At 38.7% G+C, this 72,089-nt stretch overlaps 1 long non-coding RNA gene across 1 annotated transcript; it reads right to left on the reverse strand.

The window, feature by feature from the left end:
• Positions 1-17,047: 17,047 nt before the first annotated feature.
• On the reverse strand, positions 17,048-24,505 carry LOC110694861. The gene is made up of 5 exons (XR_002505952.1): positions 24,090-24,505; positions 23,883-23,978; positions 18,127-18,598; positions 17,805-18,023; positions 17,048-17,559 (listed from the first exon to the last, which is right to left on the reverse strand). It is a non-coding gene; the product is annotated as an uncharacterized LOC110694861 (long non-coding RNA).
• Positions 24,506-72,089: the final 47,584 nt, after the last annotated feature.

Below are 72,089 nucleotides of genomic sequence, written 5' to 3' on the forward strand. Positions count from 1 at the left end.
AATATGTAAAAGTTATTGGATTCGGGTAAGAGATGGAGAAGAAAACTTAGAGAGAAGGTAGAGATTTTAAGGTTTTAGAGAGAGAAAGTTATGGAGGAAAAGAGAAATGAAGAAAGAAAGAAGAAGGAAGAAGAAGAAAAGGGGGCGGCTAGTGTTGCGCCCGGTCGGGCGGACTATCGCCCGATCAGACAATCTGTGTTTATATTTTCCGCTGCTATCGCGCCCTGTCGGGCAATCTGCTGCCCAATAATTCTTCTATTCTTGCGCCCGATCGGGCGGTAAAAATGTTCGTATACGTCAAATTTTGCGCTCGGTCGGGCGAAAATTGCAATATTCAAAACCTTGCTCTCGAGCCCGGTCGGGCGAGCTTCGCCCAATCGGGCCCGAGGCTAGCTTAGGGGAGATTTTTGTCTTTCTTCTTTTCTTCAATTTTTGCTAACTCTTTTCCTTCAAACCTGTACAAAAACTAATAAAACTCATTGGATTCCCTCCTCTCTCCTCTCACAAGAAAAAGAAAAGAAAAACTAGTCTAAAAAGCATTAAAATACGGGTTGCCTCTCGCAAAGCGCTGGTTTATCTAGGTCCCGCACGACCTTTTTGCCAAGTATAAGAACTAGGACCCCTGGCCTAACGCTTGGTCGGGTGGTTTCTCACCTGGTCGAGCGGTGTTTAGACCACAATGCGGCTTCCTGACATACCCCATGGGACGCCAATTCACCTTATCTGGTGGATCCTCCTTGGCTTGGATTGGGGGTTCTTCAATGCTACGCACTAAAGATCTCTTTTCGATCGATGGTTGCTTCAAATTGTCACTACTTTTAGCACTTGCAACTCGATCTAGCGGAACACTTACTGTAGGTTCAATTTCCATATCTTGCTTATTTAGTTCCACCTTCTAATCCTCAAAGCCAAGACCGACAGTGTAGAGGGCTCTTTCTATTGCATCAAATTCCTTCTGCCATTTGTCTATCTCATCTGTAGAAGACGCAACACAAGATAATGCCTCCAATAGATCTTTTACAAGAGCTTGGGGCTTTTTAGAATAATTTTGAACCACATCAACACTAAAACACTTCTCCTTTGTCATGGGGATTTTAGGGGTATTATTAAGATTAAAAATAAATTTTATCGTCCCCTACTGATAGTGTTAATTTGCCACATCTCACATCTATAATTGCTCCTGCAGTGTTAAGGAATGGTCTACCCAGAATAATTGGGGTTTGCATATTTTCAGCCATATCAAGAAAAACAAAATCAACAGGTTATAAAATTTATCTACTCTAACAGGAACATCCTCTAAAACACCTAAGGGATATTTAAAAGAACGGTCGGCCATTTGTAGAGTAATGTTAGTAGATTTTAATTTACCCATATTTATCTTGGAACACACAGATAATGACATAACACTAACGCTAGCGCCCAAATCACATAATGCATTATTGATCATTAGATTGCCAATATGACAAGGGATAGAAAAACTACCCGGATCTTTCAGTTTAGGTGGAGATTTATTTTGAAGTACGGCACTTCACTCTGCAGTGAAAGCTACTGTCTCTACCTCACTAATAGACCTTTTTCTTGTCAGTATTTCCTTCATAAAATTTGCATATGCAGGAATTTATGTAATTAATTCAGTGAAGAGGACTGTTACCTGCAAATCTTTAACCATCTCCAGAAACTTACTAAACTACTTATCCAAATTTGTTTTCAAGTGACAATTTGGGAATGGAAGTTTGATAACTGGATTTGGAGCATTACTTCTCTTATCTGGAGCTGCTACCTTCCCTGGAGTCGTACCCTGCAATGTAAAATCAGATATATTAGTACTATTCTTTAGCCCTGTAGGGCTATTAGATACATTGTCAGGTTTAATGGAATCAAGATTAGAATTATTTATTAAAACAGGTTCATCATCTTTGGGCATAGGGGCCCTTCATAGTTTGAACCATTCCTTAGAGTAATTGCATAGGCTTGATCCGTAGGCTTGGTCGGCTGTGCTGGCAGGGCTCCCTGTTGACAGGCTTGCAAAGTAGCAGAAATTTACGCAATTTGATTATCTACAATTTTATTATGTGCTAGTATCAAATCAATTTGGGCATCTCTACTCTCCAGGTGCTTCTGCATATTAGCCAGCATCGCTCTAATTTTTACCAGAGCAGGGACGGAAGATGAGGAGGGTTGTTATGGTTGGTTCTTTTCGCCAGCATTGGGGTGGTAATATTTCTTTTGAGTTTGTTGTGGCGCCTATGATTCTTGTGGTGGTGGATTTTGAACATTGGTGCTCCGGTAGGAAATGTACAGATGATTCTGGTACCTAGGATTGTAGGTGTTGAAGTATGGGTTATTCTGCCTATAAGCTTGAAAGGCATTGACTTGTTCCACGGAACTCCTACAATCTTTCTCCCTTTGACCTAAAATTCCACAATTTTCACAGAAAGCCTCATTAGAATTATTATTAATTGCAGAAACATCAGCTACATTTACAGTACTAAGATTGTCTAATTTCTGGCAGATAGAGGTGAATTGAGCTTGTAAAAAGGATATAGAGTTGACACTATGTTCCCCTTTATTAACAAAGCCTCTGGGATTCCCATATTGGGAATTATGTATTTCCATACCTTCAATAACTTGACCTGCGTCATCAACTTTAAGGTTCATAAACCTCCTACTAGCTGCAGAATCCAATATTATTCTAGATGAATTTCCAATCCCATTGTAAAAGGCTTGGATTAACTGCCATTGTGCCAAATTATGGTGGGGGCATTATCTTTGTAAATCCTTGATCCTCTCCCAAGCCTCATATAAAGTTTCATCTGCCTCTTGGGCAAGTTCTGAATAGCACTCCGTAGTACAACTGTTCTCTCTACAGGATAATATTTGTATAAAAATTCAAAAAAAGAGTTTCCCAGTTAGTTATACCAAGTGCAGTTCTATTTAATCCATTAAACCATAATTTGTCTTTTCCACTTAAAGAGAAAGGAAAGAGAATTTCCCTGATTTGGTCTTGTGTGACCCCAGCTTGCCTGATAATATTACAATACTGAAAGTAGTCTGCAATATGAAGATTTGGGTCTTCACCCTTAGCTCCACTAAATTTCTTTCTTTCTATCATCGTTATAAGTTGGTGTTTAATCTCAAACTGTACCCCATCAAGAGTTGGAGTGGGAGTAAGGTGTGAAAAATCTGTAAGCTTTGGTTGTGAATAGTTACTAAGCTTCTTAGGTACCGCCATATATGATTCTAGATCTGAAGATACCTCTGAATCTCTAGAATCAGTTGGAGGGTCTCGGTGATTATTATTATCACCAGAACCCGCCAGAATTTGCTTGTAAAAGTTCTTTTGTCTATGAAAGGATCGTTTGATCTCAAGATCGAATGGGATGTAACCTAATCTGGAACACCTGGGCATAAACAAGGAACTAAAAGCAAATATGAGACTTGCCTCAAAGAACTAACGTTCTATGAGACAAAAAAGAAATAACCTAGACTACAAAAATAATCAGAAATAAAAATAAAACCGTTTCCCCGGCAACGACGCCAAAATTTTGACAGACTAAAGTCGTATGACCTAATCAAAAGTAATTCCTAAAACCACTAACTAATAATAGATAAGGAAGTAGGGACAAATCCACAGGGAAACTAGTCTTTCTATTCCTAATTAATTCAAGCAATCTAAATTATATAGTAACCAATATATTAAAATCAAAGGAAACTAAACAACAAAGATTAAAAGTAGGGAAGAATAAAAATAGAGGAAATCAATGAATAAAAGACATAGGGAATAGGTTCTCCAATAAATAACATTCTAGGGTAAAACATAATAATCAATCATCAATGCATAAATTAATCAGATCATAAAGGGCTTTCTCTATGTATTACAATCACACAATTAATTTACCGGTATTAAATCTCATCTCTCGAATCTCGACTTAACCATTTATAAATTAACTTGCCTATTGAAACCAGACCTAAAAATCAATTCTCATCTCTCGAATCTCTAATCAATATTGTCAAACTCATGCATAAAAGATCAGGCCTAATCTAGTCACAGAGCATTAAATCAATCAATAGGAAACTAATCTAGCATTGATATTCAACAACAATTAATTACCCCTTCATATTATTTATGGATCCCTATAAACCCTAGAAATAAAAATACTCACACATATTTGAATCTAAACTAATCAAAGCAATAAAATAGGACATGATGAAAGAATTAAAATAAATAACTAAGATTAAAGTAGAAGAAATCGTTACCAAAGTAATTTGGAATTAAGAGTAGATTTAAGAACAAAGTATTAGAGAGAGAAACTAATCTAAAAGCTAAGTAGAGAGAGAAAATCTAAGAGAATAATTAAGAAAGAGTAAAAGAAGATACTAAACTCGCTTAACGGAAAAGTATTTATATTAAGCAAGAATCCTAAACTAAAACAAACTTAAACGACGATTAAACCGCCTAATAATAACACGCGCCAGATCGGGCGCGCCTTTTTCTTCTCGGGTATATCTCTCACGCCCGGCCGGGCGCGAGTTCGGGCGCCGGCTTCGCTTTCCCCGCCCGGCCGGGCGCACCTTCGGACAGGAGCTCTAATGGCCGGGAGGCACTCTTGGGCCACTCTTTGGACTTTGATTGGGCTCCTATTCTTCGGGCCAATATGGATTTCCTCTTCGGGACTTGAGTACTCGGTCCAAATGCCCCGGTATCACATATACTGACCCCTTAATCACCGGTCCGATGGCTCTAACCGGCCCTGGGCTATGAAGGATGGTCGTGCATCTCCAATGCTCGTAGTTACTCCATAATATCTCGGGAAAATGCTCAAAAAGTGCAAATCCCTACAAAAGTTAACCAAATCTACTAAAACACTAGAATCCACCAATTAGTAATAAAAATGGCTCTAAAGAGCCAAAAACACTACTAATTATGACCAAGGGACGGGGGTAAAATACTATATAAAATAGACATATCAGTTGTAGTGATAATTGAGGATGTAGTTCGTCACTACATGGATTGGCAAGAGGGAGAGAGAGAGCCTACAAGCAAGAGTGGCTCAATGGTCTATTTGGTTGATCATCTCAATGCAATCAATAACTTGTCTTCCTAAATATCAAACTCAGGGAAGGAGATGACATTGTTCATGGCCAATCTAGAGAGTGCCTCTTCGATTGCACCAAGTCTTCTCTCCCACATTAAGGGGAGAAGTACACTTTCTAATTCTACTCCTCCTTCTACTTCAAGTAATATGCCAAGTGGTTGTGTCTTTTGTGATGTTTGTGGGTCTTATGACCATGACTCTTCTAATTGTTCAAATGCTTTTGAAAGTTGTGATGATGTTGAAAACAATGATTGTGAGCATGTGAACTTTGTTTCCAACAATAATAATGGACAAAGATTTTATGGTGCAAGGAATTTTGGGAATATGAATACTCACCAACAATGTAGTTTTGATAACTACAACAACGGTGGTTATAGGAACCAAGGAAATCAAGGTTTTTGAGGTAACTATAACAATCAAGGTTATAGTAATCAAAACCAAATCCAAGGGTATGGAAATCAAGGCTAGTCTCATGGTTTTGGTGGCCAACACCAAAATTTTGGCAACAATCAAGGCCGGGGTAATTGGAACAATAAAAATAGGGGCAATTTTCAAAACAACCAAAGGGGACCCCCACCCGGATTTGCTCCGAGACCTCAAGGCAATGGTGATAATTCTTATGCTCAACCCCATCTTCCAAGACTACCTTAGAGGAGATCATCGAGAACCAAACCAAGATATTGAACACTTACATGTCGGTGAGTGACAAAAAGTTTAATGAGATAATGACACACAACAAGATGCTTGAAACCCAAATCACTCAACTAGCCAATACCTTGAAAGATTGCGCTAGCCCTTCTTCATTACCCTCTCAAGGAGTTGATCCTTAGAAACCCGTTTATTTTATGAACACAAGGAGTGGGAAATTACTAGAAGAGAGAGTTTCTAGGATGAGTGAGGAAGATGAGAAGAGGAGTGACTCAAGGGAGGAAAATGAGAATGAGGTTTCAAGAGTTGTGATCAAGGAGGAAATTTAAGAGAAAAAGATGAGTGATAGCTCTAATGAGAAGAGTGTTGAGAAAGAGAGGAAGGAAGATGAGGATTTCAAACCGAAACTTCCATATCCCCAAAAGTTTAATAGGTATAAGTTGGATGAACAATTTGGGAGGTTTATCGAGATGCTAAGGAAAATCCATCTTTCTATTCCTTTCACCGATGTTTTGAGAGAAATGCCTAACTATTCTAAATTTATTAAGGAAATCTTGAGCGGTAAGAGAGATTACAATGTGGTTGAACCGGTGAGTTTGGGGGAGTGTTGTAGTGCCTTTATCCATAATGACTTGCCCCCAAAGATGAAAGATCCCGGAAATTTCTCCATTCCTTGTAATATTAATGAGAAATAGTTTTAAAATGCCCTTTGTGATATTGGTGCTAGTGTTAGCATCATGCCTTACTCCGTTTTCAAGAAACTCAAGTTAGGTGAGCTACTTTTAACCAAAATGACCTGTCAGTTAGCTGACCATTTTATTAAGTTCCCAAAGGGTAGAATTGAGGTTGTTCTCCTCAAAATAGGAAAATTCACTATTCCCGTTGATTTCATTGTGCTTGAGATTGCGGAAGATGAAAACATTTCTATCATCCTAGGGAGGTCATTCTTAGCAACATCGGGTGCTTTAATATATGTGAAAGGTGTCATGATTACCTTGTGTGTTGGTGATAGTAAGGCAAGTTTTAAGCTCAAGTCGATGCATGAGTCTCTATTTTATGTGCAAGGGATTATGTGCATAAACTCATTGCCTTCGAATGTGAATGATTCCATGTTTGTGTCTTCTACTAACAATATGCTTGTAGCTTGTGATAATGTTCCTAAAAGTGTTGAAAGGAAAGTTGTTAGTAAAGAAGACAAGGATCATTCAAAGCTTTAAGATAAGTTTGAGATGCCCTTTTGGTTTGATCTTTCTCTAAAGGAAGATGAAAATAGATTTTCAAGAGGTGAACTTGAGGATCTCAAGGATCCAAGGAAGAAGAAATCAAGGAAGACAAAGAGAGTTTCCAAGAAATATAAGAGGAAGATGAAGTCTAAAGAGTTTGAATCGGTTTCTATGATTCAAGATGACGTGGTCATGATGTGATTTTGCACAAGCTTTGTAATGATTTTTTCCTCTCCACCACTTTGGATAAGGTGGTTCTTTTTGAACCTCCATGATTTGGAGGAAGGGTCGAGCTTAGGACCTTAAGCAAGCGCTTCCCGGGAGGCAACCTGGATTTTCTAACCCTTTTTCTTTTGATTTCTATTTTCTTAATTTTATTTCTTTTATTTTCCTTTCTTTCACTTGTTTTCTTTTGGATTTATAGGGTGAATTCATGGAATTGGATAAATTCAAATGAGCATGAGAAATGGAAAGGTGTTTTGCGGTTTTAGATGTGATTATGTTCGATTTTATCGAATATTGATGTAAAAGGGTAAGAAATTTAAGTGAGGTAAGATAGGGAAAATTGTGATAAAATTTGAAGAAATTTTGAACTTGTTGGGTTCATTATGGTGCTATTATTATTTAGGGATGTTGAATCCACGGTAAACATGTTTTGAAATTTCCATATTTGGTGGATTCAATAGCCTCGAGATGATATTGAATGAAGAGCCCACAGGTGAACGCATAAAAGAAGAAGTAGAAGTGGAATGTCGAGTGGCGCGGGCGCACCAGGGAGGAGCGCGACTGCACGCGACACTGTCGCGAGCGCGTTGCCAGGCTGTGCGACCGCGCACCCCTGTGCCATGACCCTTTTCTTCTTCTTTTTCCTTTATTTTCCTCATTTCTGCTTCTTCCCTTTCATCATACGAACGCACCCCCTTCTCAAAACCGCACAAACTGCACAAACCCTAACCATACTCTCATCAAATTTCATCATCTAATCTTCTAAATTATTTCAAAAATCATCAAAATATTTTTTCAAAATCCATCATTTTTAACAAAAATCACACTACTTTCATCAATTTCAATCTCCAATCTCTCTCATCCATTGTTGCAGCAATTTGGGGCTTTTCATTCTTGAGGGAATTGGTGGCTAATTGTGGTTCAATCTTGCTTCTTGTCTGGTATAATCATCTTCCTTTACTCCTAATTGCATTATTATATCATATTGTTGCAAGAATTAGATTGTTTTTGGTTGTGAATAGTAGTAGTATATGTTTTGATGGTTTTGTTGATTGATATTTTTTTTTGGTTGAATATTTGTGTTGTTTGTTGATTATTATTGTCTCACATTGTTTTGTTGATTATTTTTGTAGCAAAATCGTGTGAAATTGTTGTGAATTTGAGAAGTTGAAATTTTCGAATTTTGGTAGTGAAGTGCTTAGTGTGTGATTGGTTATTTTGGTTAAGGGGTGCGAATTTGGCAATTGGAAGTATTTGTTGGTGCTATTGTGGTGCTTGTGGTGTTGCTTGAATGAATTTTGAGTTGGTATGTTTGAAGAATCATCATGTCTAAACATGTGAAGAACCTTCTTAAGAAGTGTAAAACCAACCTAACAATTAAGGAACCCACTCCTAACCCCTCTACCAAAAAACCTTGACAACCCACTCTTAAACCCAAAATAAAAATCACCAATCCAATTCAAAAAGCTCGGTATCTCAAGCTAAACCAGACCGTTCCCTCAAACCCTGTAGACACTATTTTCAACAAGATATGGTAAAATTGGACATTGATGAGGATTTAAGGGAATTGTTTGCTAATCTTCTAATGAGCTCATCATAAACCAATCCCACCGTACCTATTTTGAGTCTACATTGGAATATTTGGCCACGGTTTCGCATTGGGTGGTAGAAGGTGGTCACTACCGAGTCTCTTTTCAACTCTTGAACATTCATCTTGATATTTCTCTTGAAGAGTTCAATGCGGCTCTTGATCTTGATCCGAGGGCGGATATTTTGGACTCCGAATTCTTCTTCAATGATGTTTATGACCAAAACTCATTGTGGGATGATATTTCTGGGGGTGGTGACTTTGACACTCGGTATGCTTCGATTAGAAGGTATTCCAACCATGTATTTGAGTTCTTTATCAGCTTTTGGGGTACTCGGTAATCCTGAAGCAAGAATTGGGAAAAATGAGTCAATTAGAGCTCCAGATTCTTTGGTTTGCTACTCGGGAGGAATACCATGGTCGCTTCAACTTGGGGTTCATATTTTTGAAGTATTGTAAGAGTTTGCAAGATAGGAAGTCCGGTGAGATTCCTTGTGGAAGCAGGGTCTTGCGGCTTGCCTCCAACCTTAACCTTGGCCACTACTTGCCCTCTTATACTCCGGCGGGTAGCCCGAACACTCTCTACCTTGATATTGCACAATTGATGCAAGTGAAATTTTTGGCAAAGAAGGAAGATGATGAGGTGTTCAAGTGGCTTAGGGAGAACGAGCATTGGTGTTATCTCCCAAACCCTTCCTTGACTTCTATCCACCGTGAGGATGTGCCTAATATATGGCATGTTCCCTTAAGTCACTACCTTCCCTATGATGATGATGATGATGATGATGATGAAATGGGTGAAGGTGAAGAAGAAGAAAAAGAGCAACAACAAAAACAATAACAGCAACAACAACAAAATCCGCATCATCATCATCAACAACAACAACAACAACAACATCAAGATCAACAAGGTTACGAGTTTGCTAACCTCGATATGGATGCTCTTAGTAGGAAAATGAAGGGGATGCAAATTCATTTGGAAGGTATGTATGATCAATATTTTTCGTCGATTTATAATCAAATGAGAGCCATTTCAGAGATGCAACAAGGTATTTTTCTCCAACAACAATAAATGTATGATGCTAGTGTTAACCGTGGGGAAGTCTTTCCCGCGATTAAATATCCTTACTTTCCCACCCAACTTGGTCCTATTCCATCATAGGGGGGTGATAGGATACCTACATACCCATATTGGCAAGGACCCTCGGGGTCCAATACCGAGACTCGCTCATTCCCGATGAGCACAGTAACTATGATTACCGTGTTCCCGGTGGGAGTGATTATAGGGGTGATCCTAACTACCCCTATGTGCACCTAAATCATCAACTACCACTCGCCTTGCCCAATCAATATGCTCCCCTTGCCCCTTGGCAACAAGAAAACTTCAAGGGGCACTATGGTTGGCCACCCAGTTACATCGGGGGATGGGATCCTTATGGTCCCCCATTCGAGTTCTCCTATGATGAGGATGACAATGATAATGCCGGGCCGTGTGGTAGCTAGTTCCCCTAAATTGTGCATTGTTCCTCCATCCCTTATATTATTTGTAATTTGCTTTGTATTGAAGGGATGATGAGATGTATTCATGTTTAGCTTTGGGGAACTTGATTTTCTAAGGGGTTCGTCTCGGTTGCCAATCTTGTTGTTGGAAATTTCCTTGTCTACTTCTTGCCTTGATGATTGATATTTGCATGTCTTAGTCTTCTCTTGATGTTATTTGGTTGTTTCTTTGAGCTTTTCACCTCTATTCTTTCTTTCTTAATGATGATGTTGTTGTGATAGCTTTGATGATGATGCATGTTGTTTGCTCTCAAAAATCCAAAGCTCTAATATCCAAATCACTTTAATCCAAATCTTGTAGTTAGATGATTAGTTTCTAGTTTAGTATTTAGTTTCTTTAGATTTCTCTACTTTTCTTACTTTCTTTTTGGTAGTTTAATTTACTTTTCGCTTTGTAGTTTCCTTTTGTTTAGTTTAGTTTACTTTTAATTTGTTTTGAAGTTACTAACCGTTTTCTTTGTTTATAGCTCTATTTTCTATTCTTCTTCTTAATTGGCTTTGTTGATGATGCTATTGATTCTTGGAGCTTAATGAGGGCTCTAGACTTTTCGCCTCATTTTTTTTAGTATTGCTTAGAAGCCCAGTGAGATCATTCTTATTTGTTTTATTTTATTTTATTTTCTTTTAATGGATGGATATATTAGGATTAGTGTAGGAAAAGTTGAACGGTTCAAGAATGTAATGCTTGTAACACCTTAGAGTGTTTGGGGTCATTGACGTTGTTGTCGAATGACCACTTGTTTGAAGATTGGGAATTACTTGTTCTAATTGCATCTTAAATCCTTTATTTATTTTCCTACTTTTCCTCTATCTTTGTTTTCCTATTTTTATTTTATTTTCTTTATTTTTCCCTTAATTTTATTTCTTTGTGATTTTTGTTTGAATAAAGTTTTTGAGGCTTTCTTTTTTCTTTTTGTTGACTTTCTTGTGAATTGGACTATATACCAACGGAATTTTGCTTTTGAATGAAAAACTTCCTAATTGGTAGTGGTATGCACGATTTTAGAATATGCTTGGTTGATTCTAGGATAGCGTATGCTAGGGTAGCATGTCTAAGAACTAGGGGGATCATGAATCTCGATTCTACTTGTTTGTGGCATGCTTGGTAGTTGCTTTCTATGGTCGATTTGACACCTTTAGTGAGTTTTTTGCTACATCCATGTGAGTTTTACATATTTTTCTAGCCTTTTACACTTGCTTGCATGAGCGGCATAGATCCTTGACTATTGCAAACCTAATCTTGAATCTTGACTCATAATTCTCAAACACAGACATCTTTTCGGGGTGGTAATTTTTCTTTTTCTAGGTTAATCTTCTTTATTTTAGGTTTTGGGTCCACATTAGCCTACTTACTAACCATTTGATCCTTTTCCCTTCTTTTCAAGCCACATCTTTATAACTTTGAGCCTTTTATTTATTTTTGTTCCATTTTTGGTTTTTGTGAAGCAAATGATCATATTCTTGTAGTTTGTGGTATTTGAGTTTGGAAGTTGGTTTTATTTGTAATCAAGCTTGTATTGTGCATATCTTGTGAATAATGACAAGTGAATAACTGAAAAAGCCGTCCAAAGTTTAAAAAGGCATGGACATTCAAATGCAAAGTTGTAAAAGCCGTCCATAGTTAAAGAGGCAAGGACGACGAATAAAGTAAAAAATGATTTTTTTTAAAAAAAAAGAAAAGCAATTTAAACGCTTTGGAAAAAATTTCATAAAAAGAAATTTTTTTTGAGAAAATTTCAAAAATATTTTGATGTGATTCTTTTCCCCTTTTCAAGCATTGGGGAGAATGCTTCCTTTAAGTTTGGGGGAGAAAGCGTTTACGCTTTTTGTATATATGATTGTAGTTATAGCTTTTAATAAGTTTGGGGGTGTTAGTTTGTTTTATTTGGCGATTAATTGGTTATGAGGAGAAGGTTTGATCACCCTTTTGCTTCACTATTTAGGAATACAACCAAATTCTAAATTTTAAGTCTACCCTCACCTTTTTTTCCCTTACGTTACAACCATTGTGAAGGACCTTTTGACCTAGAGGTTGAGTAACATATCAAGGGAGGGCATTATGAGTTAAAGCCTAAAGAGAGGGAATGCAAAGTCAAGACGTCGAGTAGCCTAAAATATGTTCTTTTCCGGCTCCTTCAAAGAGCTATTATGATGCTCACTAGAGGAAAATTGAGGCTATAGGGAGAACACGATAAGATCAAATGGGATGAAGGTGGATTGTGAGAACTAGTTCTCTACGCTTAGCATATTCTATTTTTGAATCAACCTTGGCTATCTTGGAATGTGCATACCCCTATTCGCTTAAGAAAATTGTTTATTCATTTGAAGTGTAGTCATTTTATAAAGTTCAATTCGTAAAGGTTTTGATTTTGCTTTTCTTTCTTTTTATTTTACTTTTTGTGGTTTGCCTCATGTATGTTGTTGGAGAGTTATAGGTTAAGCTCTTAGGAAACCTTTACGAGACCTCACTCGTCCTCATAGGTGACTTTGGGGTTTAAAGGGCTTGTTGTAGCTAAAAACAACCGTGATTCCTATGTTAGTGAGTCTTAGTGTATGTTCCCATCTTATGTCTTTCCTTTTCCTTTTTGAATAAGTCTTTCATCCTTATTTTTGTTTGCTTGGTTTCGCTCGAGGACGAGCAAAATTTTAGCTTGGGGCAATTTGATGAGTGTCATTTATGGGCATTGATGCTTTTAAGGTGAAATTCATGCTAATTTATAGATTATTTCATTAGTTTTTCCTTAGTTTTACTCTTTATTTCCTTAGTTTGCATTTTCTTAGTTGATTTTCTATTTTCATGCATTTCTTGGTTTTTCTTGTGTTTTTCCCTTTTATTTGTTTGTTTTCTTTCATTTTTCAGGTTAAGGTCGTTATCCACTTATTCGCGAGACCCCTTCCCGAGTTTGGCAGTGATTAGGATGCCTAGTGTTCTCTATTTGAAGCTCAAGCATGGAGAAGTGCAAGTTCCATTTTACTTTAGGCCGTGCATTCAAGCCTTGGGGGCACAAATTCTCTTGTTGAACCCACCATCGTGGTGATTTTGGGTCTGCCATGTCCCGTGTTTATCTAGAGCATCAAGTGGAGCACACGAGGAGCATCAAAGTGAGAGTGAAGGGGGGATGCCCTGTTCCCAGACTTGAGCGTGCGCAAATATGGCGCGACCGTGCGGCCTAGTGGCGCAGGCGCGCCGCCTTCTCTCCTTATTCCTTACCCATTTTTGCGTGGTCGTGCTCCCTCTTGAAGATGGGCGCGCTTGTACGGGTCTATTTTAGACGATCTTACTAATTTCTCTTTGTTAGTTTTACTATTTATAGTCTTTCCTTCTATTTTTAGTGAGAGAATTGAAGAAGAATTCAATGAGAAGGTAATTAGAGATAGTTTTAGAGAGAGAAACTCTAGGTTGTAGAGAGAGAATTTCATGGTTGATGATTGATGATTCTAAGCGCAATTTCTATTGATTTCACCAAAGTTTGTAAGAATTTCTTTTACTTTAATGCAATCTGTATCTTTTGATTTCAATTGTATTGTTGATTGTTCAAGTTTGATTGATTTGTGATTAATTTAGTTTGATTAATATGATGATGATGAACTTGTTGTTTAGCTTAGTTTTGATCTTGATTTCCATGGATTTTGTGAGTAATTTTCTTGATAGGGGAATGGTGAAGCATATATGAGTAATGGATTGATGCTAATTGGGGGAAATTGATGGAGTTGATGTTGTGATTAAAATTGGTTGATTGATTATGTGCCTGTGTGTGATAGATTGAAGAGTAGCTAACTTTGATTGTTGCACTAGATTGCATTGTAAGTTCACATTGATACGAACAATTGTTTTGTGGCTTGCATTTGTCGATTGAGTTGGTTTGTGAAGTTCCTAGCTAGAGTATCTCGTAGTTGACGCTAATTTGACCTCTAGGAGAATATACATAACAAGGAAAAAGCCTTTGGGCAACAACAGAATTCTTCGTCTAAGCCTCAATTGTCGTCGCCCAAAGCCTTGTGCAACGACTAGGAAGTCGTCGTGGGCTCGTCGGCCAAGGATCGACGTTGTTACGGTTTTGGATGACGATTATATATTGCGTTGCCCATATATAGGTTATGGCGACGATTACATGCGTTGCACATAATACTATTTTGACTACGACCTTTGATTTTGTTGCCTATAATAAGTACCTTTATGTGCAACGACTGTGTGCTTCGTCGCCATAAGTATTGTTTGGACGAAGATTTATATTGTTGCTTAATTACCTTTGGGCTACGAAAGAGTGATAATCGTCGCCAAAAAAAGCTGAATGCAGTTTGTTACAATAATATGGGCAACAATATTATTGTCACCCAAAACAATTTATGGCAACGAACTATCGTTTATGTTGCCCAAATATACAATGTTGCGCCAAATATAATAGATAGGGGCAACAATATTGTTGTCACCCAATGCAATTTTGGGCAACTAAATTACATCTATGTTGCCCATATTATCAATGTTACGCTAATTTCAAATTCTAATTGTAATGTGTACTACTTTATGGTTACTATAAGATGATTTAGGGAAAAATGATATTTATTTTATTGTCCTATCGTTCTTACACCTAAATTTCTCCTACCTGTTTTACGTGACAAAAAATTTACTTCACAATAAAAATACTTGTACCCTGGTCTTGTATAATTACATTACAAACATAACTAATATGACAACTTTAAGAATTTTCATATAGCAATCATATTATAAATTAATTGTTTCTCAAACATAAGGAAAAAGCCTTTGGGAAAATACATGGAAAAATTATAAACGTAGTTAAACTCTATCTAATATTCATGAATATCGCTATTATATCCAAAATGCACAGGATGTTCTCGATTTGTTAAGGAAAAACATCATGCTCCCTTGTTCTTGTAAGGTAATAAGACTAAAATAGGCATCAATACTTACAAAAAAATGTTACTAAAATATCTAATTACATGGAGAAAATTCAAGTTCATCTCGGTGATAAACTTGGTTAGTTTATCATATGACATTTCTGTAATAATATTACATCGGTTTTCGCAAACATCCAATAAAAAACGAGATCAGGGGCCCACATTTGTCAGCTGCCATGTAAAAGCAAAATAACGGTAAAACATCCGTTTCCCCAACGTTAACCCCAAAACCATAGCCATCTCAAGGTGAATTAACTAAACAATTCCTCAAAATAAAAAAAAATAACTAAACAGTTAAAAATAAAAATGTCTGAAAGTTAGAGAAAGTCACCCACTTTTCTATCCTTTCAACCCTCCATGGCTCCATGGCTAGAGTAGCCTACATTCCCATTAGTAGAGAGGATATCAAAGTTCCAAACAATGTATTTGGTTATCAAAATAAAATTTCCCCAAATTTAAAAATAAACTAAAGGAGAAAACTAGCAGGAATAATGTATAATCATACCGCCACCTCCATTATCCTACACAAGTTTCCCACCAACACACTCCCTATCATCACCATTTAAAACAATTCATAGTTTCATACAATTACCAACATAGTCATATAATAATACTATATACTATAACAATGAACACACCCAGAAAGACACAACTACCATCCCCAATCACACTTTACGAATCGACGACAAACTTAGACCAAGGATTTTCCTAATTCGGAAAGTCAATTAACTAATTCGTGGAAAAATAGTTCAAAAAAACAGAGCAAAGCGTGCAATGAAGAGAGTTTCCTGAAGCAATCGAGCATTGAAGAGGCCTGAATTCACGGATATTACTTGGAAAAACTGACACAAGTTAACTATGGTTAACCTTAGGGACATAACGTCGTTTGATATTGGGTCAACATGCAAAATTCTGAGTGACCAGCTATTTACCAAAGCACCACTGACTTACGATATGAAAGACAAATCTATCTTGAGATAAACGCGCCAGGTTTATCACTGAGATTAACCTGGGCTTGCTCAATTACATGTGAACAGAAGACTAGAGATAAAATCAGTGCATAGTATTAGTAAGACTTGATTAAAGCCCGAAAAGAAAGAAGAAGAATATTACCTCATTTCCTCAAACATTTTTAGCATATCTTCTCTTAGTTTCTTTTCACGTTCAACGACTTCCTTATTCATTCGAGAAAATTCTACTTTGAGCTCCTCATTTGATGCTTTTAGTTGTTCATTCGATGCTCTAAGCTCTTCATTTGATGCACTAAGTGTGTGAAATTAAGTAACGAGTTGAACCCTTTCCATATCATCTCCTTAGGCTCTAACTTTTGTAGGTGGTTGAGCTCCAGGACCAAGTCCTCTCACATATCCATATTTAGGTTTATCACTTTCATATAAGCATCTTTTACACTGAGTGTGACCTCACCATGTTCTTCAATTTTAGTTTCAGGGAAGCCTTTTGAGTTCTTCATAGTTCATTTCATCATTTGGCTCCCAAGTAGTATTCCCATCCTTTTTCTTATGCTTATTCAATTAATTAAGCCTAAAAAATTATTGCATCATTTTTCAAAGAACATAGTGCTTATATATAGTTTCAAATAAAAGCATTATCAGGACTTTTCTAATGGAACACAAACAATATACAAAACAATTTGTTTTATGCTAATTTCAGTCCTAATGTAAGCACATATGCAAAATTAGAGTAGAAAATTTGGATAGTACTCCAATCAACTTGTTCTCAATAATAACTAGATTAGAAACAAGCAATCAAGCACTACTCGACCACTCCTATCCATGAAACATAAATGCATAGTGAAATAACGTCATCATTTGTACAAAAATATAAGACTTGTTGCCAAGCGGGGGAAAATCAGTGTGGAACACTAGCTATTAAAACAATTCTTTTGCAGTCATCTTAATGTCTAGTTTTGTACTACTGTCTCATGATTCTAAGTAGTGGAACCCAATTTTATATAACCATCAGACTAATTTTCATCAAATCTTAAAGGCCTAGCTAGCCAATCCCACCAATATGCAACATCAATTATGGAAGCATTTTTTTTATGCAACACTTTGATGCATAACAAAATCTGATGCTCTGACTGTGTTAAATGCAGTCCAAAAGAAATCGCGGAGAGTCCCTCCTTAAAAAAAATATTCATTGCTCTTTGTTAAAAAATAATTGAATAAACATTCTTTTTGGTCTTCTCATATAATCTCACGTAGATGGGATCTTGTTGTTGTACTTCTGCATGTTCGGATGGCTCTTCATCTTGAGTGGAGAAATTTGGTGGCTCATTAAGCTGCATATGAAAAATAAATGAATATCCAAATGAATAATTTGTAATTGATATAGTTTTGTAATTGAAAAGCCAAAAAACCACACTAGTTCAAAGAATATTCGTGCTGCAGACTTTGCTCCATTGGACGGTGTTTAAGTCAACTTTACTTTATTTGCTGTGTTTACTTTGCTAATGGCCTATAATTTGAACAAGTTAGTCAATGTAACATAATTGCAACGATATTGAATAAAAAGGGGGCACATTACCTCTTGTTTTGGGGAACTCCAATTCTTGTAAAAAAACAATCCCATTATGTCGGATCAATAGTTGGAGGTCTATTGTCTCTAGCCTCTGCCTTAGTTTTACCTCTATAGTATTTTTTTCTTTAGTCTTAACCTCCAATGCCTATATAGGATAGAGCATTGAAAGCTCAATGCATCAATGACGTACGCACCACCAACCTTTTCAGGTAAATTGTATTTTCCCTAGTAAATCATCATTTCAAATACAGCACACCAAACATATAGTTAGTAAACTGATCTAATAATATAAACTTTAACAATTATGTTTTATAAAACTCAAACTCACCAAAATCTTGTCATACAAACTTTTCTTTGCAGAAGAATCAATTTTAGCCCAATTTCTACCAATTTTTTTTTTTGAAAAAAAATCATAAATCACATAGATGTGCTATTTAAGACATGTTTGTTAGATAAGTGAAATTAATTTTGGCAAGCTTAGACATACAATGCATCTAAAGGACAAAACTCTTCGACCCAATTGCTACAATCGCATATGAACTCATTTGCCTTTTCACCAACCACATGTCGAAGCTCATCCATGAAGGTTATTGTAATTTTTTTTGTCTAGATTTTTTTCCCTTTTATAAGCATATTTTAAGCCCCTTGTAGGAACACGCCTCTTATGATCAGGACATTTTTTCCAAAGCTCAGCTTGGTCAATCCTTCACTGCTTATGATAAGTTAACCTTTGTGGTGGTTGTTGAATCTCATTTTCTTGTTGATTTTTCTCCGATGATGTTGGTATGATTGACATTTTGCTACAAAAAAATTCATGTCAAATGTATTCAACGTAAATAAGTTAATAAATTAATTCTAGAAGAAATCATTTGAATAAGAAAAGATAGGTAATTAAAAATTAGTATACTTACCTGTTTTGGATAATATATTTAAAAACAATATCAATATGTATACACATATTTAAATAAACAAAAGACAAATATATCAGTATTAACACTATAATCATGAATATTATTAATCAATTTATAGTGAATAATGAAAAACAAAATAAATAATAATAAAAAAAACAATAAGCAGTTGTTTAGATAGTTTCAACTTATATAGTTTATTCCCTCTTAGGGCTTTGCTTAAAAAAAACAAGAAAAAAAAATGTTTAAATAGCTTTAACTATATAAATGAAATTATTGGATCTTCATATTTATGACCTGCAATGCCTTCAAGCTTCCAATCAACTCTTAAGTCACTGTAAATCAGCCATAATGATACTAATTAATCATTAAAATAATAATTGTATAGAAGCAAAATTCTACTTACAACTATATATATCTTATAAATTAATACCAGTTTTAATGCACCAACTAACTTATTCAGTAGAATTATCACTTTCATATTCATCGTCTTCAAGATCGCCATCAAGCGCATGCAAAGTAGATTCCATATCAGAGATCTCGACTCCTCCTTATCTTCATCCTTAATAAAATCATTTCCTTGGTTGATGTCAGCGTTTACAACTTCAAATTAAACATCATTTCTAACTAAATTAATGTCTTCATCATCTCTATCTTCATAGTTAGTTATAAGTGGTGCCACATGATCCCATAATGATTCATTTTCATGAGTATCTTTATCATTAGGGAAATCAAAGAAGTTTCTTGGATTTTCCTTGATTACATATCTCTAATTTGGTTCATTATGAGCGGTTACATAGAAAACTTTCTTATTTTAAGAAGCTAAAGCAAATGACTCATTACTTTTTAACTTTTGAGTGACATTGATAAGCACTGCTTCTAAATTGTCTCTTTTAATCCCTCTCCTCTCACTAAACACATCAAACCACTTGCGTTTAAACAGAAAAACTTTGGGACTTTTTCGATTTTTTAAGGCACCATACTCTAACACAATAACCTCCTATAAAATCCCATAAAAAAGAATTTCTCCACTTTTATCACCGCTTTTTACAACTACACCAATATTTTGAGTTTTACGATTTCTTTGCCTTTTTTTAGAGTGAAATCTAAACCCATTAATGAAATATCCATCAAAAGTCACAACACGTTTCACAGGTCCTCGTGCTAAACACAATAACTCTTCTGTAATATATCCGTTCATCCCCATCTATCCAAAGCTTAACAATGTGTTATTCACATGTAATAAGAAAACAATAAAGAAAAGGGGAAAAAATAATAGGAAAAAAGAAGTATGCGCTTACTTACCCTATATTTAAACCACTTGCAAAAGTCAATCTTTGGAAGACTTCGATCATTTTCATACTCACTAATCATAGAAATTAAAGTATTAATTAGTATACTGTATATATATTTTTTTACATCACTTGAATTAACTTACTCTAGAAAAGGTTGTGCTTCATCACAATTTTTTAAAACATATATTTGAGCTTCATTCCATTCATCAAAATTCAGCTGCCTTAGATTTGTCTTCCCTAAAGACTTGCCCATTATAGAGAAAACCGACATGCTATGGGGTTGTTGATGGTCAATGTCGTCATTTCTATCTAGAGGGTTAAATTGTGCCTTAATATTAGATATATTTCTAGAGTAAAATGTCAGACATTCCATTTTAATGTAACCATTAGCAATTGAAGCTTTGGGGTGAGCTTTGTTTCGAACATATGATTTAAATGTCCTCATTGCCCTTTAAGAAAGTATAGTTATAATGTATGTATTTATTTATGTAGGTAATTAAAAACTACCATTACTAGTTACTTACCTTTCAAAGCGATATATCCACCGATAATGCACAGGGCCAACCATCCTAGCTTTAGTGGCTAAGTTCATTGGAAGATGTATCATCACATAAAAAAATGCATGAACAAATGTACGTTCTATCTTGCACAAGGTGACTGTAATGTTTGATTCCATTTGCTTTAAGTCGGAAATATTCACAGTTTTCGAGCATAATTGCTTAAAAAATAAACTAACATCCCTCAAAGGTTCCAAAACCTTCTCATCTATGACACCCTTAAAGGCAGGCGTGATCAAATCTTGCATGAAAACTTGGTAATCATGAGTTTTCATTCCCATGATTTTTCAATCTTGCAAAGAAGTACACCGCGATATATTTGAAGCATAAGCATCTGGAAAAGCCAGTTTAGACAGAAAGGTAACTATTTTCCTCTGTTCATTCAAAGTTAGGTTATAAGATGCCGGAGGGATTTTTCACATTTTATCTCCTAAAGATGTTACACGTAGCTAACTATGCATCTTCATACCATCTAAGTCCAATCGAGCATTTAAGGTGTCTTTGTTCTTTCCTGATAAATCAAGTAGTGTGCCTAATATGCTTTCACTTAAATTTTTTCAGTATGCATAACATCTAAGTTATGTCGCACTAAAAGATTCCTCCAATATGGCAATTGAAAGAAACAACTTTCCTTCTTTCACTGATGCACGATGTATTGTTCGCCTTTTTTTTCGTTATTTAGTAACACCTTTTCCAAACTCCACATTGAATAGCCACTTAATTTTTCTAAAACATCATGTCCTGTAAGTGGAGTAGGAGAAGGACCCCGTTCGACTTTCCCACCAAATGCACTCCTATTACGTCTCCATTTTTTATCTGGCTCTAAAACACTCAATTATCCATATAATAGTATTTGCGCCCATGTTTTAACCAAAATTATTGTATATCTTTATGACAATTAGGACATGCAAGTTTCCCTTTAGTGCTCCAAACAAAAAGATTAGCATAAGCTGGAAAGTCACTAATAGTCCACATCAACACTGCTCGCATATTAAAAGTGTGCTTGGCATGAGCATCAAAAGTTTTTACTCCTATCTCCCACAATTCTTTTAGTTCATCAATTAAAGGTTGCAAAAAATACATCTATATCATTCCTCGGAGATTTAAGACTAGGAATTAGAAAAGATAAGATCATGTTATCACTTTTCATGCACATCAAAGGAGGTAAATTATATGGCACTAACATTACTGGCCAAATGTTATATCTGCTACTCATGTTAGCCCCAAGATTAAATCCATCACTTGCTAAACCCAAGCGTATATTACGAGCATCAGCAACAAATTCTTGATATATAGGTTATCCAAAGACTTCCATGCTTTTAAATCAGCTGGGTGCCTCAAAACCTCATCATTTGGGCATTCATCTTTATTTCATTGCATATGCTTTGCTAATTTTGAGGACACAAACATTCTTTGCAACCTTGGAATAAAAGGAAAATGACGTAAAACTAATTGAGGAATTTGAGTTTTTATTCCAGCAACACCTTCGTCACCTTCATCCCCCGAAGATACATCACCACCTTCATCCCCCGAAGATACATCACCACCTTGCACAACTTTGTCCTTCCATCTAGGAGCCAAGCATTTAGGGAATTTTTCTTCATTTGAAAACTCCTTCTGGAACAAAATGCAATGGTTTACACAAGCATCAATCTTTATATTATCTAATCCTAGTGCTTTTGTATATTTTTTTGATTCATAAGAATTTGCAGGAAACTTTTTATCATGATTAAATTTCCTATGCAATGCACTCAATCATATTGAAAAAGACTTATCACTCCACTTATTACTAACTTGATGTGTAGTAATGTGACAAGAAACTCCAATCTCTTGATTGTCTTGCACCCTGGATACAACTTGGCCTCTATATCTTCAAGTAACGTCATGAACTCCTTATTAGGGGTTTAATCATTGCAACTACTAGAACCAAACTCCATGGTGTTACCACTATCAATGGGAACTTCAGAAGTTGTAGTATTATTATTCCATGCATTTGTTGCATCAAAAACCAATGGAGCCATGTCATCAAAAGGCATTTCATCCTCTTTGTCATATGAGACCTCCATCGCGTCCTCATCATTTTCATTATTACCATCTTGTTTATCATTTTCTCAGTGACTCACCCATGGACTATAACTACTGTCTAGACTATATACTAGTAAGTGACATTGTATAGTTTTCCGATCTTGGGCCATCATTAATCGGCAGTTCAAACATGGACATTTTAACAATGTACTGTCATTTTTTTCTTTGAAAGCAAATTCTAAAAACTCATCAACCACTTCTTTATACTCTGTTTTTTTCCTATCCTTTATACCATTGTGGTTCATCAAAGTTCGATCTCTATTCATTCTTGAAATGAAAATAAAAGAAAACCTTTAACAAATTGAATGTAAGAAAATTAAATGGTTAAGTACATAGCTAATCAATTATATGATTATGTCAGATAAGTGTTATGGATCACCATAGTCCGATCCCCTAACTGGATTATTACCCATGTTTATCCAAACAATCAAATTAAAATTAATGAAAGCTTTTTGAAGCAGAATTAATGAACAACCTAAAAGGACATTTGTGGGGCACCATATATGCAAATTATACCTTTGATAACCATTAATAAGGGGGCTAAAAATCAACATAAACAATTAGGACCAAATCAAAGGACACAATTCAACCGTCTTTCCCATATAACCGATGTCAACCGATACAGAAAACCACCCACATTACACGAACGAGAGTGCATTTCAAACAGAGCATTAAAATCAAGTCTCCTCAACTTTTTTGTACCAAATAAGAGCACATAAACTGAACTTACAAACTCACTGTCAAGCAATCCAAGGTTATCCTTTTACAATATGATCCTAACAACTTTACTTTCATTCGACACCGCATCAAACCCATTATGGTTTTAATTTCTAGAAACATATGATTTTAAGAATGTAAGCTATAATTTTCCATTCTACAATCTTGACAATATTTCCTGAACAATACAACATAATTTCTAGATTCCTTATTATGTTGCAATTGTGAAAAGCGTGAATATGAATTTGCCAATTTGAGAATACCAAAATTTATACCTTTGATAACCTTTAAAAAGGTGGCTAAAAATCAACATAAACAATTAAATCCAAAATAATTCACCGAATTATGGTTTTAAAATCAATGAAAATTTTGTATACAATACATCATTATTAATCTACAAAACCAATAATACAAGGATAATTCACAGAAATTAAAAATTTTAAACAATAATTCAACAGATAACAAATAATTAGTAGTAATAAAAAAGATAACTACAGTAAAGAGAGAGGATGAGTAACCGACCTGCTACCTCATCGCTGTCAATGCGTCAACCTTAAATTCGCTGTCACCGCTGCCTCACCACCGTCAATTGCCTTGAATCCAAACCGCTCGTCACCGCTACCTCACATACATATTAAATAAGTTAGGGTTTATGGCTGAATTAACGGATGAATTAGCTAAAGAAATACTGAGTTTTAAAAAGCAATGCAAAAATAATGGAAGAACTACCTCTTCAATAGCGCTTTCGGTTTAATCAAAGCAAAGAGAAGAGAAATTGGGGATTTTTTTATAACGAATGAGAAGGGAAAATTGTTTGATCGTGGGTAAAGGGTTAGTTCTTTTAGCAATACTAATTTTTATTTTTTACTTTTTATTTATTTATTTAATTTTTTTAGGGGAAGCAGTACTGAAATTTTTGCATCAATAGTCTTATGAGTTTTTTTGGGGGAATTTCAATGAAAGCGGTATTTATTCCGCCAAATTTTTAGTGGGATTTGGGAAACCAAATAAAATACCACTCAACTTTTTTTTTAATAAAAATATACAACGAATTAAGTTATTTGTCTCCCTACTATTGTAATAGGCAACCAAGTTATATTTCGTGGCCCAAAAAAATAATAAAGAGCAACACATCCCCTGTTTCGTTGCCTATATATTTGTATAGGGCAAAAAAGAAATAACTTGTTTCCCATAATTTTATTTTGGGCGACACATTAAATCTCATCGCATAAAATATCAACAATGTGCAACGCAAGGAAGTTTCGTTGCCCTTACTAAATGCACCCGTCGCCCAAAAAGCTTTTTCTTGTAGTGATAGCTTATCATACTCTTTTGATTGCATTATTGATTTTCCCTCGCAATACTCGCCTTAGTCATTTCCAATCCTGATTAGTTGTATCCATTGTAATTATATGTGGATCCTAAACCCTATTGTCTGATATATTTGAATTCATCTAGTTTGTTTAGTTGTCTTAGAGTACACACACCTCTATTTCACCCTTTTCAAAATAGCTTAACTCTAGCAATAGTAACCACCTCCCATTCCTAGTGGTTCGACCCTTGACTTACCCCTATACTAGTTATAAGGGTGTGTTGAGTGATATAAATTTAGTTTGGCCTAGGGAATATTAGTCCAACAACCGAGTCTCAACCCCATCGTCAATCATCCCACCCATATCGCCAACAAAATGTTGGGAGGGCTATTTCATGAGGCAACACATTGAGTGATTGATTTGCGCATTGTTGCTTAAGATATGGTACCTCTTGACAACCAAGATTACGACCTTAGAAATGAATTGTGTGAACCTTGGCTTATTGTATGCATATATGATTACATGATTATGTGTGATGTGTTTAGGATACCTTTTTGTATTCTTTCTAGTTTGGTTAAGGTTCCCAATTACGAAGTTGATTCTTCGTAATTTTGAGTCGTATTCGAAGGGTAACATAAAAAAAATCGAAAAAAATAGATAAGAGTTGCTGTGAACTACAAAGAGTTGCTCGAACAAAAAAAATCGCGTGAGCAAGTGGCTTGTGCAACTCATTGAGTTGCGCGACCACTACCAGCGCAATAGCCAAGGATGCGCGCGCCTTCCGCGTGCAACCTAGCTACTTGCGCGCGCCTGCTGTTACGAGTCCTTTTGATTCTTTAAAGAACAATTGACTCGATCAAATAATATCTTTATCAAAGAATTGTTTAAAGGTAATGTTATCCATTCGAATGCATCTTGCGTCTTTTCTTTCATCCTTTCTTCTTCTTTTGTATCCTAAACAATCGTATCAATTTACTTATCCTTTCATACTCCTTTTAGAGCTAGTTTCCAAGCTTGCGAACGAAGACTACCGGGTGCTCTACGTTTACCATTAAATAATTCACCCATTTCAAACCACCTTCCCTCAACAACAAATTCTAGTCCAACAACGATGTCAACAATAGAGCAACTCCAAGAAGAGATTGCTCGTTTGAGAGAAAAAAGGCTCAAGAGGCCAAGGAGAGAAGGATTAAGAAACTTGAAAAAGATGAAAAGAAAAACGTCGAAACTTTGGCCTTGCAACAAAAGATGGAGGAATTATCCATCAAAGAAAAGTCGTTGGAGAAGCTTGTTCTTCGTTCCACAACGGGGAACAAGTACTTCGACGTAGAAAAGTTCGTTCCTCCTACAGGACTTGCTTTAGAAAAAACGTTCGTAGCTATGGACTTGCCATTATTCAAGGTGACTAATAATCCAAACAATATTTTTAATGAGTTTTACTCGCACCATTGCATTAGAGGGAGTTGATCCTAAGATTTATGATTGATCCGTGCCATTTATGGCACCTTTAGGCTATGTTTTCTTTATATTTCTATGCTCGTTTTTAGTTGTTTATGTCATGTTTCTAGGGAATAATGCCCGATTTGCGTGTTTGTGTGTTAGTTTTGAATAATGCGTGCTTTTGATGGTTTTCTTAGTATTTTATTCATATCTCGATTATTTCTCTCGCTTCTTTATTTCTATGTCTTGTTTTGTAGGTATGTCAAGTTCCAACGGATTTAATAAATCAAGGAGGGAGCTCAAGTGCATTCAAGGAATTTAACGGAGCCAAGTAAGGGAAGCCAAGCACGCAAGTCAAGCCTATCCAAGCAAGCTCCGCAAGCTCGAGTTCCGAGGTGGAAATCCCGAGCGTTAAAGAAGCGAGCCGAGTGCCTAGAAGTGTAGCAAGCCACGCCCGCGGCTCAGGGCGCGGCAGATTCCCTATTCTAGGTGAAGTAGGGGGGCCACGGTTTCTCTATTCTGGAGCGGTCTCTCTAGATCCTCCGCGCCTGCGGCTAGACCGCGGCCAGGGCACAGAGAGTTCCTTCCCAAAATCACCAAAATGATGCATATAACCCGCGCCCACGGCAATGAGAAGAAGCAGAGCGCCCTCTCTGAGCCCTCTCCAAGCCCTCTTCATGAGGCTTGAAACTCCTTTGCTTGGCTCTTTTTGCTCCTATTGAATCCTTTCCAAAGCTAAGTTCTTAGGCACCTACAAATGAAACCAAAGAGAGAAAACAGAAGAAAACTAAAGAATAAATGACCAAAATGATAAAAGAAAAGCATGAAAAATATAGTGAAAATATCCTAAAACACTACCCTATGATTGTAATAAATGACACTCATTAAATTCCTCCCCAAGCTAGAATTTTTCTCGTCTCGAGAAAAACAAAGGCTAAAAAGGAATGAGGGTTTATTTAAGCATAAAAAGTGAGAGAAGAAGAATATACACTAAGACTCACTATCGTAGGAATCACAGTTGTTTTTAGCTACAACAAGCCCTTTAAGCCCCAAAGTAGCCTATGAGGACGAGTGAGGTCTCATAAGGGTTTCCTAAGAATTTAATCCACAAATCTTTGAAATTAAATGAGGCAAAATCATTTAAAAAGAAAAGAAAGTAAAACAAAAATTCAAACAAATAGCTCTTGACAAAGAGTTTCACAAATGATCAATTGCAAATGCATGAACACTTTTCTATATAAAATGGGTATGCATGCTTCAAGATATTTACGGTTGATTTAAACATAAGCTATCCCAAGCGTAGAGAATTAATGAGGCGCAATGCACTTTCATCCCAACCAATCGCCGCGTTCTCCCTATGGTTTCAAATCTTCCCTTAGTGAGCGTCTTTATGGTTCCTCGAAGGAACCGGAAAAAGAGTAGAATTTGATGTTTTCTCAACATCTTGACCTTGCATCCCTTTTCCTTAGGCTTTAACTCATAATGCCCTCCCTTGGTATATGACTCAACCACTAGGTCGAAAGGACTTTCCCAAAGGTTGTAACGTAAGGGAAAAAGGTTAGGGGTAGGCTAAAATTTTAAAATTTGGTGGTATCCCTAAAAGTGAAGCAAAGAACGGGCCCTTTATTAGAATCACAATCTAGTAGTCACCAAACAAAAACAAACTAACACCCCCAAGCTTATTCAAAGCTATATACACAAGCATATATACAAAAAGCGTAAATGCTTTTCCCGGGCAATGGCGCCATTTTGACAAGGGTTGGAACTAGGTCGTCATCTAATTCTCCCTTGGTCAAACTAAATTTGTAAACGCTTAACAAACCTTATACGAGTGTAGAGGCAAGCTAAGGGTCGAACCCAAAGGAATGAATCGAAGCTATGCTATAGTCTAATGTTAAGCTAAATCGAAGAATTATCAATGGTTGAGTTTTGTAACTAAGGTGACAAGAAACAAGACAATTCAAAGAAATTAATCAATATACTAAACACTAGGGATATAGGTTCCTCATGCAAGCTTAACAATCATGCTAATTGATAGATCACCCAATTGATTCTAACATTGCCAGGGACAAACAATAGTTGCACTAAAAGGAATCCAAAAGCTATCTCCTATAAACCAAACTAGGGTTCATTATGAATGGTCAACAAGGAGAATCACAATCAAATTCAATTAATTAAAGCAATTCTCAAATGAATTGTTTGTGTCATTGAAAATTTACAATGCAATCTAGATTAATCTTATAGGTTGATCACTACTAGTCTAATTAATCACATGCACAACTATGTCAACTGATTTAATTGCAACAATTCAATCAATCAAGGATCATCAACTAGCAAAAATAGTCAATCAGGTATGCTTCCTCTTCTCCCTAGCAACTAATCTACTCACTAATCATGGTGAAATTTAAAGCCAAAACAAATTCAATCACAAACATAATCATCTCAAAATAAATCAAAAGGAAATACAATCAATCAACAAATTCTCAAAACTAAATCAAAATCCAAACTAAACATTCAAGCATAAAAGAAAACTACAATTGAAGTAATTTCTAAAGGAAAGAAATCTCACAAATTTTGATTGATATGAAAAAGAATTCAAAACTTGAATGAAGAAACAATGTTGAATTACAAATCAAATCCAAAGATTACAATCTCTACATTCTCTCGAAATTCTCTCTAACTTCTCTCTCTAAAAACAAAGCAAATGAAATATATTATTAATGTTTTTCTTCAAAAGGATTTACAAGATTATTTATAGACAAAGAAGAAAAACTGGTCGGCCACACTATCTCCAAGAAGATCTCGCAGGAACCCAGAAATAGGTACGGAACCCATAACTAACTCCGCGGGCAATCTGGGCATAACCCGCGCCCGCGGGTTCTTTAAGATTGGGGAAGAAGCATTTACGCTTTTTGTATATAACAACTAGAAGTGTAGCCCGAGCTCCCTTGCGCGCAGCACGAGCGGCCACGCACCAGATGCTCGGCCGCGCAACAGCCGCGGGCGCAGGGTCTGCCGACGCGGGTGCGGGGCTGCTGCGACCTTTTTGCAACCATTTTTGGCAGGAACTTCCCAAGGGCAGGCCGCGGGAACCCTGAGGGTGCGGGCCTAGCCCCGCGGGAGCAGGTTCCAGCCATAGGCGTGACCTTTAGGGTCTTCTCCTCCGCGGGCGCGGGTTTCTGGTTTTTACTTGCAATTTCTTTTATTTCCTCGTTTTGTATATATATTGTACGTCCTTCTTTATTCTTCATACATGAAATACTTTTAGATTAGAATAGTCTCTCTCTAGAATTAGGTTTGATTAGGAGGTTCTCTCTCTAAATTAGGAGTAGATTTTAGTGAGAGAAAGTGAAGGATTTCAATGGTGATTGATAGATTAAAGATACAAGTGTGACAATTGTGTTCAAGATCTTCTTTATTATCAATAATCATTCTTAACTCTATCTCACCTTATTGCTTTGTTTAATTTCATATTTATTTGGTTTAATTTTGATGGTTGATGCTTGATTAGTGTAATTGTTCTTGATATATTGTTGATTCTTGATTCCTTTAGGTGGTTGTTGATAGATGATTATATTTGAGTAGTTATTGGCTAGGAATTGGGTGAAACTTGTATGATTAATTAATTTTGATTAATTTGGGAATTGTGTTGATTGATTGTTGAGATTAAAGTGATTAGTTAATGTTTGTATGTGTATAATTCGATTAGGCCTTGTGAATTATACTAGATTGCATTGTAATTGCTAATGACACAAAAAATTGATTTTGGAATTGCAATTATCGATTGGTTTTGATTGTGATTCTCTTAGTTTGTTATTCATAGTGAACCCTAGCTTAAAAATTAGGAGATAGCTCTTTGATTCCAATTGATTGCTCTTATCATTAGTCTTCACAACCTTTGATTGGCATGCTCTACTGAAGTTGTTGCAATTGACATGATTACTTGTTGATCCCCGTTCCTAGTGTTTTATTTCCTTGGTTACTTGTTTTGTTAGTTGTTAGTATTCTCTCTTAGTTTTGTCTTCGACCTAGCTTAGGCGCATAATTGAATGTGCTTGAACATTACCGTTCCTTTGGGTTCGACCCTAGACTTGCCTCTATACTCGTATTTAGGTTTGTTAAGTGTTTATAAATTTAGTTTGACCGAGGGAATATTAGATAACGACCTAGTTTGAGTGTTTTTGATTGCTTGAGTCTAGGTCTTTGTTTATAATTTTATTCTATTTTATTTTTGTTTTTTTTTGAAAAAAAGTATGGCATGTCCATCCTTTCCTCAATATGACAATGAGCCTTTTTGTGAATACTTCATTAGACTTGAGGGATTTTTGGACTATAATTGTTGTAGTCTTTAAGAGGCTTGTGAGATTTGTTATTTTGGTTTGGATGAGCAAACTAGAAATAAAGTTGAATGCATGCATAATGATGGATTTAGAGCATTGTCAATTGATGATGCTTGGGACTTTTATGTTTGGTTTGCTATGGATGTTTATAATAGGGGTATTTATGATTCTAATATTAATGTGCAATGTCTTGAATCTTCTTATATTAGCATGAATACCCATGAATTGTCAAATGATCCCATGAGTGAACCTAGAACAAGTGCTTTTGATTCTATTTCCTCTTTTGTTCATAATGATGAAGTGCATGCTCAAGTAGATGCTAATGTTGTGTTTCAATATTCTTCATTATTTACCATGCCTTCTTGTGATGTGGTTCATTCCCTTAATGATGAATCTCATGTTATTGATTGTGCCCCCACTCCCCAATGTGATGTATATGCTCATGATCTTAATGTTGATTCTTCCAATCTTGGTTATACCTCTTCTTCTCTTGTTGAGCCTCAACCTTCTACATCTTTTGAATCTCTTGTTGGTATATTTGAGTTTCAAATTAGGTGCATTGAGCTTGATAATGAGTTTGGGCCTAGTAAGGAGATGTTTCTTAATTCAATGAGAGGTCAATTAGAGATAATGAAAAATAATGAGGAGTGTCTTGAGGAGGGAAGGAGAACAAAAGAAAAGTTAGAAAGTTAATTGTCATCCTTGATGCTTGTTTGTGAAAAATGCCAATTTAATGAGCGTGTTGAGGATAATGATGATGATTTTGAGCAACCAAGAGAGTGTGAGGATCCCATTGGTGAGCTTTTGAGTGATGGTGAAGGAGTTGAGAATGAAGAGAGTGTCGATTTTGATAACCTCAACCCTAGTTCCCATCTCGATGAGTCTCTTATGCATGATTGTGATTCTTCTATCCATGAGTATTTGGACTCGATTGAGGTTATGACCAATGTGTTCTTTGAGTGTCAAATGAAAACCTATAGCCTTTTGAGTGAGTTCATTAAGAATGCTTCATGGGAGAGAAATGAGTTTGAAATTAATTTGGATCCATTCATGCTTGGCTTTGAGACTTTAGGCTTTATGGAAGTTGAGGGAGTTGTTGTTCATGATTGTACTAAAGGGGATTATGTAGTTCCTCTTGGAAGTTGGATGTTTAAGGGAGATGATGATCATGACTGTTCTTATTTTGAGGATTCCATGATTGATTTTCATGCTCTTATTGGTGATTTGAGGCATGGTGGTGAGAAAGATTTCATTTGTGAGACCATAGCCCCTATTCCCTCCTCTCATGTCCTTTTTTCAAGCAATTTCAACCATATTCCCTACACTCTTATATCCCTCCCTTCCTTTGTTGATGAGCCTTTTGGGGACCCCCTTGTCTATGATGATCTTAATGTCCCTCATTTGTCTTCTATTGAGGAAAAGGGTGATGTTGCCACCCAACAATATTTTAGTGAGAAGGATTTTCCTTTTTCTTTATCTTTCCATTCTTTTATTCCCTCTTCTTCTTCTTATTTTCTTCTTTTTCCTTTTAATCCCCTTTCTTCTTTCTTTTGGCATATCTCTTCTCACTTGCGTGCAGTAATCTTGTTGCACGTTCTTATCCCGTCATTTGCCTACTGTTTATCTTACAAAATGTGTAGTAGTGCATTTGACAAGCTCTTGCGTGCGTTGAATTATTATTTTCTAGAGCGGTCAAGCTTAGACCTTAAGCAAGCCTTTTTCGGGAAGTAACCCGTGTTTTATTGCTTTCATTTTCTTTTCTTTTTAGAATAGATTTTATCTCATGGAAATGTTTGTGTGCCTTTTGCTAGGACATGACTTGATATACTTTGGTGCTTCGATTTGGATCATGAATCAAGGAAGTTTGACTCCTATGTTTGCTAGCATATGGAAGGCAAGGTTCAATTCTTAAGGAAATTAGCTTTGAAAGGTTTAAATGGGTCATTTGCGGGTATTTACACCCACCTAATATCCGTTAATATCCTTCCCTGCTCTTTCTCAAGTGGATGATGACTTGTTGGACATATGTTAGTTTGATTGGATTGATATCCTTGTTTTCCCCTCCCATTGATTATTTGGTTTATGTTTGTGTGTAATGTCTCATTCAAGCTTATGGGAGGGTATTATAACATGTTTAGTGGAATGTTGATTCATATATGCCAAACACATTTGTATATGCATTTCCATGTTCTCTATTTTGAAAATCCCAAAAAGATTTTTGTTTCTATCAAGGCAAATTGCATTGTGTTTTGTTTTGTTCTTGCTTTGGATATTATACTTTTGGACTTGCATAATTGAATGTTTTTCTTCTTAAATGGTAATGATGTGCACGGTTTATGAGTATGCTTGGTTGATTCTAGGATAGAGCATGCTAAGGTTGTTGGTTAAAACTAGTGAGAGCATGAAACCGGATTCTACTTGTTTGTGGCATGTTGGTAGTTGCTTCCTATAGTCGAATTGACACCAATAGTGAGTTTTTGCTACATCCATGTGAGGTTCATTATTTTTCAAGCCTTCAAATTATATTTTCTTGAGCGGTATGGATCCTTGAATATTGCGGACCTTATCTAGAATCTTGACTCATAATTTTCAAAATCGAGACCGAGCCATCTAGGAAGTACAAAGGCATCTTTTCGGGGGAGGGGGGTAATTTTTCTTTTCTAGGTTAATTTTCTTTCTTTTTAGTTTAATGGGCTTACATTTGCTTTCGTGCTAACCATTTGAGTCTTTTCCCTTCTTTTCAAGCCACATCTTTAGATCTTAAGCCTTTTGTTTCATTTTCGTTTCCATTCTTGGTTTTTATGAAGCAATTGATCATTATTGTTGTAGTTTATGGTGGAGGAGTTTTGTTATTTGGTTCTCTTGAAAGCAAGTTTATGTTGTGACATTTGTGTAAATAATGGCAAGTGAATAAGGGAAAAGCCGTCCAAAGTAAAATAAAGGCATGGACATGTTACATGCAAAATTGTAAAAGCCGTCCTAAGTTAAAGAGGCATGTAAAATTGCTTTGAAAGAAATGAACATTTAAAACAAAAAGAAATGAAAAAAAAGAAAAAAAAAAAAATATTTTGATGTGATTCTTTTCTTCTTTTCAAGCATTGAGGAAGATGCTTCCTTTAAGCTTGGGGGAGAAGCGTTTACGCTTTTTGCATATGATTGTGGTTATAACTTTGAATAAGCTTGGGGGAGTTAGTTCGTTTTTGTTTGGCGATTGCTTGGTTATGAGGAGAAGGTTTGATCACCCTTTGCTTCACTAATTTGGAATACCGCCAAATTCTAAATTTTAAGCCTACCCTCAAGCTTTTGTCCTTGCATTACAACCTTTGGGAAAGTCCTTTTGACCTAGAGGGTGAGTCACATATCGAGGGAGGGCATTATGAGTTAAAGCCTAAGGAAAGGGGATGCATTGTCGAGACGTCGAGTAGCCAAAAATTATCTCTTTTTCTAGTTCCTTTGTGGAACATTTGAGATGCTCACTAGGGGAAGATATGAGGCTAGTAGGGAGAACGCGGTAAGATCGTTTGGGATGAAAGTGGATTGCGTTTCTCTAGTTCCCATGCTTAGTATATTTATGTTTCAATTAACCTCGGGTATCTTTAAACGTGCACTCCCTTACTTGTTTAGAAAGATTTGCATTCATTTGTGCATGTGCATTTGGAAAAGTCCTTTCATGAACATCTGTTTGCTCTTCTTTTCTTTTGATTTCCTTCGCATGCTTTGCCTTATTTGTATTATTATGAGAGTTATGGGTTAATCTCTTAGGAAACCTTTACGAGAGCATCACTTGTCCTCTAGGGCGATCTAGGGATTTAAACGACTTGTCTTTAGTTGCTAAAATTGACCGTGATTCCTACAAAAGTGAGTTAGTGTATATTCCCATCCTCTCTAATTTTCTTGTTTCTTTCTTTGCGTGAATAATGTCATTATTTTTCCCTTGGGTTGGATTTTGTTTTTCTTGAGGACGAGCAAAATTTTAGCTTTGGGGTAATTTGATTCGTGCCATTTATGGCACCTTTAAGCCATGTTTTCTTAATATTTTTATGCTCGTTTTTAGTCGTTTATGTCGTGTTATTAGGGAATAATGCTCGATTTGCGTGTTTGTGTGTTAGTTTAGAGAAATGTGTGCTTTTAATGGTTTTCTTATTATTTTATTCATTTCTCGGCTATTTCTCTCGCTTCTCAATTTCTTTGTCTTGTTTTGTAGGTCTGTCGAGTTCCCGCAGATTTAATAAAACAAGGAGGGAGCTCAAGTGCATTCAAGGAATTTAATGGAGCCAAGTTAGGGAAGCCAAGCATGCAAGTTAATCCTATCCAAGCATCCCGAGCGTCAAAGAAGCGAGCCGAGTGCCTAGAAGTGCAGCAACCCGAGCTCCCTTGCGCGCAGCACGAGCTGCCACGCACCAGCAGCTCTGCCGCGGGCTGGCTGCCGGCGTGGGCCCTACTGCCGCTGGTGCGGGGCTGCTGCGACCTTTTTGCAACCATTTTGGCAGGAACTTCTCGAGGGCAGGCCGTGGGCACCCCGAGGGCGCGGGGCAGGTTCCAGCCGCGGGCGCGGCATTGGGGGTCTTCTCCTCCGCGGGCGCAGGTTTCTTGGTTTTATTTGCGCTTTCTTTTCTTTCCTCTTTTTGTATATATATTGTACGTCCTTCTTTATTCTTCATACATGAAATACTTTTAGATTAGAATAGTCTCTCTCTAGAATTAGGTTTGATTAGGAGGTTCTCTCTCTAAATTAGGAGTAGATTTTAGAGAGAGAAAGTGAAGGATTTCAATGGTGATTGATAGATTAACGATACAAGTGTGACAATTGTGTTCAAGATCTTCTTTATTATCAATAATCATTCTTAACTCTATCTTACCTTATTGCTTTGTTTAATTTCATATTTGTTTGGTTTAATTTTGATGGTTGATGCTTGATTAGTGTAATTGTTCTTGATATATTGTTGATTCTTGATTCCTTTAGTTGATTGTTAATAGATGATTATATTTGAGTAGTTATTGGCTAGGAATTGGGTGAAACTTGTATGATTGATTAATTTTGATTAGTTTGGGATTTGTGTTGATTGATTGTTGAGATTAAAGTGATTAGTGAATGTTTGTATGTGTATAATTCGATTAGGCCTTGAGAATTATACTAGATTGTATTGTAATTGCTAATGACACAAAAAATTGATTTTGGAATTGCAATTATCGATTGGTTTTGATTGTGATTCTCTTAGTTTGTTATTCATAGTGAACCCTAGCTTAAAAATTAGGAGATAGCTCTTTGATTCCAATTGATTGCTCTTATCATTAGTCTTCACAACCTTTGATTGGCATGCTCTACTCAAGTTGTTGCAATTGACATGATTACTTGTTGATCCCCGTTCCTAGTGTTTTATTTCCTTGGTTACTTGTTTTGTTAGTTGTTAGTATTCTCTCTTAGTTTTGTCTTCGACCTAGCTTAGGTGCATAATTGAAACCGCTTGAACATTACCGTTCCTTTGGGTTCGACCCTTGGCTTGCCTCTATACTCGTATTTAGGTTTGTTAAGTGTTTATAAATTTAGTTTGACCGAGGGAAGATTAGATAACGACCTAGTTTTACCCTCATGAATGATTTGACTTTTCCTTTATCTCTAGATCCAGCCACGAGAGAGTGGCACTATGGGCTACATGCGAAGTTCAAGACAACATGGGAAGAAATAGTTTCGTCATTCGTCACACAATATCAAAGTAACGTATAGTTCAAATAAACTTTATGTGAACTTGAGATGTTTAAGCAAGACGACGATGAAGGTTTCCTTGCTTTCTATGGTAGATGGCGAGAAAAGGCGGCTCACCTTGCCCAAAGGCCACCTGAACTCGAGTTAGTACAAAGGTTCATTGACAATTGTCATGAAAAGTACAACAAAAATCGACGCTACCTTGTTTTAGAAACTTTTCAAATGGTCTATAGTATGCATGGCTACTAGAATTGAAGATAATATTTCTAAAGAAAAAGCAAACAAGCCGCATCATCATCAACCTAAGAACAACTATAAAAAGAGGAATGGTAACACTTCATTCTCTATCGATGTATTTGCGACTTCCACGGAATATAATAGCACAAATCAGTACCATAGTAATGACCCTCGAAGAAGATGGACAAGAGAAAGAAGGTTTACTCAATTTTCTGTGAACTACAAAGAGTTGCTAGAAAAATTAAATGAAAAAGGATTACTTGCACTAACAGGGTCAACGCTACCCACCCTCTAGAAAAAAGAAACTCTCAACGGGATGGCAATGCCTATTGTGCTTATCATAGAGGTGTTGGGCATGATACTGAACGTTGCTTTGTCCTATAGCAAAAGATTTAGGATTTAGTAGACGATGGGAGAGTTCCCACGTATAAACTCAACAACAATGTATCCCCATTAGGGACATTTCACATTGATGAGGATCATATGGGAAGTGATACGTTGAATCCTTTGGATTATATCACTCCCATAGGGAAGCCTCTAACCACAACACTCATAGGGGCAACTAATGAAGTGTGTAGGTTATGAGACGACGACTTCCAAGACTTATAAGTCTCTAAGTACGCTGCCGTCCCACCTCCACGTTGTATAAAAAATGAGACAAATGGAGAGCTTGATTGGGATCATTTGTTGGGGAAATTAAAAGACTTATGAAATCTCTCCTTGGATGAATAATGACATCAAGAATAAATCATGGATCATCTTGAAATGGAGGCGCACTCAAAGCCTCTAGAAGAAAGTTGGTTCACGAGTCCTACAACTAACCCAAACGAGATAGATCATCTAACTCGTTCTGAGCGAGTTTATCAAACACAACCCAATTAATCTTTTACCACTCAAAATCAAGCTTAAAATTAAGTTTAAAATTCAATACCACCTCCGCTTGAGGTGGAAGATTCATTGGTGAAACAACTTCGCCAATCTAAGGCAAATTATAGCATTTGGGAACTCCTAAGTACATCTAAAAAACATAGAATTATGTTATGAATACTCTAATGGCTTTATCTCTAAGTAAAGACACAACTCCTCAGGATCTCGTTAGCTTGCTTAGTAGCGAGAAATCCGACAATTAAATTATTTTTACTAATGATGATTTTCCTTCAAAAGACACCACCCACAAAATTGCATTATACTTAACTATGGGGTGCAAAGGATACAACATCCCTCTTACTTTGGTTGACAATGTGTTAGCTATAAATGTGTGCCCATTACAAACTATAAAAATACTTAGGCCTTAATCCAGACAAAGATTTTCAATCAACAACACAAAGTATTAGGGCCTATGACAATTCAAGGAGATCAATGTATGGAACTGTTAAGCTACCAATTACCACAGGCCCATTACAAAATATGGTTGAATTTCTTGTCATGGACGTTAAACCCACATTCAACCTTCTTCTTGGACGTCCTTAGATACATGAGCTTAGAGAGATACCATCCTCACCTCATCAAATGATTAGGTTGAACTATCAAGGTCCTCTTATGACTATACATGCTTCTCCTCACAAAATAGCGATAAATGATCAATCACTTCTAGAAATAAATCATTATAATGATGAAGAAGACATGTGGGGATTTTTTGTGGAGGCAATTTTCACTCTAGAAATGGAGGAAAGCCTTCAAGGGAAGCTTGATCCATACTCCACTCCAATAGTAAACAATATCTCTTTTAAGAGTAGTTACTTTCCTGGGATGCCCTTGGGAATAAAAAAAAAGAAATCTCTTTTACTTTATATCCCAAAGAAATGCTTCTCTTTTTGATTGGGATATAAACCAACCAAAGAAGAACTATAGTCTCACGATGCTAAGATCAATGCACGTAGAGACAACAATAAGAAAGGGATAATCACTTTACTCCTATCCTACAATCAAACCCTTAATGGACAATTCATTAGGGAGGGAGAGGATTACCCATGCTGTGACTTAAAAGAACCATTAGTTCTAGAAGGTATCAAGAAGCTTGGATTTGAAAAATTCCATGATTGCTACTTTTTGAATGACGATTTTGAAATTGTTTAATCAAAACACCCAACTCTAGGGTGCTATGATAGGAAAACATCCAACTTGCTATTTGGACTAGAGCAAAACCATGTTGCTACAATGACTAATCAGAACGCTACCCAAGATGAAGCTTTTGAACCAACCTCGTTGATCACCTCTTCTAATGAAACCTTCGAGCATGGATGGAAAAAGTCTTTCAAATGGATTAACCATAAAGATGATAAGTTGGCAATTCATCACTGGCGAAGGGAAGTTGTTTGAAGAATCTGACGATGAGTTTACTTTAGATTTTAAGGAAGCTTAAAGTTTAGGCCTTGTGGCCATTGCTGAGTCTTTCTTTTCTAGTTTAAGGACGAAGATCCCAAAAATGATTCTTCTCTTGATGTACATTCGTTTGATTTCAATAATATAAGCTCTATTTCCGAGTATATGTCTTCTCTTGAATCTTTTGAATGCTATAATAATCAATCTAATAAAGACAAAATTATTAACAAATTGGTTGAATTTATGAATGAAGGAGAACAAAAGAATCCTGTAATTAAAGAAATTGAAACAATCAATATAGGAACTAATGAAAACAAAAGGGAAGTCAAAATTGGCTTAACTTCAGATCCAAAAGAGCGATCGATCCTTATATCAACGCTCAAATAATTCAAAGACGTGCTCTGTTGGTCATACAAAGACATGCCTAGAATAGATAGGGAAATTGCGGAACATACTATTCCCTTGAACCCTACTTCTAGACATGTAAAACAAAAACTTCGATGAATGAAACCTAATGTCGCTTTGAATATAAAAGACGTACAAAAGCAATTAGACACAGGCTTCATTCGTGTATGTAATTACTTAGAATGGGTAGAAAATATCATCCCAGTCCCTAAATAGGATGGACGAGTTTGCATGTGTGTTGACTTTAGGGGCATGAATAAGGCTAGCCCTAAAGATGATATTCCTCTACCTCATATTGACATATTGGTAGATAACACGATTGAACATGCGATGTTATCCTCTTTTGATGGATACGCAGGTTACAACCAAATTCTAATGGAAAAAGAAGACAAAGAAAAGACATGCTTTATCACCCCTTGGGGTACATATTGCTATACAATCATGCCATTTGGTCTAAAAAATGCAAGAGCTACGTACCAAAGAACAGCTACGCCTCTCTTGCATGATATGATGCATAAAGAATAGAAGTGTTTGTGGATGATATGATCGTGAAGTCCAAAGATAGAACGGGACGCATAAAAGCTCTACGCAATTTCTTTACTCGTATAAAAGAATATAAAATGCGATTGAATCCACAAAAATAATTTATTTTGATTAACATTATTTTCATAGGCATAAAAAAGATCTCATTGGAAAGGCCATCCGTAATGAGTTAAAAAAATAGGACTTTTACACGTAGGAAATTTGAGGAATATCTTTCACAACTAGGACCGAAATAATGCTGCGTGAAACTGGAAAATTTTATCGAGCACAGAAAGCTGCTGAGGCATGTAGGAACTAGCGTCAGGGAACAATATCTAGTGCCAATAATTTGACGTTAGCGCTAGGTGACACCTTCTGTCGCAAGGCGCTAAAGCGAAATTGTTGCGCTGGCCTCTGTTTGCTGGCGCTAAGGTCTTCTATTACCGAGCCAGAAATATGCGTTCTAATTTCGACTAGTTTTTATCATTGTTTGCTGGATCCTACTTCCTGATTAAGTTTTCTCACTTTTCTGAAACCCATATGTGTTCTACATATGGACATAACCCCCTGGGAATTCATGCTCCTTGTACCTGATTGAACGATCTGAGCAACAAAGGGTATATCCGAGAATGTTGAATTCACCAAACCATGGAAGCGAGTTTTTTTAAACTCTCGCGGTGTCCCATCCACTCGCACCAACCCTTCACGGTTAGGCTTCCGCGTGGTGCATCCGGACAATTAACCATGGACCCTCTATTGACTAACCCATATCCCGAACTTTAGGGAACTAGAGCCATGGTTAGGTTGCAAACTCATTGCATCATGTTGTGCCTACTTGACTAATTGTGCATTATTGGTTGTGCATCCTCTATGTGTTTTTCCTAACTGTTTGTTTGACTTGTGTTAAGATTAAATAAACTGATTTATGACTAAAAGAACTTTGCCTAATTAATTAACTAATTAATTTGAGTAATTAAAGTATAATAACTTAATCAGAGTAGACTTAATACGACTTTAGGCATACCCTATAGATTAATAATACCGACAGTAGTTCCAGATCGACGTTCCAGCAATGGCGCCAAGATTAAAACTACAGCGCCACTCTGTTGAGCGTAGCGCCTGGCGATAGTCCTGTCGTCTGGCGCTACACTACAAAGAGAGGCGCTAGTCCGGTCGTTTTGGCGACAATTCGGTTTGTTGCTCGAGTCATCACCTTATGTCTAATTGAATAGTTTTCTAGTCAATTCAGTTAGTTTTTACTAGTAATAATACCTCGTCAACTCATTAATTGTGTCTAAGCACTAAGTCCCATGGTCTTACACAAGAGTAAAAGCACATCACTTACACTCACAACATAAAGCACACTCTGACCATGTCTAAGGGAGTTTTGTATGAGCATATTTTTTTCCGTCATTTTTTTAGGGGGGTAAGTCGGATATTAATCCTCCAATTAAACCAAAAATGTATACCTACCTTATTTTTTGCCAAAAATATGCACCCTATTTTTACTTTTTCCTTTTTTTTAAAACCGTAAAGTCAAAGTCAATTTGAGTCAAGTCATTAAAACAAAAATGGTTTAATTTACAACGCGTGGTCAAGAAAAGAAGTGCGTTTGATCAAAGACAACCTTTTTTTTATTGAGGTCCAACTTTTCGACAAATCGATCACTTGTAAAAGGAAAGCTAAGACAATGATGGCAACTCAAGAGGAAGTTAATGAGCTTAGGAACCAATTGATTACTGTGACTGAGGCTTTAAAGGTTTTAACCCTCAAGATTGATGATCCTGTAAAACAACAACAGATGGACCTCATGCAAGAGAGTCTAAGCAAACTGTCTAGTGACTATAAGTTTCAAGGAATAAGCTCATAAGGGGTCTCGGTGGACAAGGATCTTCTTCCGTAAAAGTTCAATGCCAACGACATCCCGAAATTCAAAGTGACTGACAACCCTTACTTTCATTTAAGAACCTTCGAAACAATAATGAGTATTAAGGGTATTGACAAGAAGGTGTTTCCCTCTTTGTTCTCACTATCTCTCAAAATCGTTTGCCAACAATGGTTCTTTTCTCTTGAGAAAGAAAGAACCTCTACTTGGAAGTCTATAGTAAACGCTTTCATTGATAGATACAAGTGCAAAATTCAAGTTGAGACTCACTATAGAGAACTTGAAATCCTCAAGCAGAAGGAGAATGAAGGTTTCACCTCTTTCTTCAACAAATGGAGAGAAACCTCTGCTAAGATGATTGAGGTGCCAAGTGAAAAAGAATTTGTGAGGTTATTCATCAAAAACCTTCAAGAGAAGTACTTCAAACATCTCAAATACCAGAATAACCTCCATACCTTAAAGGCCGTCTATGACATTGGAATCAATATTGAAGACGACCTGGCTAAGCTGAAAGCTGCTAACAGTAACTCCAATAATGGCTGGAAAGGCAAGAATAACAACAATCCTTCTTCTTCCACTCAAACAATTTTGGTACCTATAACTTAAGTGAAGTCCTTGCTAAGAATAATCAAGGACAAAAGAAACCGTTTAGGAGGAACTTTACTCCTATAGGTATAAGCTATGACACCGCATTTGACCGATTAAATGAAAAAGGTCTTATAACTCCTATTGGACCATTTGGGGATCCACCGGTCGAGAATAGAACTACTTATTGGAACCCCAATGCACGTTTCAAGTATCACCAAGGGAGGGGCCATCTTACCAAAAATTGTTGGAAGCTTAAAAAAGCTATCCAAGATTTAATTGACAACAACAAACTGCCATTGCCTTTTTCCAGTAAAAAGCCGAGCATTGATAGTGCACCTCTCACTCACTCCTTAGCAATCTCTGATGAGGAAAATGAGGTTAATCCCTCATCTCTCATCAAAACTATCAATGAAATCCATGCTATCGAAGAAGAGGAGGAGATCTTTTTCGAATCCAAGGATGACTTTCCCGAACTAGCAAGTAAAGAGGATATACAATTGCTGACGTTGTCCATGTTGGAGAGATCAAACTTCCTGCGTGAAGCTCTCGAAGTTACAAAGAAACAATTAGAAGAGCTTCAGAAAAAGGGTGACAAGATTTCATCCACAAAGAAGAAACCCTTCTCTCTACAAGTAATTGATAAACCCAAGAAGAGATATAGACTCTATACTCCAATTGGGATTCCATATGCTTAAATGTTCAATATGCTCTCCGAGAGTGGCGAGGTCAAACCTCTCGAACCAAGACCATTTGAATCATTAAAAAGGACAGATAAATTCTACTGTCAAGACCATCAATCAGGGGGTCACACTATTGAAAACTTCTTTAAATTTAAAGATTTAATTCAGAAAATGATGGATGACAAAAGGCTAGCCCAAATTCCACAAGAAGAGGACATAAGTATTAATGGAGTTTGGGACAGTGATGAAGAAGACGTTTACTTAAAAGACATGGTAGGACCTCCACCTTTAGTGTCATATGCCATGAATGACTTCAGGGTTGAAGAATATTCATCCATAGTCGTCCTCACAGGATTTGGGAGAATGCAACCTCCTATTTTGACAGAACCTATACCAACTACGCAGAAAGTTCCCATACCTATCATAGAAGACAATGATATTGTCAAGTAGTTCAAGAAAACCAAGGTTTAAATGAATGTATGGAAGCTTCTAGCAACATCTCGAGAACATAGGTTAGAAGCAATGAATGCCTTGGATATGATAGGGATAGATTTTGACACGACTCCTGAGGGGTTAGAAAACTTCCTTACGAGTGATCTCCCAAGTCCTATCAACTTGATCACCTTTTCTGACAAGGATTTACCTCTAGAAGGTGACAAGCATTATAAGGCATTAAACCTCAGAGTAGTGTGCAAGAGATTGAACGTCCCTATGACTCTTGTAGACAATGGATCGGACATTAATGTCTGTCCGCTCAAAACTGCGAGGATGCTAGGCATAAGGGATGAAGACCTAACCATGTCAACAAAAGGAATAAGAGCTTACGACAACACTCGTCGTCAAGATCTTGGTAAGATTACCATGAATATAACGGCGGGAGCAATAGAACACGCTAATACATTCCAAGTAGTAGATATTAAGGCTTCATTCAATTTATTGTTGGGACGCCCTTGGCTTCATGACCTAAAGGTCGTCCCTTCATCTCTCCACCAACAGGTAAAGTCTATAGTTGGAGGAATCCCCATTAGGATCGATGCTTCACCCATGAGGATTAAGTTTATAGAAAATCTAATAATTAATGTGGAGCACGATGAAGACGATGAAGATTTATGGGGCTTTAATGAAGAGGTCTTCTTAATCGAGGAAGATGAAAGGACCCCTATCTGCCACGACCCCACTCCAATATGATAGTGAATGCTATTCTGAAGAAACAAGGACATTTTCCTAGGCTGACCTTAGGAAAGAAGAAAGGAATAGTAAAATTGCTGGAACCACCTGGCCTCCATAAATTGGACACTTTCAGACTTGGTTTCGAACCGACTTGGGAAGATCTAAAGCGAGCCAAGGAAAATTCAAAAGAACGTAGGAACGCTCGCAAAGAGGCGCCTAAATAGCCTTTTAGGATCAGTGACATGTGTCACTCAGATATCACTTCTGAAATGGCGGCCTTCAAGGGCCCAAACCTTGTGGCGCCGTTTTGCAGCGTGCCCTAATCCCTTGGTCACCAGACCCTAGGGAGGGCACACTTTCCAAAAAGACCATGTAAATAGGGACAATTCCCTCATTTGAGGGCAAGAATATACAGAACACGAGACAACACGTCACTTCTACATTTATTACAGAGCTGTCGTTTTCAGGAAATAGACAGTTTCTTACCCGAGCTTGGAATCCGAGCAGATTACCTTATTTCCGCTCATTTTACTCCGAATACTTTGCTAACTTAATCTTCGGAGGCCGACCACCAACCATACGACGGTCTGTTTGTTTTGCAAGTACATGCGCCCCTTGCTTGATCCACTCTTAGTGTCATAACTCTCCCGAGGGACAAAAATCCCCATAACATTTGGCGCCGTCTGTGGGGAGAGTACCTCTAATATGGCTTCACAAGTCCTTGTACCAAATCCTGAGACCAATCGGCCTCTGGAAAACATAGTGGTCCAAACGGACCATGACTTAGGGGACGACGCTGATGTCGAAACCTATATGGATCCTAACGGATCCCTCCTCTCTGGAGGCATCCGCATTAAGGAAAAGCGGGAGCGTCACCTTAACCAGGCGAAGCCAAGCAAAACTTCTGGTCTGCCAAAGAATCCCTCGGTGCGGCCAGGTGATCTTTCCCAGGCTGCAGGATCAACCCCCGTTTCCCGAGACGAACTCATGGAACTCCTGAGAAGTCTCATGGATGAAATCAAACAACTTGCCACCAAGAGGTCGCCTACTCGTAGAAAGGAGCAGTTGACCTAGAAGCCAGCTCTTGCTGGTAAACAGAAATCGGTCAGGGACCGCCAGCCGACTCCTCATCCTGCCCCCAAGGAGAAGGCTCGGCCCCAGTTTGACACACACAGCCGGATGGTAGCAAGAAAACATTCTCCGATGCTCGACATTACATAGAGTAGAAGAAAACCCATCTATCAGAGTCGGCTTCTACGTCGACCTACCATGATAGCTTTCGGAATACCTCTGCAAGGTATTCCCAATCTGTACGTGAGACTCCAGCAAGCAGCCCATAGGTTCAGTCTAGCCCTCATGTGATCTAGTCGGCCCAAAACATGGCTCTGCCATTATACCAGTCGCATGCTTTACCTTACATGCAGCCTTCCCTCTTTGGAGGCCAGACGGCGTACGGCTATCAGCTGATGGATTGGCAGCTCAGGCTGCAACACCTTGGAGATCAACCCTCTCCTTTCTCCAGGGAAATAACCAAAAGCGAATAGCCGGCCAAGGTTAAAAATGTTTTGGTTGGAACCTATGATGGGACCTCCAACCCGGAAGACCACCTGCTAGCATATACCCACCTCATGTATTTATAAGGGTTGGATGATGCCGCATGGTGTCGCTGTTTTCCATCCATCCTGAAGGGCATAGCCCAACAGTGGTTCGGCAATCTGCCGGCTGGTTGTATTAATAGCTTCAAGATGCTTACGTTGTTGTTTGCGTCGAACTTCTCTATGAACATCCCTTCCAAAAAGACAAGCCTCGATTTGGGAAATGTACAATAGGGAGATAGAGAAGGCCTGCGTTCCTATGTCAGGCGGTTCAATTTGGTAAGAATCTAGATTCATGGGCTGTCTGATGAGGTCGCCTTCACAGACTTCTTTAAGGGTCTGAAGGACGGGTCTACTTTCAAGTATGAACTCGTCCACAAACAAATTTTCACTTTGCAAGGAGCATTACGAGAGGCGGAAGCCTATATACAGGTGGCCGAACTCTGCTCCTCCAATAAGTAGTCGGACCCTAAGAAGTCCGTCAGACAGAAGGAGAGTCGGCCTTCTTAAACGACTCCTAAGCCATAAGAGAGAAAAAAGAAAAAATAAATCTGGGCCATTTATAACTCTAATCAACCGGCCTAGAAGAAGAAAAAAAAGTGGAAACCGCACGTTACAAAGTACGAGTTCCACAAGGACTGCTGCTCCATCCTCTTGGAAATCAAGGATCGGCTGAATCTTGAGAAGCCGACCCCTATGAAAGGTTCCGCTGAAAATCGGAACAAAAGCAAACATTTCCATTTCTATGAGGATGTCGGCCATGACACGAACGACTGCTTTAGTCTCAAGCGGGAGCTTGACCGTCTGGCCGACAAGGGACAGCTGAAGTCCTATGTGAAGTCCAAAGTGACTTCAAAAAAAATCAGGGGCAGTCCAAGAAGAAGACTCCCCAGCCTGCTATTAGTGCCGAAACCGATGAAGATCCGGTATATACAATAGCAGGCAGATTTGCCGGGGGTAGCCCGACCATTCGGGGCACCAAGGACCATCTGAGAAAGATGGTCAAATCTGTTGAAGAAGGAGAGGCGGCAGGCACATCCGCCTTCCCTAAAGTTGTCATCACCGAGCACGACAGAGGCAAAGTACGTCGGCCGCATGATGACCCTGTGGTCATTGAATGCAAGGTGTCCAACCAACTGGTTGGTCGAATTTTGATTGATATAGGCAGCTCCTCGGACCTCATCAGCCTAAAATGCTTATCCAATCTCAAATACAAACCGGATAGCATAATGGAGGTCTCTCACACCCTTGTTGGGTTTGGGGGAGGACTTGTGCACCCAGTCGGACGAATTGACTTACCCGTCCGCTTGGCGAACGGGGGAGACGGTCGGCACATGACCATCCGTTTCCTAGTGGTTGAAGATCTCACAGCTTACAACCTCATTTTTGGCCGACCCATTCTCAATGAGCGTAAGTCCGTCATCATTCATGCTCTCATGCTGCTCAAGTATGAGAAGGATGATGGAACAGTCGGTTCCCTCAATGGGGACCAAAAGACGGCTCGAGAGTGTTATCTCTTGGACGTCAAGCTTGCGGCCGCAGCGTCCGGCGGGGGCAAGCAGATAATCGACCTTGAAGATGTCGAGGAAGAAAGTCGGCCCCACCAGCCGGTAAGAAAAGAAAGACTGATCAGCTGGTGGTGGTAAAAAAAGAAAAACAATAGCAATCACTGACCGGGGAACGGTCAGATGATCTTTGTCCCCAGCCTGCTGGCGAACACATTGATATCCCTATGGACGATAGTTGCCCAGAGCGGACGGTTAAGGTAGGGACGATCGCATTTGCTAAGCTGGGAGAGAGCCTGCACCAGCTGTTGAGAGAATTCAAATACATCTTTGCCTTTGAAGTGAAAGAGATGGCAGGCATCAGCCCGGATCTCGCTTTCCATAAACTCGCCGTGGATCCCAAAAAGAAGCCCATCCGGCAAAAGAAAAGAAACCACGGCGAGGAAAGAAGTCAGGCGCCAGCCGTCGAAGTAAAAAACCTGCTGGACGCCAAGTTAATTCGGCCATGAAATTTCCCTGAGTGGGTAGCTAACGTTGTGTTAGTAAAGAAGCCGAATGGAACTTGGCGCATGTGTGTTGATTACACAGACCTCAACAAGGCATGTCCAAAGGATAGTTATCCACTACCTAAGATCGACAGTCTGGTCAATTCAACAGCCGAACATGCCCTGGAGTTTTATGGACGCCTATTCAGGTTTCCATCAGATCACCCTATGGAAAAAAGATCAAGAAAAGACGACATTCGTCACTAATCAGGGGTTGTTCTGTTATACGGTGATGCCTTTTGGTTTGAAGAATGCGACTACTACTTTCCATTGAATGATTAATACGGTCTTCATAATCAAATCGGAAGGAATGTAGAGGCGTACATTGACGACATGATAGTCAAATCCAAACCACATACGGATCACCTTACTGATCTCCGAGAAATATTCGCCACACTCAGGCAGCAAAAGGTCATGCTAAACCCAAAAAAGTGTGTCTTTGGTGTTGAGTCTGGGAAGTTTCTCGGATTTTTGATTGACCAAAGGGGAATAAAGGCCAACCTTGAGAAAATAATGGCATTAATCGACATGCAGTCGCCCCGTACTGTGAAGGAAGTGCAGAAGTTGACAGGTTGTTTGGCGACCTTGGGGAGATTCCTCAGTCGGTCAGGTGACAAGTGTTTCTACTTCTTCCAGGCAATCAAAAAGATGACCAACTTTGAATGGGGGGATGATGCAGAGGTGGCCTTTCAAAAGCTGAAAACTCATCTGCACTCTTTGCCGAGGCTTGTTAGCCCTTTGCCCAAAGAGAAGCTCTTCATGCATTTAGCCGTCTCCGATCATGCCCTCAGTGCCGTTGTCTTAGCTGAAAAAGATGGCATCCAGCTCCCGGTGTATTTCATTAGCCATGTTCTTAGGAACGCAGAGATTCGGTACCCCATGGTTGAGAAATTTGGCCTTACCCTTTATATGGCCATCAAGAAGCTAAAACCTTACTTCTTGGCGCATGCAGTAGAAGTCTATACTGACTAACCGATCAAGCGGTCACTCACAACCTTGGAGTCTTCTGGACGAATGCTTAAATGGGGATTGAAATGAAAGGCAATAAAGGGGCAAGAATTCTCCGACTTTATTGTTGAAATGACAAGGCCGGTTGCACCGGACAATACTAACCAGGTTTGGAAAGTGTATGTGGACGGGAGCTCCACTACGACCGGCTGTGGTGCAGGGATTATCTGTCAATATCCTGAGGGAGATAAGTACGAATATGCATTGAGGTTCATGTTCTAGGTCTCTAACATTGAGGCCGAATATGAGGCCCTGCTAGCCGGCATTCGGTATTGCAAGGCGGCAGGGGCAAAGAAAATTGACGCCTACTGTAGACACCTAAAAATGTCTCCAAAAAACTAAACCCGTTGATGAACACCTTTCACCGCCATTATTGGTTTAGTTGAGTATTTAATCTTTGGAGTGCTTAAATCCATGTTCTATCCAATATATTTCATGAACCAATCTAATTTCTAGCTCATTTCCCTAAACCATAACCTATTTTCCACTTTTCGTGTCCACTGAGAGAAACTGATTTTATGGCTATATAATTTTGATCAAATTATTATTTTGTTGGATAGGCCTTAAAATAAGCTTTCCAACCATATATCATAAGCCCAATTCTGAGGTATAACGAAAACGATATGAGCAAAACACCAAACTCGGCCTAAAACCGACACCCTTCTACAAAAACGGCCATATTGTAAAATATAAATATTATTTTGACTTTATTAAAATTGGGTTGGAAATAAGACTTGATAAGCTTTCCAATGATATATTATATGCCTCATTCCGAGTTACAGATCAAAAGTTATGATGGTTTTAAAAACGGGTAAAAACCTGGAATCACCGCGCACAGTGCAATTCCACCGTGTCACGGGAAATTACACCGTCTGACGGTGGGAATCCTCGTGACACGGTGCCCTTGCTGTGACGCGGGGATATTCCGTTTCCTATTTGCGTTCTTTGTACCAAAACAACTCCCGCGTCACGGCATTTTCCACCGTGTCACGGGAATTTATACCATCTGACGGTGGGATTCCCCACGGAGCTGTTTCCGTGTAATTTCCGCGTCCCCCATACCGTGACACGGTGTACTGTACCGTTTCATAGTGGATACTGCCGTGTCATGGTTCCTGTGCCGTGTCACGGGACATTCCGTGTCTTTTCCGCGTAAACCCTTAACGCGTTTTCTTTCCCGTTTTCTGAAAATTTCCCGCGTCACACTAAATATGTACCGTGTCGCGGGAAAGTTTGTCGTCTGACGGTGGGACTTCCCATGTCACGTTACAGTTTGCCGTGTCACGGGATACTTTTTTAGGGTTTTTATCATTTTAAGGTTTCGTGTGCTCCCTCAACACATTTTCTCTATAAATACCCCCTCATTTCTGATGTACGGGGCACCAATAATCATTCTCTCTCACCTTACACCAAAAATAAGTCTCTTCTCCCTCTTTAACCTAATTTCTAGCCTCATTATTCTTCCATAATAATTCCCCTAAGCACTCCAAGGAGTCTATACTTAACCTGATGTTCCGTCCTTAAACCAAGTCGTGAAAGGTACAAATAACTGAGGGTTTGGACCAAATTAACTCTACTTTTTATTTAATTTAATTTAATAATTTTAATTTGATTTATATTTTTATTGAAGTTACTAACAGTTTATTCATAATGTAGCAAATTAAAGGAACGCGCGGAATGTGAGTAATTAATTAATTTAATTACTCTTATTTTATTTTAATATTGCTAGCATCATGATTAGGTTATTTTATTTAACTTACAATATTATTGTTGAATTGCTTCCAATATTAATGTTTATTCTGTTATTATTTTTATGATCACCATATTGCATGTTAAAGGGAATATGTAATTGAAAATCACGCCTAATAAGATAATTTGGACAATCGGTTTAGGTTCCTTTTTAATCTTGTTGTTTAATTCAAGTCATCATAAAAATTTTAGAATTATATGTTTTATTAATATTCAACCAATTCAGTTTAACAATAGTTTGGAACAAATTGAATATTTTGTTTGTATGCCTTTGAGATCGCAGGAATCACTTTTCACTATAAGAATCGAGTAGAGGCCAATACGGGCGAATGTGACTCCATGACTCACTTTCGTACCATCATCCCCGATCCTCCTTTCGTGGTTCCGAACCATATGGAGTTAGTAATCTCATGGATTATGAATGGGGTGTAACCTTAACGGGTCAATTGTTGTTGCCTTCGTTGTCCCTTTATCGTGGTTGCCTTTAATGATCCGTGAACAGTTTACAAGTCTTTAAAAACTTGTTGGCGACTCCCTACTTTCCTTGTCCCTAATCGTATACGTCAATTCCCAATTTCTATGAGTGACAAGCATATTCACCCATGCTTTAACGTAGGCGCACTTCGAACGACGCCTACACCTACTCTGATTCCCAACTGGTCGTACTCCGGGTCAATGGAACGTACAAGGCCACTTATCCGGCCATGATAAAATATTTGCAGGCGGTCAAAAATGTAGTCGGACACTTGAGGAGTTTCATCTAAGTCAAGTGCCCGGGTCTTCAAACAATCAGGCGGATGCTCTGTCAAAACTGGCATCATTCGCCTACTGTGAAACCCCTCGATCAGTTTTCTGGGAGGTCATGGAAAAGAGAAGTATATCTAATGAAGACCCCATTGGAATTCTTAACCGAAGCTCAACCTGGATGGATAGAATCCGGGCCTACCTTGCAGACGACACGTTCCCTGATTCACCCCAGGAGGAGGCTGTTCTGAAGAAGAAAGCGGCAAACTTCGAGCTGAGACAAGGAGAACTCTTCTAAACTGGTTTTTTTGAAACCTCTGTTGAAGTGTGTTACCCAGAAAAGGGTAAAGAAGTCCTTGGAGATTTGCATGCGGGTTTCTGCGCCTCCCATATAGGCGGCATATCCTTAGCATCCAAGGCCAGGTGGCTCTATTTCAAGCCAAATCTGGAGTCCGATGCAATGGAAATGGTCAAAAAATGTGACAAGTGCCAAAAGTTTGGCAAGCTCATCCATCGTTCGGCCACAGAACTGACGGCCATCCACAACCTAATACCCTTTGCCAAATGGGGCACGGACATACTTGGGCCTTACATAGCAGCCCCAAGCGGCAAGCGCTACATATTGGTAGCTGTGGATTACTTTACCAAGTGGGTAGTGGCAGAGGCGGTCAAAAACATCAAGACTAAAGATGTCATCTCCTTCATATGGAGAAATGTTATCACTCGTTTCGGGGTGCTTATGTCTATAGTTTTTGACAACGGACCTCAGTTTGAGACGCCTCATCTCAAGACTTGGTTGGGAGACCAAGGGGTCTCAAGTTTCTTTGCATCAGTCGGCCGACCCCAAGCCAACGGCCAGGTCGAAGCCTTTAACAAGTTAATCTCAGACGGGATAAAAAAGAAAATAGAGAGAGCTGGTGGCCTTTGGGTGGATGAATTACCACACGTTCTCTGGGCCATCAGAGCAACCGCAAAAGGGGAAACTGGAGAAACCCCATTCCTCATGGTGTATGGTGCAGAAGTTGTCCTGCCCATCGAACACTATGAGCCGACTCTTCGAATCATGTTGTATGACAAAGAGGTAAACTGGAAGCCATGCGGCTAGCTAGCATTAGACTTACTTCCAGAGCGCAGGGGCAATGCTGCCTTGCGCCATGAGATTTACCGTCTGAGAATGACTCGGGCCTTCAACAAAAGAGTAAACAAGCGTCCTCTCAAAGTGGGGGACTTTGTGCTACAAAAAATGGAGGCAGTCGGTAGGGCGAATGAGCAGAGAAAGTTAACCCCAAATTGGGAAGGCCCCTACCGAATCTATGATGAAGTAAGAGACGACACCTACCGTCTGGAAGAACCAGACGGTAGGCGGCTGCCTAGAAGTTAGAATGTAGACAACTTAAAAAAGTACTACTTTTAAGAATTTTTGTAAATGCTTCAAAGTTTTGATCAATGAGAATATGTCTTCATTTCCCAAATTTTTGTAAATTATGCTAGCGTCGCATGTACAAAGTACAGACGACCACCCTATTTTTAACGTCTGTCCCAACAGCAGACGCCCCATTCCGTCTTAAGGAGCCTACTACACCAAAGCAGTCGACCCTACTAATCTATTTTCAAGTTAAGTCCAACACTTAACGGCTATTTACCATTTTTATAGAGGCCAATGGCCGGATATTAATAAAACTATAGAGGCTGACGGCCAAAGTCTGCTCCAACATGAGTATGATCGTCTGCTCCAACATGAGTCAGATAACTGACGACGTCCATTCGGGCGTATTCGTCGAGGAAAAGCATCTCCCATTTGGGTGGCACATTACTCTACTAATACATCAAACGGCCTTACCGAATGCTAAGAACGCATCAGCAGTTTTTTGAATAAATCGAAAGTGAAATCTAAAAGGCCGAAAGTCTTTCGAATTGTTCTAGTACAATTGGAAAGAGGTCACGGTTTCATGATTAGAGGCTATCGAGGCATAAGGCAGGATGCGCCTGTTTTTGCTTTGGGGCAAGGCAGGCGGAGAACTCTTTCTCAATAAAAAAAGTTAAGTCCAAAAACTTAGCATTATACGTATACAAGGCTTATGGCCGAATGTGCCTGCTCTGCTTTGGGGCAAACCAGGCGGAATACTTTCTCTTAACAAATAAGCTAAGTTAAAACTTAGCATCTTATTTTAATGAGGCTTATGGCCGAATGAAATAAAAGAATTAACTGCTCTGCATGGCCGTTTGTCGCTTGGTTTGGGGCAATCACCATAGTGATTGATTGACTTAGAAACCATACATACTCTTCTAAGTATCACTAATTTCTAAGTCAATCAATCCACTCAACCGAAACCAATCGACATCCGTCCAGGGGAAAGAACATTCGCATACTATACGGGCTAAAATACTTAGCTAAAATTCTATGCATAAAAATAAGCTTTGAAAATTCTTAAAGCATGCATAAACACCAATATAAATAAAACCAGCCAAATGATCGGATGCTTCATAAAAATTAACAGCGGTCAAAATTGACGACTGAAAAAGTGTTAACTGGCTAAGCCAGCAGAATTTTTGAGTTACCTGACCCCTTGGTTGGTAAATATACATTTTTTACTCGGCACACAGGCCGGAAGATCAAACACATGGCCATTCGGCCGCAGAAAGACAGATAAAGCTTAAAGATCGAGGGAGCTTCTCTTCATCGGCATCCGCCTTGTCCTCCGACGCATGCTTTCTAGTTTCCGCATCCTCCTCCTGATCATCCTCCTCCTCGTCCCCAGACGATGAGCCGCCAGACGAGCTGGACTCCCTCGATGCACTCTTGGCAGCCGCCTCCTTCTCGGCCGCCTCTTGAGCTTCTCTGAGGAGACGGGCATTGAACTCGTTATTAGCCTTATCAAACTGGACCTTCCAGATTTGATAATCAGCAAACGGCTAAGCAGCCGCCTAGGCCGCACTCATGATGACTTCGTTATCGTCCATCATTTGTTTGACCAGGGCTTATTTCTCCTCCTTCATCAAGGACCTATACTTGGTCCGGAGTTGGTTCTCCTGGTTGCTCAGCCGCCCTCTGAGTTACTTGACCATCTCCTCCAGGCTAGCCGCTTTGGACTCCGCCTCCTTGAGGTTGTCCAGATTGTCGTTAAGGCCGTTGACCTGGTCCTGGAACTCCTACACTCGCTACTCGGCTGCGTCCAAGTTCTGGTGAACTTGTAGGTTAGCAGACGCCTGGGAATACAACATATCAATTGTAAGATTCTCATTTTGAGAAATGTCAAACTGAGCTTTGTTCAGAGTAGAGGCGGCCCGAGCATTCGCTGCCTTTACCTCCCTTGTCTTCTCATTAAGGGGCCCTTTGAGACCACTCACGCGCAGCACAGCCTGTAGGCGTCCAAACCAAAGAAACTTGTTAGTAACCATTCGAAAAAAATATGTATATTAATCAAGTTGTAAGAAATTGTACTTCACAAAGAAGCGCTTGAATGCCATCCAGGTCTAGGGTGCTGACTCCGCCAACGGCCGCCTTGTCCTTAGGATCAAGCGTCCTGAGTATCCGTCTGTCCATTTGGAGGACAATTGGCCTCGCTGGGGCAATTATCAAACAAATACAGCTAAGTCAAGACTGAATATAATGGCCTTTATAAAGTGCATGATCAAATGGTCGGATGGCTTACCTCCTTCTCTCCCGGCAGCTTCGCTGCCGCCTGCTGTGCCGCCAGTAGTGGTGAGCGGCATTTTTCCACTCTTCGACGCTTGTTGAAGAGCGTCCAACTTTAATGGAGTTTTGGTGGGGGAAGAGGCGCCTATCCCTTTCTTAGCGGGCTTGGTGGCGACGTGTTTCCTCCGAATCTGGGAAACGCCGCCAGCCGATTGCTTTCGCAGCTTGGGGTCCGGCTGAGAAGAGGGGGTAGGCTTTGATGAGACACTCTGAAAAGAATTCCAAGCGTGAGTCTCATAAACAGAAGATGTAAACACATTTCATTAAGCTTAACCTTTGCAGACTCGTTACCTTAGGAGTATCGCCTGTTGGCTATCATCTACCTGTTTTATGTTTAAGCGGTAGAAGGCGGCTGAGAAGGCTGGTTTCTTGTGGGCAGGAAGCTTTGCCATTGCCTTATCTGCAACAAGAAACCAAGTGATAGCAAAGAAACAAATAATCATAAGCAAGCAAAGGTAATAATATCATGCGGCCAGCTACCTCTCACCATTTCAGTACTAAGCCCGGAGGCGGCCAAGTACGTCCCGTCCGAGAGCCGCTTAAATCGGGGAATATAGCTCTAGGGGCTGACCTCCTTAACCCCCGTCTCTTTGTTTGTCCGGACGGCTACAATAAAGAGGCCCCGGTCAAAGATCTCCTCTTGGGCCCGCCCGGGGACAGGCGGAAGAGCCTTTTTCCCAGCCAAGAGGCGAGGATACTAAGTCTAGCGGTTGTACCGCCTGTTCCTTTGGGCATCTTGGGAAGAGACTTTGTAAAACTTGGTTCGCCAGTCCTTCCACTTGTTCTCTTTCCCCAGCGTCATCATCTACCGGGTATGGCTGGTCAAAGTAAACCAGTCGATGCCACTTGTTCTGCTCAGATAGTGCATATGTGCAAACGCCTCGAAGCTGGGATCCACCTCCAACATTTTGCAAGCGGTAACGTAGCCCAAGATATTTACCCAAGAGTTAGGGGCTAGTTGCCAGATACCCATTTGGTATCCGTCCAAGATCCTCTGCACGGCCGGATGGAGAGGAAAGCGAAGTCCTGCCTGGATGGCCGCCTCATAGCAGCCGAAGCACTGGTCACCATAAACAGCCATCTCAGGCCAGGTGACTGTGTCTACAGCATCCAACACGGACAGAAGAAAACCATGTCCCATGACATGGGAAGAAAGAAATTTGGAAAGATCATCCGTCATGATCTTCCGCCTGCCTTTTGGAACGTGCAGATAGTAGGGCGCACGTTCATGGCGCCTGGAAGCAGATGGCTCTGCCCTGCCCTCTCCCTTCTAAACGGAGAGGGACTCTTTGGCAGCTTTTAAGTTTGACTGCGCCTCCTCTGAGTCAAGGGGGACGCAGTTGGAAGATGATGACGCTGAGTCATCAAAACTCTCTTCGGAGCTAGGGGACTGCCGGCTGTTGCCTGCAGTGTCCTCCCCCAGCTTATCATCCAGCACCGATCCACTCGGCGCGGGGTTCTCAAATTCCTCGTCGCACTCCTCCAAAAATGAGTCATTTGGATTGCTGACGGTGCTAGGCGGGTCTCTACTAACCTCGGAGACAGTCACCCTAATGGAACCATCAGAATTGACAGTCTCACTGTCCGAATGGTAAAAGGAACCATCTACTCTATATCTCCTCTTGGTTTGCTTTGTTTTGGCCATCGTGTCCTGCAGACGCACAAACACTATCGAACGAGGCCATCCTATCGAACGAGGATTCAGTCGTCCCCGGTGACCGGCTGATCGCTAACCTAGGCCGTGCCGGGTGCGTTTGGGAAACCATTTCGATAAAGAAAAATGCAAAAAAATAAGTAAAAAGAGATCAGGCGGTTACCTTAGGAGAAGGTAACAAGAGTCGTCGGTCTTGGGCGGTTGTTGAAGAAGGCGAACTAAGGGGGCCAGCTGTCAATTGCTCTGGAAGTCATAGTCCTTGAAAGTCAGAAGATTCAAGATTCCTTCAAAGATTCACGCAAATGTGAATCCAAGAGGAAGTCAAACCTTTCTATTTATAGGGGGGGTGAAAACTTGGGGTTAAAACCCTAAATTCTCCCAACAATAAAATGTAATGACTCGGCCGATCAGAGGCCCACACCTGTCACAGGTGTCATGTAAGGTGCACGTGACCCCTATGAGGGGAAAATGATTTGGGTATTTTTATACCCGCCTAAGTGGCCCAATCAGAGCCCGCCACGTGTCGCTGGAAGAGGTGCCACCTTGGACCTTTGAGATGGTGACACGTGGTAGGCAGATATCCCTTTGATTTGGGATGTTTGATGATCCAGAATGGACCATTAGGAGGGTGACACGTGTCACCCTAAGAGGCGCCCAAATAGCCTTTCAGGATCAGTGACACGTGTCACTCAGATATCGCTTCTGAAATGGCGGCTTTCAAGGGCCCAAACCTTGAGGCGCCGTTTTGCGGCGAGCCCTAATCCCTAAGTCACTAGACCCTAGGGAGGGGACACTTTCCGAAAAGACCCTATAAATAGGGACAATTCCCCCATTTGAGGGCAAGAATATACAGAACAGGAGACAACACGTCACTTCTACATTTATTACAGAGCTGTCGCTTTCATGAAACAAACAGTACCTTACCCGAGCTTGGAATCCGAATAGATAACCATATTTCCGCACATTTTACTCCAAATACTTTACTAACTTAATCTTCAGAGGCGGACCACCAACCATCCGGCGGTCCGTTTGCTTTGCAGGTACAGGCGCCCCTTGCTGGATCCAATCTTAGTGTTGTAACTCTCCCGAGGGAAAAAAAACCCCCGAAACAAGTGCGGCCTCTACTAGCTCTTCCTTTTCACAATTTCACATAGGAATTACATCGTAAGGTCATTATTCTTATTTAATCAAATTCGTGAAAAGAACAATAAAATAAACAATATTCGCCTTGACTTAGGTGATCAACCAACAATTATTTTATTCAATTCTAATCTTAATTAACAAAAGAATACTATGCGAAATCAATTAATTTATTATTTTAAGCTGATCAAACAACACTAATTAATTAATAAAAGTTCTTTTAAACAATAAAAATAATGGTGATTTAACTAAGTGTTCGGGAATTTACCACTTCTCTTTGCTAGATCTCCATTTAGAACTAACACTTATGGACTCCTTCTTGTTGGGGAACCTCCACCGTAGAAACAAAATATCGAAAAGGGTGAGTGCTTAGGACAAGAGGGTTTGGATGCACAAGTTCACAAGTATTCTGCCAGAGTTTAGGTTAATTTTCTGTGTCTTGAAGCCTAGGATTAGGGTCTTATTTATAGGGAATGATTAGGTTTACGGTTTAGAGCATTCTGCCGCAGCAAGTGTCGCGCGCAAGTGAATTGGTCGCGCGCGGTATACTCGCGCAACTATTTGTCTTGCGCGTAGCTCTATGGTAAGATTCGATTTTCCAATATTTTAATATTCTGAATCTTACGCGAGCGCATCTCTGAAAGTTGCGCGGCTTGCCGCGTGCAACTTAATAAGTTGCGCGGGACTGCTGAGCGCGACTTTGTGTGATGCGCGCGATATTTTTCGCGGCAGCTTTTATTTTAACCTAGACGCTCCTAAATCCGTCATTATTGGATTTTAAGCACGGGATTAAGCCTAATTATGACCGGGTTTAGTTAATTTGGACCTTGTGTTGTCCTTGTTCTTTTTTCTAGGCTAGTTTTTTGTGTTTTGTGGCTTAACCAGTTATCCATAAGCATTCTTTACTTTGATCCAACACGAAGATGGTTTTATTTATCATCAATGCACTTCCTGTCGAGACAGGTTGCTAAAAGTAGATGTCTACAGTTAGCCCCCACTTTGATCGAGTCTAGAATAGACGATGATCAAAGTAGTCAAGGAAATATCTGAGACTCATTCTGCGAAGTTCTCCAAGGTTAGAGAATCTTTCAGTAAGGTTTAAGGATGTCGAAAAAGTTCTTAGTTCGCTAAGTGTTTGAAACAAATAGCTATTAAGGCTAGAAAAAGTTTCCCCTAGTCTTAATGCGATAAAGAATCTAGATTGAGCCTTTGCAATTGTAAAACGCTTTTACAAGTAAAGGTGTTCTGGGTGATGTCAGTCATGAGAAGAGATCGGTTTTAAAAGAATAAAATGGGATGATTTCCTCCCAATCATGTCATCGTTGGTCTAAAGTCCCTCGATATGTCATTGAAACTTTAGCCTGACTTTAACAAAGTCAAAAGAATGAAAAGGGGTTTCGATATGCGAATCAAAAAGGGGTCTGGTATTCGAGCCGGGTCCGGTACTCGAGCCGGATGTCCACAAGATAGAAATACATGTCTCAGGACTGGAGGCGTATATCAAAATCCAGTGAGAGAGAAGAAAGTCAGCAACTCTCTCAGCAGTTTTGTCCACAAGATGAGTACACGTGTCTCGGGACTGGGGGCACGTGACTACATGGGTGTGAAATCGTTCCGTCACTCTTCATACAGGGGGTGGACGAACACCCTAACTGTCCGATAAGTTAGTAAGCTCACTAACTACCTTATTTGCTTCCCTTCATGAAGTGCCTGTTCCTGAAGGTTCGGCGCGCCTGTCGACTCGTGAGCTAACGCCTACAGTAAATAGTCTACCTTTTAATTTCGAGAGGTAGATCTCGCAAATCTTGGGCTGTGGTGAAATTTTACGCAACACCTACGCCGTACAATTTTACGTTGTACGCTACACCATTTGAATTTTTACGCTGCATGAAAACTCCTTCCTTTTTCTTCGTACGTGAGAAAGAAGAAAATCCGGACACTTATATCGTCAGTACAGTAAAATTACAAACCTGTCTATGGGTGCTTTTACGTAAAGCACCACCACGGAACGTCTTAAGGCACGCTTATGAAAAACGTTTAAAACATATGCTTGGGGAAGGCACAAAGCACGACGTGCATGCAAAGATGATGCAAAAATCTATCAAAGAAGAAAATAAACTACAAATTCAAAGCAATTTAAAAAGGATTTTGATAATTTGCGCGCTATTACGTCTAATAACGAGCGAAAACCATTGAAAAATGAATAAACGGATCAAAATCCGGATACCGGTCATTTTAGTGACCAGTATCCGCGCGCAACTTAGTATGTCGCGCTGGCCAGGCGCGCGCATCTTTCTGAGTTGCGCCCGTGTGTCACGCGCAACTTCTAATGTTGCGTGCGACATTCAGTCAGCAAAAAGAAAAATCGCAGAAGCGATTTTTCATTTCGCTTTCTCTCTATTTCCTTCCTCCATTTTCGCCCCTTTCTCTCTCTATGGAGCTCGGATTTTCGTGATTGTCGAAGTTAAAGGAAGAAAATTTTGTTCTTAATTCATTTTTTCCATAATCCAATGTAAGTCTTTTGCCATTTTTTGCTCTTTTTTGGCTGAATTCGAACGATTTTCGAATCATTAAACCTCAATTTTCGAATTTGGGGTTTTTTTATTTCATCCATTATTCTTGAAATTGTTTGTTCCCTGTTGTCATTCTATGAAAAAGGTGTGTTTTACAACAAATATCATGAAAAATGATTAAGTATTGAACCTTTTATGAGCATTTCTTCGCTTAAGTTCGTTCTTTCCTTTTTTTGCTTGAATTCTGCTCGAATTTGTTTTTTTCTTGCTCATTTTGGTTATACTTGATGATTATGAAGTAGATTATAGTATTAGAACTAACATTACTTTCATAATTCATATTTTGTAAATTTTGAAATTGAAAAATGGCGCGAAGTATATACTTAGTTTGTTTTTGCCATATTCGAACTTCAAGATTGTTTGGTAGACGATAATTGCGTTTTGTTGTTACTATTATTCGCCTGAAGATAATTGATTTCTTGAGATTTTGAATTATAATCTCTTGAATACTTAGTTGAAACTGGTATAGGATGGCTTTTGTGGGTGTTTAAAAGCCCCCATTTACTGAGTTTATCTGCAGGATCGTAGCCCCCAAGCATAGGTTGCATTCGATTAGCCGTTATGCTGCCGAAATGGATCTAGAACACGTTTATTAGCTTAGTTTAGAAAGTAAACTAATAGAGAAACCTCGTTTATCATAGCATGGACTCGCCTCCATTCGTCAATGATAAGGAGATTTAAGTAGGTCCTGACGAGGTAGTTCGCCCTCAAAAGAGGGTGACCCGGCCTCGTGAGGAGGTTCGAGAGCACATGCTGCTGCTGATCGGCGTCGCCAGGAGGATGTGGTCTGGGAGGCTCCTCCCAACTGGGACCCTAGGGTCCTTAAGTGGGATCGTGACCATCACGTCTCGGTTCGAGGGTGGCGTGGCATCGTGAGTTTCTTACGCATCTTTTTCTTTCCTTCTTTTATTCCAGGATTGGCCGCGCACTGGCGGCTCGTCGGGACTTGTTGAGCCAGTCTACTTCGTCAGCTTTCCTTCGCGGATTGCTGGAGTTTTTGTGGGATTCCACCAACACTTTTCACTTTCCGTGGGGAGAGATGACGGTCACCCCATATGACTTCTCTATTATTACGGGTTTCCCTTTTGTTGGCGAGTCTGTAGTTATAGAGACCGTAGCAGGGTCGGACTCGAGACTGAGGGACCTCGTGGGGGATCATCTAGCGGCGGTCCTTTATGTGTATCCTCAGACTTGTCCGTACTCGATTCTTGCCGACGAGTTGTCGGCTGATGAGGTTGATCGGCAGTGCACACCTGAGCAGCTGGCTCGAATATACATTGCCCACATTCTTTCCGTCACTCTCTTGAATGATCGGGGAGAGAGTTTCCCTATCGGGTTACTTGCCTCTCAGACTTGGGGCAGGTAAGTAGCCTGAACTGGGCAGAGGTGTCTTATGCCCGTATGCTTAGAGCTATGGACAAGGCGACCCGGGTAGTGGATCTTGCGGCAGCTATTGAGGTGCCTTGGATTTCCCTTACATGGCATGGTTGTATCCTTGAGGTATGTACCTTTAAATTTTCCTTTTAACTCATATATACATTTTTTTTTTCTTTCTAAGCCATTTTTCTTTTTGTTTAGGCTTGGGGATACTCGTACCTGCCTTTCTTAGCCCCCAGGGTGCTCGGGGCTGCTTGCTTTCCTATCGGCCATCGACTGGCCATGGTTAAGAAGAAGCGAGCTACTTTAGTCGGCGACTTTCGCCAGAGGATTCCATCGGCGACTCGTGCGTCGGTGAGTATTTTGACAACACATGTATATCTCTTTTCTTTTTTTACTTTGTTTTGATGATTTTCATGTGATTGTATTAGATCGATCTCCGTCCTTGGGGTTTGATCGTTGGAGTTCCTGAGGATATCCGGTCTGGTATGGTTCGTTGCCAGTTCCGGGCTCTCTACTCGGGACTTCTAGTGCTGTAGAGGACGGACGCTTGGTTTTAAGGCAAGCGCGTTCTCTGGTACAATTCGCCAGAGGAGCCTTTGGTCACTATGGATCCTCCGGTTCGGATGCTACGTCCAAATTTGTTGTCGACCGAGGATCAAGCTCAGGCAATCCTTGGTTATCCAGCGGATCAGCTGGTGTTGTCGGATGCTTCCTATCCGGCTTTTATTGTATCCAGGCTGATTCCTTTCCCAGCTTTTGTTCCGGTTAGTATCTCGATTCTCTTTTTTTGTTTATATATTTTTTTTCGGAACTTCGACCCTCTTTTTTTTATCGTTTTATTTTTTTTTATATTTTTTTAGCGGGTCGAGCTAGGTGGTTGGGTGCCTCCTTCAGCGGAGATCACGTATACCGATGCCGTTAGATCGGTAATTCGTGAGATCCTTCAGTAGCGGAGGATGATGAGGGGATACCGTTTGTTCTTGAGACGGTTGAGTCGGTATGTCCTTTTGTATATGTACTTAAAATACTTTTATTTTTGTTTCATATACATTTATCTATTAACTGTCCTTGTATTTTTTTTGAACAGGTTCCGCGGGAGATAGTGAACGGCATGGTGAGGACCTTACGTGCTTTCCGAGCTGCTTATCGGAGAGCCCTCGTGACTTTGTCATGCCGTGATCATCGGATGATTGCGGTAAGTTTTATTTATATATTTTTTTGACGAAGTTATTACATTTCCTGTATTAATCTTCGGTTTGGGATTTTACAGGATGTACAGCAGCCGACTAGCAGTCGCAGAGCACCACATTTTATTATTATTTTTTTAGGAAACATTGTACATAGATTTCATGTTTTTGTTGTGCATATGACACACATTTTCTTTTTTTTTTGTATATGTCATATTTTTTTTTTGTTTCCATGTTGTGGGGAATATTTCAAGCGTTAATCCCCTTAGCTTGAACCCCACTGTGATCATACACTAAAGTACGGTGGCGTCCAAAAGGGAAGAAGATAGAGCAAAAGAGTCGCCAACAAGTTTTAGGAACTTGTAAACCGTTCACAGGGTGAAGGTTACACCCCTTAACGATCCAAGAGATCGTCAACTCCATAAGGTCTTGAACCAAATAAGGGTTCGGGGATGAAGGTACAAATCCTACCTAAAAGAGATTGAACCTGCCTTAATAATAGGCCTCTACTTTATTCTGATCGTATTCATGTGCGCTTCTTGACAAACATGCAATCATTAGGATTAACCCTAAAAACCTACTTATCTATGTTGGTTAAATATTAATGCACAAATAAACTATTATTGGAGATCACTTGAATTATAATCACATTAACCATAACAAGATTATTAATTATTTTATTAAGCGTGATTACAAGTACCAATTCCCTTTAAACATGCATAAAAGACGTGATCAAACAATAACAATATATATCATCAAGCAACATAATAATAAAATAATAAAAATAATAATTATAATCATCATCATAAATTAGAAAAATCATAATAATAAATTATAATTAAAATAATCATGTTAAAGCATAATAATATCAAGATCCTAGGCATGATACTAACAAGATTAATAACAAACCCTAGCATGTCACTAAACAATAAAAATCAAAGATTTAACCCTAAAATGATACTTACAATCATAAATATTAGGAAGAACATAAAAGGCATCATAACGATCATATCTGATATTAAAATTACCCTACACGTGATATTAGGAATATCATAACATTCTAAGCATGATTTCTACATCATAATATCAATTAAACCATTAAAGTACTTACTTGGATGCCTCGTACCTCTTTCTAATAACAAAATACACACGTTAGTAACTTCAAGGAAAATAATAATAAAAAACAATTAAATTAAATAATTGAAAGAGAGATTTGGGACCAAACCCTCAGAAATTAAACCTTTCACGTCTAGGGCGAAGACAACTTTGAATATGGCTAGGTGTATCTAGATCTGATGAATGCGGAATTTGTATGTAAAAGGCTAGTCTAGAAAAAGAGAGAGAAAGAGAATAATCAAGAGAAACTTGAAGAGAGTTGGTGAAAATTAGAAAGAATAAGAATTGATGAGAATTGGTGAATGAAAACGGGTCAAAGGCGCTACAGCTGGCGTTTGGCGCTGATCTGGAAAATTACGAGTTATCTTAAAATCAGATAAAAAATTGTCGTAAAGGAGAATAAAATCGTATTTCCCTAAAAAATTGCTCTTTGATTTTAAATTAAACTCTGAAAAGTCAACAAAAGTCAATTTATCAATGCGAATTGAATTAGGAATGAAAAGAACCTTCTAGAAGAATCTAGAAGACTAAAACCATTCCTAATTGCAATAGGAATGATAAATCTATATTAGGCCCTCCCCAAGATAATTGGGCCGCATATAAGGCTCAAACCGGACCAAGTTTAGTAAATTGACCATAACTTCCTCAATATTCATCGGAATTGGGCTTATAATATATCGTTAGAAAGCTCTTGTCAAGCCCCATCCAACTACACTACTTTTGGACCCTTATCATGGACCAACCAAAATGGATTGGCTTTTTTCTTAAAATAAGCTTTTAAAAACAAAGAAAAGAGAAAAGAAATTAAAACTATCCGCAACACTAAACTTTCCACACTTTCACTTCATTCGATTATGATTCGACATGAAAGGTACTCATCACAAGGTTTGGTTTTGGGGAGACACAAATGGGTGTCTACACATGTGTACTTAAAAAAAACAAAAAAAAAAATTCCGAGGGAAGGAAAGGGTTCCCGACTTACCCCCCTCGAAAAAATAACAAAAGAAAGAAAGGAAAAGGAAAGAAAGAGAGAAAAAGGAAAAAAAGAAAAGAAAAAAAAAGAAAACAAGAAAAAACAAAAATAAAAAAAAAAGAAAATAAAAAAAAAGGAAAGGAAATAAAGATAACAAGAGTTAGCAAAAGGCAAGCATAATATTAGTCTTAAGATTTTGTTAAGATTTCGTTATTATGTAAGTCAAAATACGGAAATAATCCTAAACCACATGTCACGACAGAGGAGACGCGTGCATCTGAAGGAGTTGCGCGCGGTTGTCGTGCGCATGTGATTTAGTTGCGAGCGGATGTTTGTTTCTGAACTTTCCTTTGGGAGAAAATTGCCGAATATTTGCTCCTCTTGGGTCTATTTAAGCATGGCTTCGTATATGTTTCTGATCATCTCGCATTCATTCGCTAAGTAATTTTATAAGAACTAAAAGAAATAATCTCTCTAAATTCTTATTTTCTTCTTCTTTTTCTCTCTTTTTTTTTCTTTTTTTTTCTTTTCTTTTAATATTGAACAATGGTAAAAACCATTGAACAACGATTGAAGCAATGGGTCACCTCCCTTTCAAACGAGGACAAACTAGCTTTCAAATTTTATCACTTAGATCCTCTATTGAACTATATGCAATTAGTGATTAATTTTGACTTCCTTCATGCCGCTGTTAATCATTGGGATTCAAACCACCATCTTTTCTTACTCAAAGGGGACGTAATTATTCCCCTTCCTGGTGAATTTGAGGCCTTGCTAGGCTACCCTATAATTACTTTCCCCGTGACTTATTCGCCTCCATTGTCAGATCCCAAACCTGTATTCCAAAGATTTTTCGGCTTGTCTGACAATGACATGACTAATATTGGAACTGATGAAGGCGTGAATTTAATTCAATTTATTGAACATTTCTTCGCCCCTCGTGACAACATGACTAAACAACGCTTTAAAATTCGTGCTTTATGTTATAGTCTTGTTGTCAACTGTTTACTTAGGATAGGCAAAGAATATGGAGACTATTCCATGGTGTCTGTAGTTGAGAAAATTGAGGGATGTCATTCACCCGCTTCTTTGGCTTTGGCGGAAACCATTCTATGCTTGAATCGCCTTAGAGGAGATCCTTACGAAAATGGCTTCACAGGAAGTCCACTCCTATTACACATAAGTTTTTTTTTTGTGTGTATTTTGAGCGCATGTTAAGGAGTTGCGCTGGCACTGCCGGCGCAATCTCCTATGCTGTGCGCGGATGGCGCGCGCAACTTCTCAAGATGCGCGCGCCACCTGCTCGTGTAAAATCGCAAACTCATTTTTTTTTTTGTTTTTTACTTTTTTTTTCAGATTTGGCTCATGGAGCGTTTGCGAATAGTCGACCAGCCACAAAACATTGAGGCTAACGGAGTGCGGGCATTCCCTGGACGTCAAATCCTTTACAAGCATAAGAATGAAGAGTAGTGGACGTCGTTCTTTTGTCATGGGGTTCCTAACATACGCTTCGTGATTCCTTGGTGGAACATAAATAGTAAGGTTGGTAGTAGTCACAATTGCCCTTACATTAGGCTTTTAGGCCTATCTAGCGCTACTTACATCTTTCCTTGTGGGGTAATGAGACAATATGGGATGAAACAGATTATACACCCGCAAGGCTGTGGCGCACCCAAGGATGTGTCATTTAGACCTAAGCGAATTTTCCGTTGGATATCAAGTCTTCCAAGATGGGTAGTACAAAATCCTACTGCGAGCATTGTATTATCTTCCTTTTCTAAGGCTTAAATGAATGCGGCGGACAAGGGCGAGTTAAACAAAGCCCGTCCTCAATATCAAATTGCCACAACTCGCAATCCACCTAAGCCACTAATGCATTTTCCACCACTACTCCTCGTTGTGGTCAAAACAAAGGAGTGAGAAGAAAATTGGACTTCTCATCTCCTAAGGCGCGTTTGAAGGAATCCAAAAGGAAAGCTCCTTCCAAACCCGCACAGAAAGGCGTGATAATCAAGGAACCTTCGCAACAAACCCGAAAAAGGACTCTAAAAAAAGCTTCGGAAAAAAGAAAAAGGGTTGAAAAGGTTCTTATTCCCAAATTGAAGAACAATGTATGGGTCATGAAGAAGAATGTAGGGGAGAGTTCTAAGGTTTCTGAAAATACTGCGATGGAAACTACTCCTCCATTATCCGTGACAATCGAGGATATAGTGAAACCTTAGAATGTTACACAATTTTACTATGTTTTTTTTAATAAAGTGTAATCACTACTATGCCTCTTTTTTTTTTTTTTTTTTTTTTTTTTTTTTTTTTTTTGCTTTACAATTTATTTCAACAATGTCCTTTCTATTTATTTTTTTTGAATGAAATAAAATGAGCTTTATATTTCAATACTTTGATATGACCAAATCTTATAGATTGCCTACGTATTCGCATCACGAAATTAGGTCATTGCGTAGTTCTTTTTTCTTTATAAATATATTTTTATTTTTTTTCTTTAACTCCTTAGGTAAAAAGTTAAATGAAAAAATTAATCAAACATTGTTTAATAGAGAGTTAAATCAAAGTTTAATTTTTATTTTTCGAGTATAGGTTTATGTTTATGAAACACCCTTCTTTCATTGTAAGTAGAAGTTACAACTTCGTTCAAACAAAAAAGTTTGGGTTCGCAGTTTGACAGTCAGGTGGCGCGCGCAACATGTGAGGTTGCGCGGGCATGTTGTGCGCAACTTAATCAGTTGCACGTGGTATCCGCGCGCAACTATTCTAGTTGCGCGCGACACCTGTACTACGAGTGTTTCGAAAAAAAAATTATTTTTGTGCTATTTACCCCCCCCCCCAAGTGTTATGTATTTTATCGTGCTATTCGATAAAATGCATAACACTTAGAATCTTTTAGTTGAATGCTAATTTAAAGTTAGTTGTATGAATGAACGAGTAATCCGGATTTCATATGTAATATTTTTTAAGTCAATAAATATTTATTAATTGGCGAATTTCATCTCCTCCAATGTCCATTAATCTGACGGCTCCTCCTGATAGGATTTCAATCACGCGGTAGGGACCGATCCAATTAGGTTTAAATTTTCCTCTTGGATCAGTAGGTGGACCCCTAACCTCCTTTAGTACAAAGTCACCTTCTTTTATGTTTCTAGGTTTTACCCATTTATTAAAATGACGAGCAATGCGCCTTTGGTAGACTTGTACATGATGCAAAGCTCTTAATCGTCATTCATCGAGAAATAAGAGCTCTTCATACCTCGCTCTTACGCATTCAGCTTCCGGCAGCTTAATTTCGAGTACGATGCGTAGGGATGGTATTTCCAGTTCGACTGGTTGAACTGCGTCTATTCCGAAAACTAAGGAGTATGGAGTTACCCCTATTGATGTTCGTATAAACATTCTATAACCCCATAGTGCAAAGTGTAGTTTATTCGGCCAGTCTTTATAATTTTCTGCCATTTTCTTAATGATGACTGTTATATTTTTATTTGCTTATTATACAGCTCCATTCATTTGAGGTCTGTATGGGGATGAGTGATGATGTTTTACTTTATAACGAGTTAAGAGTGTCTCAACTTCAGCTTTGAATTGTTATCCCTAATCACTAATTAGTTCGTGTGGAACTCCATATCTACAAAATATGTTTCGTTTGAGAAACTTTACGACATGTTTAGAAGTGATATTAACTTAAGAAGCAGCCTCAATCCACTTAGTGAAGTAGTCAATGGCTACTAATACGTACTCGTGCCCTCCTGCTCCTGTTGGAGAGACCTTTCCAATTATGTCAATTCCCCAAGTTGAAAAGGGCTAAGGGGAAGTGAGATTATATAGTTCAGATGGTGGAAGGTGTTGTAAATTAGCAAACATTTGGCACTCTAGACATTTCTTGACATATTGTATGCAATCATGTTCCATAGTGGACCAATAATACCCTTGTCGTGAAATTATTTTTGCGAGCATTTTACCATTCATGTGAGGTCCACAAACACCTTTGTGAGTATTCTCCATAAGGCGTGTGGTTTTGGGTTGGTCTATACACAAAAAACGTTGACCATTAGGTCCTTTTTTGCATAATTGACCATTTAATAGACCGTATTGAGCCGCAAGTGTTCGTAAGGCTCGTTGGTCTTTTGATGAAGTATTTTCGAGATATGTGCCAAGGGTAATATATTGGAGGATATGATCATACTAAGGATTGTTTCCTTCGATGTCATTTATTTCCTCTATTGCGTTGCAATATGATGGTTCTTCTCTTCTATCAACGCATAATGGCATCATATTTAAGTGACCTGGAATTTTGATCATTGAGGGTAATTTTGCTAGCGCATCGGCAAATTGATTATCATCCCTAGGGAGATATTTGAAGTCAACATGTTCAAAATGCTCGATGAGTTGCTCTAGGTGTTCTTGTTATAATATCATTGTGGAGTTCTTTATTTTCCATTTTTTCAGTATGTGATTTATTATCAAAATGAAATCTCCATATACCTCTAATTTTTGCACACCTATGCTAGTTGCTGCTTCTAATCCAATAATGCACGCTTCAGATTCCGCGGCATTATTAGTAACCTAAAAGTCAAATTTTACAGAGATTGGAGTATGTGCTCCCTCTAGACTTATGAGTAACACTCCTACGCCACATCCTTGTTGGTTGGATGCACCGTCGAAGTACATTACCCATTTGTCATCATGTGTCATGAGAATCTCTTCATCCCGAAGATGAGTAGTTTCTGCATGACTTGTTTGAATTGGATGTTGAGACAGAAAGTCGGAATTTACTTTTCCTGTCATTGATTTTTCTGGAATATATTTTAACTCAAATTCGGCCAACATTACCAACCATTTGAATATTCTTCCTTGTATAGGTGGTTGTTCAAACAAATACTTTATCGGATTTTGTTGAGAAATCACATGAGTGGTGCGTGGCAGCATATAATATCGTATTTTTTTTAGTTGCTCTCACTAATGCTAGACTCGTCTTTTCTAGAGTGCTATATTTTGTTTCATATTGGATGAATTTTTTACTTATGTAATATATAGCACGCTCGACTTTTTCTACCTCTTGTGCTAACATGGCTCCTATGGCCGTGTCTGTAACTGTTATGCATAGCCTTAAAGGTAGTTTGGATACTAGTGGTGCTAAAATTGGTGGATTTTTGAGATAATCTTTGATTTTCTCAAAGGCCTTTTGGCATTGATCGTCCCATTCATATTTTTCTTCTCTTTTTTTAATTTTTTGAATATTGGCTCACAAGTCATAGTCAATTTGTTAATAAATCGACAAATGTATTGCAATTTGCCAAGGAACCCCCTAACTTCTTTTTTTGTTTGAGGGGGAGGCATGTCAACAATTGCCTTTATTTTACAGGGATCAATCTCAATACCACGAGTGCTTACTACGTATCCGAGTAACTTGCCAGAATTTACCCTGAAGGCGCATTTTTGTGGATTTAATCACATGTTATAATCTTTTATGTCGGATCCACAAGGACAAATGATTGATTTCCTGGAGTACAGCAAGTCCCGCTGTGTGCGTGCGAGTGAAAAATTTGCGTAAAGCTTTTATATGTCCCATTCTATCTTTGGACTTTACGATCATGTCATCTACATACACTGCTATTTTTTTATGCATCATATCATGCAAGAGAGTCGTAGTCGTTCCTTGGTACGTAGCTCTTGCATTTTTTAAACCAAATGGCATGACTGTATAGCAATACTTACCACAAGGGGTAATACATCATGTCTTTTCTTCGTCTTCTTTTTCCATTAAAATTTGGTTGTAACCTGCGCATCCATCCATAAAGAATAACATCGCATGTTCAGCCGTGTTATCTACCAATATATCAATATGTGGTAGAGGAAAATCGTCTTTAGGGCTAGCCTTATTAAAGTCCCTAAAGTCGACACACATGCGAACTCGTCCATCCTTTTTAGGGACTGGGACAATGTTCGCTACCCATTCTGGGTAATTACATACACGGACGAAACCTACGTCCAATTGTTTTTGTACTTCTTCTTTTATTTTTAGTGCGCCGTAAGGTTTCATTCGTCGAAGTTTTTGTTTTACTGGTTTAGAGGTAGGGTTAAAGGAAATGGTATGTTCCGCGATTTCCCTATCTATTCCAGGCATGTCCTTGTATGACCAAGCAAACACGTCTTCGAATTCTTTGAGCGTCGATATGAGGGTCGATTGCTCTTCCGGATTTAGAGTTAAGCCAATTTTGACTTCTCTTTTGTTTTCATTAGTTCCTATATTAATTGTTTCAGTTTCTTCAATGAAAGGGTTCTTTTGTTATCGTTCATTCATTACTTCAACCAACTTATTAATGTTATCATCTTCATTAAATTGATTATTATAGCATTCAAAAGATTCAAAATAAGGCATATACTCGGAAATAGAGCTCATATTATTAGAATAAAAAGAAAGTACATTAAGAGAAGAATCCTTTTTTGGATCTTCATCCTTAGAAATAGAAAATAAAGACTCAGTAATGGCCATAAGGCCTAAATTTTCAGCTTCCCTAGAGTCTATAATAGATTCATCGTCCGATTCTTCAAACATCTTCCCTTCGCCTGTGACGATTTCCAGCCTATCGCCTTTGTGATTGGTCCATTTGAAAGATTTCGTCTATCCATGCTCTAAGGTTTCATTAGAAGGGGTGATCAATGAAGTTGGGTCAAAAGCTTCATCCTGGATGTCATTTTGATTGATCATTGTAGCGACATGATTTTGCATTAGTCCAAATAGCAAGTTGAATGCTTGTCTATCATAGCACCCTAGAGTTGGGTACTTTTATTTAACAATACTAAAATCGTCATCCAAGAAGTAGCAATCGTGAAATATTTCGAATCTAGGCTTCTTGATTCCTTCCAAAACTAATGGTTCTGGAAAGTCATAGCATGGGTAGTCTTCTCCCTACCTAATGAATTTTCCATTAAGGGTATGTTGATAGGATGGGAGTAAAGTGACTATCCCCTTGTTGTTGTCATCTCTACGTGCTTTTTTTTTCGCTTTGTGAGATTTCTTCATTCCTATTCCCAAAGGGATCCCAGGAAAGTAACTACTCTTAAATAAGATGTTGTTTACTATTTGGGTGGAATATGGATCAAGCTTGAAAGGTTCTTCCAAGTCTTCTTCCATTTCTATTGTGCATATTGGCTCCGCGGCGAATCCCCTCATGTCCTCTTCATCATTTTCATGGTTTATTTCTATGAGTGATTGATCGTTTATTGCTATTTTTAGTGGAGAAGCAT

The sequence above is a fragment of the Chenopodium quinoa genome, unplaced genomic scaffold, assembly GCF_001683475.1.
Source record: "Chenopodium quinoa cultivar QQ74 unplaced genomic scaffold, ASM168347v1, whole genome shotgun sequence".
Taxonomy (NCBI): domain Eukaryota; kingdom Viridiplantae; phylum Streptophyta; class Magnoliopsida; order Caryophyllales; family Amaranthaceae; genus Chenopodium; species Chenopodium quinoa.